Here is a 60,948-nt window from a genome sequence, read left to right on the forward strand (position 1 = left end):
CCCGGATCAGACGTGCGGGGTGAGGGGCAGGATGGCCAGCCTCAACCACGTTCTGATCCGGGATGCCATTGCCTGGGTGGAGGAGCGTGGCTTGCCCTTGGCATTGCTAGGGGTAGATCAGGAGAAGGCATTTGATAGGGTGAGCCACGCCTTCCTGTTCTCAGTGTTGGGGAGGATGGGGTTCGGGGAGAATTTTCAGGGACTGATTAGGCTCCTTTATACGGGGGCGGTCAGCAGGGTGTCCGTCAATGGACACCTGTCGGCGCCTGTGCGGCAGGTAGGGGGGGGGTGCGGCAGGGTTGCCCGCTGTCGCCACTCCTCTATGTTCTGGGGTTTGAGGCGTTGGCTGCTCGCCTGAGGCGGGAGCCACGGCTCAGGGGGTTGCACCTGCCGGGAGGAGGGGGAGAGCGCGTTAAGGTGTCCCTGTATGCGGACGACCTGACCGTGCTGTTGACTGATGACTGCGAAGGGGGGGTGGTGAGTGGGATATTCAGTCGGTACGGGGAGCTTTCCGGGGCAAGGGTGAACCACGGGAAGTCCTCGGTGTTTTATTGTGGGGCATGGGGGGAAAGGAGGGCCCCTTTGGGGGGGTTCGGTGTCTGCACGGGGGGGATGAAGATCCTGGGGGTCCGGTTTTACCGGACGGGCAGTGCGGCGCTGAACTGGCAGGAGAAACTGCGAGACTTGGTGACCAGGTGCCTGGTCATAAAGGCGGACGTTATGCCCGCTCTCAACTACCTCGGGTATGTCTTTCAGAGGGCGCGCATGATAGAGCCAGAGGGTAGGGGTGGACGGGGTCTCCCGAGTGCCCCCCTGAAGCTCCAGGCCCTGTCATTAGCTCTGCACGCGAAGCTGGTGCTGGGACTCTTTGAGCACCCGGCTGCGTGCTTCGTGCGATTCTGGTTGGGGCTGGAGTTTAGGGCGCTTTTGGCTCTCTCATCCAGGACCCCGTGGGCATGGGAGAAGCCGCCACACTACCACCGGGTGGTGGGCCTCCTCAGGAGGGAGCCCTGGTTGTTGGATGCGGAGGTGGTGGTGGACCACCGGCGGGTCTATAGGGGGCTGGTGGAGAGGAGGGTGCCGCCTCCCGCCCTGGGGCCGTATGCGCTGGGGCAGGTGAGGTGGGACATCATCCACGCCAAGTACGTGGATGGGCAGGAGAGGGACATTGGGTGGTTGGGGGCTCTGGGGCGCCTGCCGGTGCGCAAGCGTATGTACCGGTTTGGTGTGGCCCGTACACCTCTGTGCCCCATGGGTTGTGGGGAAGAGGAGACGGGGAGGCGTGCCCTGAGGCTCAGAGGGTGTGGGGCTTTGTGGGGTCGCGCCTGCAGCACTGCCTCCAGGTGCGACTGACGGAGGGCGCGGTGATGCGGGGAATGGGGGTGTGTAGGCGTGACGGTGACCAACGGAGGGTGTTTTGGATGGTGGTGGCGGAGGCGAAGAAGGCCCTGTGGCAGAGGAGGGCGGGGTGTGTACGGGGTAGGGACCCGGGGAGGGAGGTCGAGAGTAGTCGCCACAGGTTGATGGGGAGGTTTAGGTGGGTGGCCAGGCAGGAGGTGGCTATTTTGGGGAGTGAGGTGGTGAGAGGGCTATGGTCTTCTTTCTTGGGGGAGAGGGTGGGGATGGGGTGAGGGGTTTGGGGGGGGTTTCCTTTTTCCTTTTTTTGACTTTTCTTTTTATGCTTTCATGACATGGAGCATGGTATGTTTGGGAGGCCTGGGACGGGTTTGGATTGGGGAGATGGGGATGTTGTATGTTTTTGGGTTTGGAAAAGGGGGGAAGGTCTGATTGGGGGGGTGGGGGGCGGGGTTTATGTGTGTGTGGGAGCCCGAGGGGCCTTTTTATTTGACTGTTTATGCGTTTTGGTTGCCGTTTTTGGTGGTGGGTTTGTACTGTATTGTCACCTGTAATGTCTTGTTTTGGGTGTAATAAAAAGTAAAAAAAAGGGGCTTGCTCCGTCCGCTCCACGCATCGACCCGGTATTGCATCGACTCTGGGAACGGTGCACATCCCTTTGACTGTGTAAGAAAAGAACCAACCCAGTGGAACTGACTGACTGACTGACTGAGATGAAATCCTCCTTAGCAGAGCAGACACAGCAGCAGGAGTCCTTGCCAGGTGTTTTGGCCAACCGCGCCACCTCCCTTTTCGGCCCCTTTTGGGTTTTCCCGCCCTTTTACTCTTTTTTATTTTTTTTATTTTCAAATTTAAAGGGGATGTTGATACTGCCGTCTTGTTGCCACTGGGCAACGCCTTGGAGTCACCCTCATGTCCACGACCGGCGCCGTTCATGCTCTCCGTCCGGCGTGCCCTGTGGCAGCCATCGCTCGGGTTTCTCTTCATCTCGTACAAATCTTTCGCCTTTTACTAAAGATTTCCGTGGAGGGGAACTGCCCCGAGTTTACGGTATTTTTGGAAGCTCTGCTTCGGCGGAGCTGCACCTGCCTGTCCAAAGTCAAGCATCGTGGTGTTTTGTTTTGCGCCGGCGGCGGCAGTGGTCCGCTTTTGCTGGCCCTGCCTCCCCCCGTAACCATGTGAGCGCGGGGGGCGTCGCTAGAGGGGCCGCCGGACCCCATGCAGTTGTGGGGTATCACTTCTCGGCCTTTTGGCTAAGATCACGTGATAGTAATCGAGTCATGGCGACTAGTAGTGCTTCTCGGTCGGCCCCCCAGGTGCGACTTCGAAATACCGTGAGGATTGTCGTGGAAGATGGTGTGGATATACGGAGGAAGGTGACGGAGGATTTCATAATGGATGTTCTTTTGGATAAGGGTTTTTCGTTTCCTTGATCGAGGTTGTTATGTGTTCAGGACTTCTCTTCAGTTGGATTTTACGATGTGAGTTTTTTGGAGCACAAGGACTGCTTGGCCTTTTTTGCGGATTTTAACCAGCGAAAGGATGACGAGTTGGTGAGCGGACTTTCTTTGGTTCCTTTGTTTGGCCATGCTAGCATTTTGCTGCATGTTCATTTGTATAACCCGTGGGTTGAGTTAAAGGATATTTTTGCTTTTTTGAATTTGTATTGTGTTGAGGTTCGTGGGGGGAGATAAGTGCCTGAACAAGTTTGGGGTTTGGAATGGCCGGCGGCAATTTTTGGTTAAATTTAAGGACGATCCTGTTAACCCAGGACTTACTGTTCACCCTCCGGGGAATTTTTCGTTGGGGCCGAACAGAGGCTTTTTGTCTTATCAAGGGCAGCCTCTTTACTGCAGGAGATGTGGGCAGCGGGGACATATGAGGGCGGAATGTACGGGAATTGTTTGCCAGAGGTGCGGGGTGGCAGGGCACATGGCGAGGGAGTGCACTGCCCCGCTAAAGTGTAACTTCTGCAGTAGCCCTGACCACCTCTACAGAGCCTGCCCTGAGCGGCAGAAAACTTTTGCGGATGTGGTGAGGGGGGAGGACAGCCTGGGTGCTGGGGAAGCTGGAGCGCCTCCGCATGTGGCAGTGGCGGCGTCAGCGGAAACGGCGGCGGAGGCAGTGGTGGAAGTGCTGGAGGCTGGAGTGGTGGCGGAAGACGTTTTGTCGACAGGCCTGGCTGAGGCGGCTCTTCTGACGACACAGGACCTGGAGACTCTCAAGAGTGCTCTTGGTCTCCTGGGTGGCCTGGAGGTCCAGGTAACCGACGGAGTGGAGGCTAATGCTAGCCTTAGCGCTGGAGAACAAAGAGGGCAGCCGCATGGTCGTGAGGGGGCCCCGGGGCGCCCTCTGCTGGGCGCTGAGCCTCTCAGCCCTCTTCAGGTGTCTGTACCGGATTTTGACGACATGCAGCTGAGCCCTGCTGAGTGGGGCGCGGAGACGGAGGTGCGGGACGAGGCGATGGATGAGGCACGGGTGCCCAAGCGGCAGTCGTCGGCGGTCGAGGACGAGGAGGCCGGGTGTTCGAAAAAGGTGGTGGTCGTCGGCGGGGCTGAGTGGAAAGAGGGGAGCTGTGTTTGCTTACCTGGGGACTTTGAACTGTGATGTGGTTTTCCTGCAGGAATGCCATTTACGGGATGGTGGGGACATTGGGGTTTTCCAGAAGGGGTGGGGGAAGGGGCCTTCGGGGTGGGGGGTGGGGGGATGTGCATTCTGATGGTGTGGGGATTTTGTTGGGATCTTATGATTTTGTGGTGGAGGTGGAGGTGAGTGTGGAACCAGGGAGGGTTTTTTATATGGATTGTAAGTATAGAGGGGTGGATTTTCGTTTTATTTGTGTTTACGCGCCAAGTGTGCGGGGGGACAGGGTGGGTTTTTTTGCAGGGTTGGCGCCTTTGTTGATGGTGAATAGGGTGGTGGTGGTGGGGGGGGGTTTTAATGTGCAGTTGGACACCAATTCATGGGAGGGGAGGGAGTTGCGGGATTTGTGTGCTGATTTTGGGCTGCGGGATTCTTTTAGGGTGGCAGGGGATGGTGGGCGTGGGGATACATGGGGAAACTCGAGGGGGGTGAGGTCAAGGATTGACTATTTGTTTTTTCGGCGGGGAGTGCCTCTTAGGGTCTTCCGGGTGTGGCCGGTCTGGTTCTCCGACCACTGTGCCATAGGGGTGGAGGCGGAGGTGGGCTTGGTGGAGAGGGGGCGGCCGAGATGGCGGTTCCCCAACCATTTGTTGGGGGACGAGCAGTTTCGGCGGGAGTGCGGGGAGTTGCTGCGTGGGTGGAGGCGGAGTCGGCCGGGTTTCTCTTCAGCGGCCGGGTGGTGGGAGGCCATGAAGGGGCAGGTGGCTTGTTTTTGTAAGGGGTGGGTGGCGGCTGAAAATCTTCGGCGGAGGGAAAGGATTAGGGGCCTGTCGTGGGAGCTGGAGTTCCTGTGGGGGCTGCAGGCACAGGGGCGGGGGTCCTTCAGGGTCAGGATCAATGCCCTGAAGGCCGAGATGAAGGTGTTTTTTGAGGGTAGGGCGAAGCGGCTGGGTCTCCAGGCCAGAGTGGCGGCCAGGGAGGACGAGCGGCCGTCCAAATTCTTTTTTCAATCGGCACGGGCTAGGCAGGGGAGGGTATGGATGAGGGGGCTTGAGGGAGGGCAGGGGTTGGTCACTGACCCTCGGGGGATGGCGGAGGTGGCGGCGGGGGTTTTATGAATCTTTGTTTTTGGAGCGCATTGGGGATGGGGAGCGGGTGAGGGGTTTGGTGTCACGGGTGAGGGGTGTTTTGGGGGAGGAGGAGAGGGGTTTCATGGATGGGGACTTCACATTGTGGGAACTTACGGAGGCCGTGAGGTCTATGAAGGGTGGTAAGTCACCGGGGATGGACGGCCTAACGGCTGACTTTTATCAGGCGTTTTGGGATGTACTTGGGGAGGGGTTGTTGGCTGTGGTGGGGGAGTGTCTGGGGGCGGGCCGGTTGACAGCCTCTATGAGGTCTGGCCTGGTCACCCTCCTCTTTAAAAAGGGGGAGGAGACCGGGCTGGAGAACTGGCGGCCCATCACCCTCCTCTCTCTTGTTGTACGAGCAGGCCTCAGGGGCGAAGGTCAATATGGCCAAGTCGGCAGTGGCTTTTTTGGGGGCATGGGAGGGTAGGTGGTTGGCGCCAGGGGGTTTTACGGTGGCAGCGGATGGCCTGAGGGTGCTGGGGTTGTGATTTGGGAGGGGGGATAGGGCGGGGAGGAACTGGGAGGGGATGTATGGGAAGGTCAAACAGCGGTTGGGGAGGTGGAGGGCGCGGCACCTCTCGTTGACAGGGAGGGTGGTCGCGGTGCAAGTGGACATCTTGCCACTTTTTAACCACCTGGCTGTGGTCTTCCCGATGCCATTTCTTTGGGGGAGGAGGTTGGAGAGGGAAGTGTTTGCTTTTGTGTGGGGTGGGAGGACTGAGCTGGTGGCGAGGGAGGTAATGTACAGGAAGGTGGCGGAGGGGGGCAGGGCAGTACCTTGCTTGCCAGCGAGGGCAACGGCTCTGCTCGTGGCCTTTCAGTGTGGGGTGGCAGGGGGAGAGGGGGTTCACAAGGCTGAGTTCTGGGGGAGGTTCTGGCTGGGGTTCCTTTTGAGGAGCCTGAAGCCTTTGAGCTCCTCAGCCCCGTGGTCCACGGACCGGCCTGACCACTTTGAGAGGGTGGCAAGGTTTTTAAGGGGGAACAGCTGGGCGCTGGAGGGGGACACGGTGGTAGACCATAGGGCCCTGTACAGGGGCATCATGGAGAGGAGGTGGCAGGACCATGGGGATAGAGCAGCCGTGAGGGGTGGAGTGGAGTGGGCTCTTTTGCAGCCCAAGGTGTTGTGTGGGGCTGGGAGGGATCTCCATTGGCTTGGGGCGGCTGACCGGTTGCCGGTGAGGGAGCGGTTGCACCGGCATGGGGTCAGTCGCTCTCCGCTGTGTCCAGTGGGTTGCGGGCGGGAGGAGAGGGTGGAGCACGCATTTTGGTCCTGTCCTGGGGCACAGGGAACTTGGGGGTTGGTGGGGCAATGGTGGGGAGGCTGGGGAGGACCTGACTTGTCCTCGGACATGGTGCTGTGGGGGAGGGGCCTGGATGCCGTGGGGGTGGGGAAAAGGGTGGCTGTGTGGCTTCTCAGTTTTTTTGATGTGACCTTTTTTTCGGCGGCTAGTTGCCATAAGTTTTTCACTGATTTTTTGAAGGCTAAAGACAATCCTGCTTTGGCTGGCCTCACAGCGGTGCCTTTGTTTGACAATGACAATGTTTTAGTTACTGTACACATGTATAACCCTTGGGTGGACACGGAGGAGATATCACTTTTTTTGGGCCGTTTTTGCTCGTCTGTTCGTGGGGGTACCAAGGTGCTTAACCCCTGGGGGGTGTGGAACGGGAAGCGCCGTTTTTTTGTTCGATTTAAGAGGGATACGGGGGGGAAGCCTGTTTTTCCACCTGGAAGCTTCCAGATCGGGCCTAACCGGGGCTTTTTGTTTTTCAACGACATGCCGCAGCAGTGCCATAGGTGTGGGGGCCTGGGGCACACAAAGGCTGACTGTCTGGGGCTGGTGTGCCGTGCCTGCGGCGGTATCGGCCATGGACCGGCTGAATGCAGGGTGCCGAAGACGTGTAGCCTGTGTGGGGCCGGTGACCACCTTTACCGGGATTGCTCAGGGCTAGCTCCTGGGCCGCATGGCCTGGGGCATTCGTCACAGCACCGTCCGGTGGTCGGAGGGGGTACTGTGGCTGTGGAGGAGGACCTGCTCTCTCCGCCTGGCTTGTCGTCCCCTGAGTCGGGGGATGACGGCCCCGAGGGTGTGGAGGGGATGGAGGAGGACCGAGGTAGTGCCAAGCGGGTGGCTTCTGAGGAGGAGTGGAGCGTCCAGCCGAAGCGGTCAAGGAGCAAGAAGAGCCGGGCGTCTCGTCCTCCCCCGGTGGAGGTGCTCGACACGTCCGACGAGCAGGAGGAGCAGGCCATGAGGTCGGTGGAGGGAGTTTTGGGCCAGGACGTGGCTCAGAGCATTGTGGAGTCGGTGGACGCGGTGGCCGTGGACAGAACTCTCGCGTGGTCGCACTCGGCTGTCGAGGACGATGGTGGTGGGGTGAGTGGTGCGGCGACAGCTGTCGTGGGCACTGGGACTGAGGGTGTGGGAGGGGGGGGGGGGGCGGTTGCCAACATCGAGGAGTGGGAGTTGGGTGCCGAGGGACTGGACGGGGGGTGGTGAGGGATGAGTTTAGGTTTTATTTTTTATTGTTTATTATGTCTGTGGGGTTTAAGTTTTGCTCATTGAATGTACGGGGGATGAGGGATGGGGGGGAAGAGGGGTTTTGGGTTTGCCTTTTTGGGGACTTTGGGGTTCGATGTTTGGTTTCTTCAGGAATGTCACTTAAGGGATGTGCGGGTTTTTCAGGGGGGGTGGAGGTGGAGGCCATCTGTGTGGGGGGTGGGGGGGGGGGGCTCACGCAGATGGGGTGGGGATTCTTTTTGGTTCTGGGGATTTTGAGTTGGAATCAGTGGTGGGGGTGGTTCCAGGTAGGGTGTTATGTGTTGATGTTAGGGTGAGGGGCTTAGACTTGCACTTAATATGTGTATATGCTCCAAGTGTGAGGGGGTAGAGGGTGGGTTTTTTTGAGGGTTTGGTTCCTTTATTTTTATGTAACCGGGTGGTGGTGGCGGGTGGGGATTTTAATGTTTGTTTGGAGAAGAGGTCGGGGGGGAGTTTGGAGTTGGGACGGGTGTGTGGGGATCTGGGGCTGCAGGATGCCTTTAAGGCGGCCGGGGTGGGTGGGGGCGGGGGAACGTGGAGGAATGCGCAGGGGGCGGAGTCGCGCCTGGACTACCTCTTCTTCCCGCGTGGGGTGGCCCTGGCAGACTTTCGGGTCACGCCGACATGGTGTTCAGACCACTGTGTGGTTTCGGCGAGGGTTGACTTGGGGGGGGCTGGCCCGGGTTCGGCCTCGGTGGAGGTTTCCCAACGGGTTGCTGAAGGAGGAGGGGTTTAAGACTGGGTGTGGGGAGTTATTGGTGACACTGAGGGCGGGCAGGGCTGGGTTCCCATCGTGGGCTGTCTGGTGGGAGGCTTTGAAGGTGGAGGTGGCAGCTTTTTGTCAGTCCTGGGTGGCTATGGGCAACAGGGACCGGAAGCGCCGCATGGGGGAGGTTTCAAGGGAACTGGAGGCTTTGTGGCCTAGGTTGCAGGGGGGCAGCTTGGTGGTAGTAGAGAGGGTGGAGGAGCTCAAGCGGGAGATGGGGTCCTTCTTTGAGGCCCAGGCTAGGCGGCTGGAACTGGAGGCCAGGGTGGCTGCCTGGGATGACGAGAAGCCCTCTCGTTATTTCTTGCAGTCGGCCCGGGCTCGACAGAAGAGGGTGGCTATGCTGGGCTTGGAGGGTAGGAGGGGTTAGTGACGGCCGCCTCTGATATGGCTGAGGTGGCGGCCGATTTCTATGAGGAGCTCTTCTCTGAGAGGCCAGGGTCGGAGGTTTTGGCGGGAGAGTTTCTGGGTAGCCTCGAGGGGAGGATGGGGGACGCTGAACGGGCAGGCTTGGAGGGGCCCCTCTCATTGGGGGAACTGACGGCGGCCTTTAAAAGCATGGCTGCTGATAAGTCCCCTGGGTTGGATGGGCTGACCTTAGAATTTTATCGGGCGTTCTGGGGAATTTTAGGTCCTGGGTTGGAGAGGGTGTTGGGGGAGAGTGAGCGGAGGGGCTCTCTGCCCTTTTCGATGAGGTCTGGGCTAGTAACCCTACTGTTCAAGAAGGGAGAGGCGACGAGGCTGGCCAACTGGAGGCCAATCACTCTCCTGGCCGTAGATTACAAGATTGCCGCGAAGGCCTTGGCCTTGAGGCTGAGGAGAGTGATGGCCTCTGTAATTGGTGAGGACCAGACCTGTGGAGTGGGGGGGCGGTGTTGTGCTCTGAACCTCTCTCTGCTCCGGGATGTGATTGCCTGGTCAGAGCAGAGGGCTTTGCCGTTGGCCTTGCTGAGTGTGGACCAGGAGAAGGCGTTCGATCGGGTTAGTCACCGATTCCTTCTCCTGGTCCTGGAACGCATGAGCATTGGTCCTGGGTTTTTGCAGTGGCTCCGGCTGCTCTATAGGGGGGCTGGGAGCAGGGTAGCTGTTAACGGCGTTATGTCTCGCCTGTTTCCTCAGGCCGGGGGGGTGCGGCAGCGGTGTCCCCTTTCGCCGTTGTTGTACGTGATGTACCTAGAACCGCTGGCGGCCTTTTTACGTAGGGATCCGAGAGTGAGGGGGGTCCACATGCCTGGTGGGGGGGGGAGAGGAGGTTAAGGTGGCCCTTTATGCGGACGACACCACCCTTCTTCTGACCTCTGAGAGTGGGTTGCGCAGGGCGGGGGAGGTCTTAGATCTCTTCTGCAGGGCGACTGGGGCACGGGTGAATAGGGACAAGTCTGGGGTTATGTTTTTTGGGAGTTGGGCGGGTAGGACGGATGTCCCGGGGGGGTTTTCAGTGTCTCAAGAGGGGTTGAAGGTCTTGGGGGTTTGGTTTGGGAGGGGGGACAATGCGGCCAGGAATTGGGTGCTTGTTTTCCAGAAGGTGAGGGAGCGGCTGGCCAGGTGGAAATCCAGGTATTTGTCTCTGTCGGGGAGGGTGGCTGCGGTTCAGGCAGACGTCCTGCCGCTGATTAATCATTTGGCGCTGGTTTACCCTTTGCCTTTTCTTTGGGGGCGCAGGTTGGAGAGGGAGGTTTTTTCCTTTGTTTGGAGGGGGAAGGCCGAGTGGGTGGCGCGGGAGTTGATGTACAGGGAGGTGGGGAGGGGCGGTCGGGGTGTTGCGTGTGTCCCTGTGAAGACCCTGTCTATGTACACTGCTTTTCAGTGTCGCTTGGCTGTGGGGGACTTTCAGCACAAGGCAGTGCGGTGGGCGAGGTTTTGGTTGGGCTTCTCTGTAAGGCACCTCAGGCCCATGACCTCGGCTGAGCCCTGGTCATGGGAGGGGCCTGACCACTACCTCAAGGTGGCTGAGTTGCTGAAGGGGAATGAGTGGGCGTTGGAGGGTAGGAGGGTATTGGAGCACCGGACACTTTACAGGGGATTGATGGAGAGACGGTGGAGTGAGGCTGCCGAGCGGGAGGTGGTGCAGAGGAGGGTGGACTGGCAGGCTATTCAGCCTCCTGTTCTCAGGGGTGAAGGGAGGGACATCAACTGGTTGGCTGCTCTGGATCGGTTGCCGGTGAGGGAGCGCCTTCACCGGCATGGAATTAGCCGTACATCTTTGTGTGCTGTGGGGTGTGGGAGGGAGGAGACTGTTGATCATGTGTTTTGGTCCTGTCCAGGTGCCAGGGGGACTTGGAGTTTGGTGGAACAGTGGTGGTGTGGGTGGGCGGGGCTTTCACTTACAGCAGATCTGGTTTTGAAGGGGCGGGGTTTGGGGGGATTGAGGGGGGGTAAGAGGGTTGCTTAGTGGGTTTTGATTTCATTTGTTAAGTTGGCTTTGTGGGAATGGCGGGGAAGGTGCATCAAGAAGAAGCTGCCCGCTTTTGCCTCTAATGTTATTTTTTCTTGGTTTTTGGGTAAAGTGAGGAGGCATGTGCAGGAGTTTTTGACTGTGTATGGGGCTGATGAGACAAGGGGGGTTTGGGGTGGGTTGCCGAGGGTGGGGGTGGGTTAACAGGGGCATGATGGAAGTCGGGCGACGAGGACTCGGAGGCGGGGTTGGTGACCGTGTCCAGCGATAGCGGCCCGTCAGCGCTGGAAAGTCCGAGTCCGGATGTGGTGCGGCAGACTGCTGGGGCGGTTCGTACCATGTCCCGCCCGCCGGAGGCAGCTGCCGCAGGGACTACTGTTGGACGGGACAGAGGTCGGCCAGGTGATGGACGGGACGGCGAGTCGTGAGTTTTTGTTGATATGAACTTTTATGTACTAGATTGGACTTTGGCTGTGGGGTGTGGGGTTAGTTATTGTTATCTGCTGTGTGTTTGGGGAGGGGGTTTGCTTTCTTTTTTCTGGGTTTTGTTATGGGGGGGTTGACAGTGACAACTATGAATGTGCGGGGTTTGGGGGATGGCTTGAAGAGGAGGGCTGTGTTTTCCTTTTTTAAGTCTATTCCTGCTGATGTTTTCTTTTTGCAGGAATGCCATTTGAGGGATGGGGGGCATATTTCCAGGTTTGCTGGTGATTGGAGGGAGGGGGATTCTGCATGGGGAGTGGGGTCTGTGAGGGAGGATGGGGTGGGAATTTTGTTCAGGCACTCCGTGACTGTGGAGTCCAGTGTGTGTGTAGTGCCGGGGAGGGTATTGTCTGTTGATGGGTTGTGGAGGGGAGTGCGGGTGAGGTGGGTGAATGTGTATGCACCTAGTGTCCGGGGTAGGAGGTTGGGGTTTTTTGAGGAATTAGCTCCTTTCTTGATGACCACTAGGGTAGTCATTTTTGGGGGGGATTTGAACGTGTCTGTGGATGCGAGGGGTGCGGGGTCGGGTGAGCTGGGGAAGCTCTGTGCGGATTTTGGGTTGAGGGATGCTTTTGTTCAGGTGGGGGGGGGGGGTGGTCCGGGGTATACCTGGGCAAACTCCAGAGGGGCCCGGTCTCGTATTGACTATCTTTTTATTTCGCGGGGGGTGTCATTGTCGGGGTGGTTTTCGGATCCTATGTGGGGCTCTGACCATTGTATGGTGAGGGTCCAGGTGGAGTTGGGAGGTGTGGGAAGGGGGAGGCCCAGATGGCGGCTCCAGAACTCCCTTCTGGAGGATTTGGAGTTTTGTGACCGCTTTAGGTGGTTCTATAGTGGGTGGAGGCTCTTGCGGCCTTTGTATCCTGACTGGGGCAGTTGGTGGGAGAGTGTGAAGGTGAGGACTGGGAAATTTTGCAGAGAGTGGGTGAAGGAGCTGAATGGGAGTCGGAGGGCGGAGGTGGCTGGGATGGCGGGTGAGCTGCAGGATTTGTGGGGGCAGGTCATGAGGGGGGAGGTGGCCCCTGCGCAAGCGCATGGTCGGTTAGAGGTGTTGAAGGCGGGGCTTAAGGCCTATTATGTGGCCCAGGCCATGGGCCTGCAGAGGCAGGCGGGTCTGGAGGCCCGGGAGGGCGGTGAGAAGCCGTCGAGGTATTTTTTTCAGCGGTTGAAGTCGAGGCAGAGGAGGGTGGACATGGTGGGGCTCCAAGGTGCGGAGGGGTTGCAGGAGTCCACGGAGGCCATGTTGGGGATTGCGGCATCATGGTATGATGAGCTGTTTGGGGAAAGGGTGGGGGATCAGGGTTTGATAGATTTTTTTCTTAGGGGACTGGGGGAGCGTCTGGCTCCGGAGTTGCGGGAGCCTTTGGAGGCCCCTCTGGCCCTTGAGTTGAGGGCTACTTTGGGGTCCATGAAAAAGGAGAGGTCACCAGGGCTAGATGGGCTCACGGCAGAATTTTATGTTAAATTTTGGCCTGAGGTGGGGGAAGATTTGAGGGAAGTATTGTTGGAGAGTTTAGCTAGGGGAGCCTGCCGTTGTGCTTGAGAACTGGCTTGATCTCCCTCCTCTATAAGGGGGGTGAAGGGACCTGCATGGGAAATTGGAGGCCCATCACTCTCTTGGCGGTGGAGTACAAGATGATGGCAAAGGCGCTGGCTATCCGGTTGAGGGGTGTGATGGGGGCGGTAGTTCACGAGGACCAGACTTGTGGCGTGAGGGTGCGGTCGGGGGCCTTGACCCTGGCCTTGGTGAGGGACGTGCTCAGCTGGGCGGAGCAGAGGGGGTGCCCGCTGGCGGTCCTGAACCTTGACCAGGAGAAGGCCTTCGATCGGGTCAGCCATGCGTTCCTATTCCAGGTTTTAGAGAGGATGGGGTTCGGTCCGGGTTTTCGGGCCTGGATTGGCTTGGCGTACAGAAACGTGATGAGCCATGTGGTGATAAGGGGGCTACAGTCGAGGGCGGTGGTACAGAGGGGGGGAGTACGGCAAGGTTGCCCTCTTTCCCCCCTGCTGTACGTGATGGTGCTGGAGCCATTGTTGGCAGTGATTAGGGCGGAGGGTAGTGTAGGGGGGGGTTCATCTCCCAGGCGGGGGGGGGAGGTTTTAAAGGTGTCCGCCTATGCGGACGATATGACCCTCTTTCTGCCGTCCGAACGTAGCTTTAGGGCGGTGGAGGGGGTCTTGGATAATTTTGGATAAGCTTCGGGCTCCAGGGTTAATCGGGCTAAGTCCTCAGTATTATTCATTGGGAGGTGGGTGGACAAGGCACGGGTGGCGGGGGACTATAGGGTGGCGGAAGATGGAGTAAAGATTTTGGGGGTGTGGTTTGGTAAGGAAGACTATGTGAGTTGGAACTGGGAGAGGAAGTTAGATAAGGTTGTGGGGAAGATGGTGGGGTGGGGGTCAAGGGGGCTCTCCTTGTCGGGGAGGGTCTTGGCGGTCAAGACTGATGTGCTGCCAACCCTGAACAATAGTGTACGTGGTTCCGCTGCCGTTTTATACGGGGCGGAGATTGGAGAGGGCGGTATTTAGGTTTGTGTGGGCGGGTCGGAGGGAGCTGGTGGCGAGGAGGGACATGTTCAAGAGGGTGGATTTGGGAGGCAGGGGGGTGCTGTGTGTCCCTCAGCGGGTCATGTCATTCTTCATGGCCTTCCAGTGCTCTTTGGCGTTAGGGTCGGTGAGCCACAAGGCAGTGGTGTTAGCGAAATTTTGGTTCCGTTTTCCTTTGCGTAGCCTTGTGCCGATGGAGAGGGGCGTGCCGACTTTGTGAGGGATAACCGGTGGTGTTTGGAGGACGAAGTGGTTCTCAAGCACAGAGAGTTGTACAGTGGAGTCATGGCTAGGATGTACGGTACAGAGGAGAGGCAGGCGGGGATGGTCCATGTTGTGGACTGGGGCCTCTGAGTTGACGGGGAGGGGGCGGGATTTGAATTGGCTGGGGGCTATGGGGCGCCTTCCTGTGAGGGAAAGGTTGCATCGGTTGGGAGCAGGGGGGACCCCTTGGTGCCCATTGGGGTGCGGCGAGGAGGAGACGGGGCCGCACGCCTTCTGGCATTGCCGAGGGGCGGCAGGGGTGTGGGAGAGGGTGGAGGGGTGGTGGTGGGGTTCTTGGGCTGGGGTGGTTTTGACGCGGGATTTAGTTATGTTGGGTGTGGGTTTGGGTGGTTTGGGGAGGGCAAAAAGGTTGGCTGTCTGGACTTACAGTGGTAAAATTGGCAATTTGGGAGTGGAGGGAGGCTAGTCTGCGAAAGCAGCTGCCTAGGGTGGATCCTGAGAGGGTTTTTTGTATGGCGTTGGTGGGCATTTGGCGGGAGGTGAGGTGGTGGTTCAGAAGGGTGGGGGAGGAGGAGGCAGCAAGGGTTTGGGGGGGCTTGACAAGGGTGGGAGTTGGATGAGGGTGGTCGGGAGGCGGGGCTTCATGCTCTCCATCCAGCGTGCCCTGTGGCAGCCATCGCTCGGGTTTCTCTTCATCTCGTACAAATCTTTCGAGTATGGAAAAGGAGAGAGCGACTGTGTCGGCCTTTAAGGTGCGACTTAAGAATACCGTGAGGATCGAGCTCAGAAAGGATGCAACGACGGTAGTTAGGGACAGGTTTCGCCAGTTCTTAATCACCTTGGTGATCCTTCGTGAGACGTTTGGCCTGAGTCCTGAGGTGGTTTTCTGCGTACAGCCGGTGGTGAGCCAAGGTTTTTTTTTTATCCTTTTTTGACCTGCGGAAGTGCCTGAGTTTTCAGGAGGAGTGGAGGGGGTTACAGTGCTGGGAGGGGTTGGAGGAGCACCGTCCTGTTGCTACAGGATTGCTACTTAAGCGGGGAAGGGGCCGTGGAGGTCTCGGTAAGGGGATGGAAGGGCGGTCCTTCTTGGTGGAGTTTTGTATGTGGGGTGGGGCTTCCTTTTCATGGTGGTTATGATGGACTGTAAGCTTGCCACTGTCAATGCACGGGGTTTAAAATGTGGGGTGAAGAGAAGGACTTTTTTTTCTACATTGGTGGGGATGGGGGTGGATGTGGTGTTCCTCCAGGAATGCCATGTGAAGGATGTTGAGGATGGGCTTTTGTTTTCTACGGATTGGGGGGGCGGGCCATCCTTCTGGGGAGCGGGGAACGTCCATGCAGATGGGGTGGGGATCGTATTTGGATCACGGGAGGTGGAGGTGGAGACTGCGGTGTGTGTGGTGCCGGGGAGGGTGCTATGCATCGACTGCCAGTGGAGGGGGGGCGAAATTGAGGTTGATTAATGTGTATGCACCTAGTGTTAGGGGGGAGAGGGGTTTTTTTTTTTTTTTTCGCTGGTCTGGCCCCGTTGCTGACCAGCAATAGGACTGTGGTGGTGGGGGGGGGATTTTAATGTTGATGTGGACGAGCGGGCATGGGAGGGGGAAGAGTTAAGGCAGCTCTGCCGGGATTTCAAGTTGCGGGATGCGTACAGGGTGGCTGGGGGGGAACTTGGAGTAATTCGAGGGGGGTGTGGAGGAGGTTAGATTATGCGTTTTGTTCTGAGGGAGTGGGGATTGGGGGTGTGCTGTGCGGCCGACATGGGGCATGGATCATTGTGTGGTGGAGGTGGGTTTAAGTTTGGGGATGGGGGGTCAGGCAGGTGCCGCGGTGGCGGTTCAGGGGGGATCTGCTGGGGGATGGGGATTTTTGCGTGGGTTTCCGCAGGGAATATGGGAGATGGCGGACTGTGAAGGCCTTATTTCCTTCCCTCACGGCCTGGTGGGAGGAGGTGAAGGGGAGGGTGGAGGGGTTTTGTAAGGGCTGGGTTGGAAGGCGGAACAGGGAGGCTCGGGAGGGGGTACAGGCTGCGTCGAGGGAGCTGCAGTGCCTGTGGGGTAGGGTAGTGGGGGGCAGGGAGGTGGACAAGGGATGGGTGAGGGAGCTGGAGGGGCTCATCAAGGACTTTTATCTCCAGCAGATAAGGCGGCTGGAGGTGCAGGCCGAGGTGGAGGAGCAGGGGGAGCGTCCATCCGGGTATTTCTTTAGATCAGTGAGGAGGAGGCAGGAGAGGGTCCGGATGGATGGTTTGGTGGGGGAGGGGGTGTGGAGACCACGCTGGAGGGAATGAAGGGGGTGGTGGAGAGTTTTTATGGGGTTTTGTTTGACGAGTGGTTGGGAGATGGGGGGGGAGGTTGGGGAGTTCTTGGGGGGGGATAGGGCAGACTTTGCCAGAGGAGGAGAGGGACAGGCTGGAGCAGCCGGTGAGGCCCGAGGAGGTGTGGGAGGCACTAGCCTCTATGAAAGCGGGTTAGGCTCCAGGGAGTGATGGACTCACAGCGTTTTATAGGGGGTTCTGGGATGTGGTGGGGGAGGATTTGGTGGAGCTGGTGTCCCTGCTTTGGGAGCAGGAGAGCTTGTCTTCCTCCATGAGGGTGGGGCTGGTCACCCTGCTATTTAAGAAGGGGGATAGGAGGGAGGTGGGGAACTGGAGGCCCATCACCCTGTTGAACATCAACTACAAGCTGATGGCGAAGGTCCTGGCCAGGCGCCTCACGACGGTCTTGCAGTGGGTGGTGGAGGAGGACCAGACGTGTGGGGTGCCTGGCAGGTCCTGTAGTCTGAACCTGGTCTTGACTCGGGATGTGGTGGAGTGGGTGGAGGAGCAGCGTCTTCCCCTGGCCTTGCTAAGCCTAGACCAGGAGAAGGCGTTCGACAGAGTAAGCCATGGATTTTTGTTTAAGGTCATGCGTCGCATGGGGTTTGGGCCGGGGTTTATCGGGAGGGTGAGGGCGTTATACGAGGGAGCGGGGAGTCGGTTCTCTGTCAATGGCTCTTTTACTGAGCTGGTGGCGCAGAGGGGGGGCGTGAGGCAGGGGTGTTCCCTCTCCCCTTTGCTTTACGTCCTCTATATCGAGCCTCTGGTAGCCAGACTTAGGAGCGATGAGGGGGTGAGGGGGGTGCATTTGCCGGGGGCAGCGGGCAGATGTGTGAAGGTGGCAGCTTATGCCGATGATGTGTCGCTTTTTTTAACATCGGAGGATAGTTTTAGGCGGGTAAAAGATATTTTGGGTTGTTTTGAGAGGGCTACAGGGGCGAGGATTAATAGGGGGAAGTCCAGTGTGAGTTTTTTTGGGTCATGGGCGGGCAGGACGGATGGGATGGGGGGTTTTGGGGTGAGCGAGGGTAGGGTGAAGGTATTAGGGGTATTTTTTGGAAGGGAGGGGAATGCAAAGTTTAATTGGGAAGGTGGCGGCGGTGAAGGCGAGGTTGGGCATGTGGAGGGAGAGGGGGTTGTCGCTGTCAGGCAGGGTGATGGCCCTTAAGGCAGACATCCTGCCAATGCTCAATCACCTGGCCTATGTATACCCGTTGCCGCCAGCGTGCGCTCGGGCGCTGGAGAGGGAGGCATTTGCCTTCGTGTGGGGTGGGAAGGTAGAGTTGGTGAGCAGGGCTGACATAAGACGGGAGGTGGGGGAGGGGGGTCGTGGGGTACCCTGGTTCACACTCAAGCTAGCGGCATTGTTTGTGGCTTTTCAGGCACGGGTGGTTATGGGGGAGTTCAGCCACATGGCTGTGTTTTTGGCCCGGTTCTGGTTGGGCTTCGCTCTACGGCGGCTCCGATAGCCGGTCACAGGTCTACCATGCGGAGGGGGTGACTACTTACAACCGCTTCGAGGCCCTGCGGGACGTTTCCGGTGGGCCGGGTGGTGCAGGTCAGTCTGATGAGTCTTGACTGTGTTTATGCTTGGGTGGACTTTTGGGTGTGTGGGTGGCTTGGAAGTGTTGGGTGGGGGTGGGCATGTGGGGTTTGGGTGCTTGTGTGTGTGGGTGACTGTGTATATTTCTTAGTGGGTGGGATGAGTGGGTTGCGGGTTCAGGGTTGAGGGGCCTGCGGATGCCTGTCCGGCGCAGGGCTTTTTTTATGTCTGTGCGGGTTTGGGATTTTGATGTTTTGTTTTTACAAGAGGTGCATGTGGGTCGTGGGGTGGATGACTTGCTCTGTGTGGGGGGGAGGGCATGTCTTTGCCGATGGCGTGGCCATTCTTTTTAGGGGGTGGGCTTTTGTTTTAGGGGCTGTGTGAGTGGTGGTGCCGGGCAGAGTTTTGTGTGTGGATGTTTGCTGGAGGGGGATCGATTTGCGCTTGATTAATGTGTATGCTCCGAGTGTCCGGGGTGAGAGGCGGGATTTTCTGGAGCCTCTGGAGCCCCTGATGTTTACGAACCGGGTGGTCATTCTGGGGGGGGGGATTTCAACATTGACTTGGGGAAGTCTCCCAACTGCGATCTGGGGCGGTTGGTTGCTGGGCTGGCTTTGAGGGATGTGCTGGGGCCGGCGGCTGGTGGGCCCCCGGTGGCGACCTGGTCCAACTCCAGGGGTGTGTCTTCGCGCCTTGACTACCTGTTCCTGCCAGCGACGGTAGTGGTTGAGTCGGTGGTGGTCCAGCCCGTTTGGCTGTCGGACCACTGCCTTATAGGGGCACGGGTGGTGTTGGGGGAGGGCAGGAGGGAGCCGGGGCAGTGGCGGCTGAACGTCTCCCTTCTGGAGGACCCCGACTTCTGTGAGGCGGTTCGCAGCTTGTACCCTGGGTGGAGGAGTCTGCGGCCTCTCTTTGGTTCTTGGGGTGAGTGGTGGGAAGGGGTTAAGGTCCGTCTCGCCACCTTTTGTAAGTGGTGGGGAAGGGATCGGGCGGGCCGCAGACGGGAGGCCGTGGCCTCATGGTCTGCTGAGTTCCGGCACTTGTGGTGGAGTGGGGCAGGTCGGTCGGGGCAGGGGGTGGAGCGGCCGGTAGTATTGCAGGGCCTCCTTAGGGAGCATTATCTCGGCGAGGCGTGGGCTTTCCTCGTGTCGGCCGGGATTCGGGCTGGTCGGGCCGATGAGTCGGCATCTAAGGCTTTTTTTGCGGCGGCTCGTCATCGGCAGCAGTAGAGTAGCCTAGATGAGTTACGGGGGCCGGCTGGGCCGGTGACGGACCCGGTGGAGGTGCTGGATGGGGCAAGGGCCTTCTATGACGGGCTGTTCCGGGGCCAGGTATCAGATGAGGGGGAGGCGGGAGGTTTCCTCGCCTCCCTCTCGGCGCGTTTGTCGGGGGAGGAGCGTGGCCGGTTGGAGGGCCGCTTGTCGTTGGAGGAGACCAGGGTAGCTATGGCTTCTCTTAAGGGTGGGAGTGCACCTGGTTGTGATTGGCTGCCAGTGGAAGTGTATAAGACCTTTTGGCCCCTGGTGGGCATGGACCTCTTGGAGGTGTTTGAGGAGGGGTTGGCCACTGGATGTCTCCCTGAGTCCTTGCGGACTGGGTGGGTGTCCCTCCTGTATAAGAAGGGGCCCCGAGATGACTTGGCGAATTGGCGGCCTATCACCCTCCTGACGGCCGACTATAAGGTCCTGGCCAAGGTCCTGACGCGCCGACTGGGTGGGGTGTTGGGCACCGTGGTCCATCCGGACCAGGTGTGTGGGGTCCCGGGTAGGTCCGCTGGACTGAACTTGGTCCTGGTTAGGGACGTCATCAACTGGGCTGAGCAGCGTGGCCTTCCTTTGGCGCTGCTCAGCCTCAACCAAGAGAAGGCCTTCGACCGTGTTGCTCATGGGTTCATGTTTTGGGCCCTTGAGCACATGGGCTTTGGCCCAGTTTTCTTGGCCTGGGTGCGGCTGTTGTACGCGGGGGCCCAGAGTGGGGTCCGCATTAAGGGGCGCCTGTCGGGGCCGGTGGCGCAGGATGGGGGTTGAGGCGGCGGATAGAGTGGAGAGGGACCATGACGATGGGCTGATGGTGGATATTGCTGGGCAGCTGGACCGGGGGCCAGGCGCAGAGCAAACAAATGGAGCACATGGTGAGCGTGCTAGTAGCGCTAGCATGCTCCTGGTGGCTGGCAGTAGCAACCGTCTTGGCGTGCTGCCTGAGCCGGAGCAAACAATTGGAGCACATGGGGAGAATGCTAGTAGCGCTAGCATGCCCCCGGTGGCAGACAGTGGCAATAGTCTTGGCGCGCTGTTTGGGCAGGTGCAGACAACTGGAGCTCTTCGCAGAGTGGCCTCGCTGCGGGGGTCCGGCGCGCCGCCTGTCCGCTCCGACGGGTCGGAGGCTTCAGCGGAGGGAGCTTATGACCCGCTGGACACGGATCCGGGAAAGATATACGGCCTGCTGGGGCTGGCGAAGCCGGCTCTGGTGGGGGCAGCGGTGGAGCCGGTCTTGGTGTTTGCCGGAGGTCAGCGACTGGGTCGCGGCGTTCGATGCCATCAACAATAGGGTCGAGGATGCCGTGTGGGTCTGCCTCGGGGGAGGACATGGAGGTAGTCCAGACGGGGTCCAGTAAGCGGAAATTCCCCGCTGACCATGCGGCACGGTCTGGCTCGGCGGTAAAGGTGCTCATGCTGGACCAGTCTTCGCTCCCGGCGACCAAGATGGAGGGAGAAGAGGATGGGCCCTGGACAGAGGTCGAGGGTGGTTGTGTGCCCATGAAGGCTGAACTGGGGGAGGTCGTCCCCACGTACAACCGTTTCCAGCCTTTGGCGGCCGTGGATGGGGGGGGAACGGGGGAGTCGTGTTCTGGCTCCCCCGTCGGCCCTGGCCCGGGGTCAGGGGATGGAGGTGCTCAGGAGCCTGGTGAGGGACTGGACTCATCTCAGACTTTCTGATGTCGTGGGGTGATTGGACTGGACTGGACCTGGGATCTGTGGTGGGTGGATTGTGGGGAGTTTGGGCATTGGGTGTGTTTTATGTTGCTTTATGCCTGTGTTTCATGTGATGACTTTGAATGTCCGGGGTATGGTGGATGGGCAGAAGAGGGCAGCAGTGTTGCAACATTTTCGGACTGTACACTTTGATGCCATGTTTATGCAGGAATGTCATTTGAGGGGGGATGCTGATGGGTCACGGGTTACTAGGGAATGGGATGTGGGGATGTCTGTGTGGAGCGTGGGGAATCCCAGGGCTGATTGGGTGGGGATACTTTTTAAGGGGGGTGATTTTGTTTTGGAGGGGCAGGGGGTTTTGGTTCCGGGAAGGGTGATGTGGGTGGATGGGGTGTGGAGGGGGGCTAGACTGCGGCTCGTATGCGTGTACGGGCCGTGTGAGAAAACGGGGAAGGGGAATTTCTTCAGGGCGTTGGAGCCTTTGTTCCACACCAATAGGGTGCTGGTGGTTGGGGGGGATTTTAATGAGGATCTGAGTGGGGCGGGGTTCCGGGTGTGGGGGGACCTGTGCGCCGCCTACGGTTTGGTGGATGCATTTCGGGTGGCGGGGGCTGGGGCACCGGGCTTCACCTGGTCCAATCCATGCGGCATTTGTTCCTCGGAGGTGTGGGGTGCAGGCTTACTCATGTTCGCCGACGTGGGCCTCGGACCACTGTGTGGTTGGGGCTCAGGTGGCGGTTGGGGGTGGTTAGAGAGGCCCTGGATCCTGGCGGTTCCCAAATGGGCTCCTGGCCGACCGGCAGCTTTCCGCCGTGCATATTGGGGGTGGCAGGGCCTGAGGGGTTTTTTTGATGGGTAGGGGCAGTGGTGGGAGGAGGTGAAATGCCGGACTGCGGCCTTTACTAAAGGGTGGGCCAGGCGGAGGGCGAGGGAGAGGGGGGAGGCCGTGGGGAGGTTAATGGGGGAATTACAGGCCCTGTGGGGGGCTTTTTGCAGGTGGAGCATGGCCGTGGTGGGGAGGTTGGAGGAGGTTAAGGGGCTTTTAAGGGCCCTCTTGGAGATGCGGGCGGCTCTCTTTGGCCTCCACGCGGGGGCACGAGCGGCGGCCGAGGATGAGAAACTGTCCGTTTTCTTCTTCCAGTCGGTCAGGCACAGGCAGGCGAGGGTCCGTGTCGACCGCCTGAAGTCTGAGGCAGGTAAGGTGACGGGGAGGGAGGAGATGCTGGAAGCGACCGCTCGCTTTTATGAGGGCTTGTTTGCCGCCAGGGATCAGGTTGGCCCGGAGACGGTTGACTTTTTAGGTGCGACAAGTGGGGAGGACATGGCCGAGGTAGCAGCTCGGTATTATGAGGGCCTCTTTACTGAGAGGTGCGGGGAGGAGGGTAGTGGAGGGGTTTTTGGGTAAGCTGGAGGGGAGGTTGAGTGAGGAGCAGAGGGCAGAGTTGGATCGACCTCTGGAGCTTGGGGAGCTGGGGAGGGCCCTCCAGTCCATGAGTGGGGGTAGTCCCCCGGGCAGGACAGGTTGACTTGAGTTCTTTAGGGAATTTTGGGATGTGTTGGGGGGGGGGGGGGGGGTGAGCAAGGTGGGGGTTAATGGGATTTTTTCCAGGGCTGTCCCACAGGTAGGGGGTGTGAGGCAGGGTTGCCCTCTGTCTCCTCTGCTTTATGTCATGGTCCTGGAGCCGTTGCTGGCTGCCTTGAGGCAGGACTCGCGAGTGGCAGGGGTACATCTACCGGGGGGTGGGGGGGGGCGGAGGCTAAGGTCTCCGCCTACACGGATGACGTGTCGCTCTTCCTGACCACGGAGCAGAGCTTTGACAGGGTGAACGTTCTCCTGGAGGAGTTCGGCAGAGCCTCGGGGGCTAAGGTGAATAGGGGGGGAAGTCGGTCATGTTCTTTGGGAAATGGGCAAGGAGGGTGGATTCATTGGGTGGGTTTGAGGTTACTCCGGATGGTCTGAAGATTCTGGGGCTGCATTTTCAGCGGGGTGATTGTGCGGTTTTTAACTGGGATGACCGGAGAGGGCGGGTAGGGAGACGCTTGGGCCTGTGGAGGTCAAGGTACCTCTCCTTGTCAGGGAGGGTTATGGCTGGCAAGGCAGACCTGTTGCCACAGCTAAACTATCCGGCCTATGTTTTTCCCATGCCGTTTTTGTGTGGTAGGAGGCTGGAACGGGATGTTTTTTCTTTCATTTGGGGTGGTGGGATGGAGAGGGTGGCGAGGGAGCAAATGTTTCGGGGGGGGGGGGGGGGGGTCTCTGAGGGGGGGGGGGGGTCCCGTGTGTTGCTGTTCGAGTGATGGCGATGCACGTGGCGTTCCTCGCCAGGTTGGTGATGGGGGTTTTTGCCCACAAGGCGGTATTTTTTGCGAGGTTGTGGCTGGGGTTTGAAATGAGGCGGTTGAGACCTTTGTCTAGTACGTCTCCCTGGTCCCTGGTCAGACCTGGGCATTACGACAGGGTGGCGGATTTTTTAAGGGGGAATGGTTGGTGTTGGGAGGGGGAAGCTGTGCTGGACCACCGGCGTTTGTACACGGCAGTAATGGACAGGAGGTGGGAGGAGGGTGGGACTGGGGCTTCTCTGGTCAGGGGGATTGATTGGGTGGGTATCCAGCCTAATGTTTTGTGTGGAATGGGTAGGGACCTGAATTGGCAGGCGGCTCTTAACCGCCTGCCGGTGAGGGAGCGGCTGCACAGACAAGGTATTAGTCGTACTCCCCTGTGCCCTGTGGGGTGTGGGGAGGAAGAGACTCTGGACCACGCTTTGTGGTCGTGCCGGGGCGCGAGGGACACCTGGAGCATGGTACAGAACTGGTGGGGTGGATGGGCGGGATTAACACTTTCAGCAGATTTGGTGTTGCGGGGGCGGGGCTTGGGGGGTTTGCGGGTGGGGAGGAGGGTGGCCTTCTGGGTTTTGGTTTCCTTTGTGAAATTGGCTCTGTGGGACTGGAGGCAGGGGTGTGTGAGGAAGAGGACCCCGGCGCTGGCTCCACGGGTAGTTTTTGTTTGGTTTTTGGGGAGGGTGAGGAGGTGTATTGAGGAGTATGGGGTGATTCATGGGACGGACAAGGCAAGGGAAATGTGGGGGGGACTGCCGAGGGTGGGAGTGGGTTAATGTTGGGAGGGATGTGATGGGTTTGGTTTGAATAAAGGGTGGTGAATGCAGATATATTTCTGCTGCAAGAGTGCTCCTTGCCTTTTTTAAAAAACTACAGCAAGTGGGAACAGATGTGGACCCCGGGACCCTCCATATGGAGCGGGTCCAATTTTAACAAGGCCGATGGGGGTCGCCATTTTAATAAAAAACCCACACGTTCTGGTGAAGGGCAGCACGGTGGTGAGACCCGGGCGGGCCCTTTTAACCCACTTGACCGTTTTAGACAGGGATTTTAATGTTCTAAATGTTTATGGTTTTAATGACAAACATGACAGACACGACCTTTTAATAGAACTGCAGCCCCACATGCTAGGGAGGGCTCCCCTAGTGGTCGGAGGGGATTTTAACTGTGTTTTAAATAGAAAAAACACAGAAAGAAGGTAGGGGAGGATTTCAAATTGGACAAAACATCCGTGGTTTTAAACAATATAATTAAAGATTTTATTGTAGTCGACTGTTACAGAAAAGTGCATCCATGGGAGGAGGGATTCACCTGGCACAGTGGTGATGGCGCCCGAGCCTCCCGTATCGACTATGTTTTAACAAGAGATTGCCCGCCCACGGATGCTACATTGACCCCTATGTTCTTTTCCGATCACTGCATGCTATCCTGCACCCTTTCACTCCCCACAGGTGTGACGGTAGGTGGAGGGCTGTGGAGGTTGAACTGCTCCCTGTTACAAGATGAGGAGATAGCTAGAGTATACAGGGAGCAGTTCAGCCTCTGGCAGACCCTCCAGGACTTATACGACTCACGAGCACACTGGTGGGAAATGGTGAAGGCTATAGAAGGTGGGATAATGAAATTTAAAAGGAGGGAGGGAAGAAACCTGCATAGAGGGAATTTAAAAAAAAAGATAAAATTGTTCTATGGGGACCGCTATGCAGAAGAAAAAAAAAAAAAAAAAGTACATTTAGAAACAATGGAAGAGGTTTTAGAGTTCTTAAGTTCAACAGTTTTAAATCAGAAGTTTTTAACGGAAGATTTTACATTGGTTGAAATTTTAAAATGTCTTAAAGGTTTTAAAACAGGAAAGTGCCCGGGAGAGGACGGACTCCCCGTGGAATTTTATGTTACCTTTTATGACATTTTAGCCAATGACATGTTGACTGTTTTTAAAGAATTTGACGAACTCGACCGACTTCCAGACAGCTTTAGGATAGGGATAGTTTCACTACTTTACAAAAAAGGTGACAGGACTGACATGAGAAACTGGAGACCAATTACCCTTTTAAATCTTGATTGTAAACTTTTTAGCAGACTTTTAGCATTACGCATGTCGCATGTTTTAGAGGACGTGATCCACCCGGATCAAGTCTGTGCCGTCCCTGGAAGGAGGATCACGGACAGCCTAGTGCTGGTCCGAGACGCCATCTGTTTTGCGAGAGACAGAAATATTAGGCTTTTAGTACTAAATTTTAGACTTTGAGAAAGCTTTTGGTCGGGTCTCGCACCAGTACCTTTTAAAAGGTACTGAAAAAAATGGGGTTTCCAGGGAGGTTTTTAAAGTGGGTGGGTTTGCTGTATACGGAAATATACAGCAGAATTAATGTAAATGGGCACCTGACATATGCGCTTAGTGTGCGCTCTGGCGTCCGCCAGGGGTGTCCGTTATCCCCACTCCTGTTCGTTGCGTGCATCGAGCCGCTGGCACAGATCTTGAGAAGGGACAAATGGATCAAAGGACTTGACTTGCCAGGTGGACTGACCGCTACATGTGCTCTTTACATGGACGACGTGACCCTTTTATTAAATGACGTTTTAACGGCCCAAAGAGCACTCGACTTGACTGACTGGTACGGAAGGGCCTCGGGCGCCAAGCTCAACAGGAGCAAGTTCAAGGCCCAGCTCTTTGGGCCGTGGGGTGACGTAAGACCAGATCTGGCAGTAGATTTTAAACAGACGGACATGAAAATTGTAGGTATTAAATTTGACAACGAGGGTGGTGGACGGGTGAGGGGAAATGGATCTTTTGGGGGGCAAGGTCGCCTAGAGTGCACAGGCCAATTGGGTTGGAGCAGACTGGTGCTGGGTGTGAGGGAAAACCTGTCTTGTGCTAGAGGGTAATTGTGTTATATGGGGGAGAAGAAAGAAAAGATACAAAATAAAATGTTTAACTGGTGTAAGAAAACTAAGGTGATACCATGTGATAATGTGTAATGCCTGTGTAATAGATGTGTAATAACTGTAATAAGTGTGAAATAAAATATGTAATAAATGTGTAAATGTGTGACTGTGGGATTGGGGCTGCGAGGAATTTAGGGTTTTGGAATGGGGACTGGGGAAGGGGTTAGGGTTAGGACTTGGGAATGAGGAAGGTTAGGGTTAGGAATTGGGACTGAGTTAAGGTTAGGAGTTGGGACAGGGGGAGGGGTTAGGGAAGGACTGGGGAATGAGGGAGGTTAGGGTTAGAAAATGGGACTGGGTTAAGGTTAGGAATAGGGAATGGGGAGAGATTAGGGTTAGGAATTGGGACTGGGTTAAGGTTAGGAGGTGGGGCAGGGGTTGGGATAAGTACTGGGGAAGGGTTGGAGTTAGAGAATGGGGCTGGGGGAGGGGGTTGGGGTTAGGGATTGGGACCGAGTTAGGGTCAGGAGTTGGGACTGGGGGAGAGGGATAGTTAGGAAAAAGGGGCTAGGTCCAGATAAGTGCTAGAAATGCTGTTTTAAAGTGCTTTTGAAAAGTAAGTGCTCTACAAAAAAAGTGTGGGGAAACCAAAAACTTGCAAATAACAATGTGAAAAGCCAGTGTTGAAGTCAAAAATTCAGTGTAAAATAGAAACAAACACAAACATAAATAAAAGTCCAGACCTAGTACAGTGGGGTGGGGTGGGGGGGGGGGGAAGAAAGGTTAGACGGGGGCGGTTGGCGGTAGTAGATGGACTGGCGGGAGAATCTACAATGGGGGGGTGGGGGAGTTCATATATAAGAAATAAAAAAATAACTAAAAACTAACCCAAAGGAACCTAGAATGAAGACAGGAAGAAAGTATCTTTATTAATGGAGGGACAAGACAGAAAGGCCAAAGAAATTAACTTTCATTTAAGCCAAACGGAAAAAATGTTTTGAGTTTACAAATCCAGAGGCGTTCTGCTCTCCTTCTTTGTGCGGTGCTCCAGCCAGGGTTGCTCTCAAGGCCACAAATGCCAAGGTCAGTGGTGTTATGAACCTGAAAATGACCAACTAAAAGGGTTGTACGTGTGTTCCGGTAAATACTGTAGAGATGTTGTTTGAGTCTGGTGCAGATCGTGTTACCCGTTTCCCCAATATACAGTAGGTGGCATTTGTGACATGTAATGATGTAAACTGCATTAGTGGTGTCCAGTGTAAGGGGTGTGTTTGGGGCTGTGCAATGGGAATGGAAGTTGGTAATAAACCAAGTAAATGGGGTGGGGTCGTGGTCTGAATTTGAGTCCTTGAAGTGATCTATTAGTTTGAGTCGCCTGTGATGGTAGTGGACGTCCCTCCGAAGTTCCTCCCGGTTTACCGTGGTGGGTGTGGGGATGAAGAGACCTTTTTCTAAGAGTGAACGTTGAGCTAATGTGAGAGTGAAAGATTTAGAAAGTTTAAGGACCAAAGTATCAGTATGCAGTGGATCAGTGAGGGTAGAAGTGTGTGGGGGGGGTGGTGTCCTGGCTTAGGGTCTGGGGGGGCCTAAATTTAGCTGTTGGCACCAAAACTGCAGTATTGTTGTGCCTATGTGGGGGGGCCAGTGTAAGTTGTCTGAAACCTACAGACAACCTACACTGGTCTGCGGGGAGGGGCTGAAGGTGGGGGAGGTGTTTTGAAATATACTGATTGATTTCAGTTAGGTTCTGAATGTAATCAGGGTGAAGGGAGTGAGAAATTTAGAAGGGGTACGTAGATATTGGCGTTGGGGAAGATTTTGGTGGCTAACTTAAACATTGTGTTTAACGGTTTGTTGGTGGTGGCCTTGGCATTGTGCCTCATGTTGTTGGTGCCCACCGACAGGACAGCCAGTTCAACAGTCACCTGTGGGGGGGGGGGGGGAGGGGTCTTTTCCAATAGGCGGGTCATATGATTGACAGTAGCCCCAGGATAACTGTCAATTTGGATGTTTGGGTAGGAGTGAGGGGGGATGCGTGCTAGATTGGAATCCCCTATCAAAAGTACAGGTTTGGTGGCATGAATATGCCATTCCTGGATTCTGTTGTGCTCCCAACTGTAATACGTTCAGTGTGAGGTACAGATCCTGGACAGTCCAACCCAATGGGGGTAGTGATGAGCAAAGGAAAAAAGAAAGCTAATCAGCTTACAATTCCAGCTTCTGAGCCCTCTTTCTCAGCGGGACAGACATCGTCCAGGATCATCGGCCCCTCCCACAACCCACCACCATCACACACACACACACAACGCAGTTTTTTCAACGCAGCAACACCAAACACCGTCCATCACAACCTCAACCACCTAGACACCCTCCCCTTCTCCCACGGCCCCCCCTCCCCCTCTACCACCCCGGATGCAGGTCTAGTTGGTGTGAGTGTAGGGGATAAGGAAGGGGGGCCATGTGTAGTATGGTGTGTATTTGTAGTGGTAGTGTTAATAGTGGGTGGTGGGGTGGTAGATAAGGGGTCTGTGGTAGTGGGTAGAGTGGTGTGTGTAGGAGCTACAGTGGGCAGTGCTTCGACTTGGCCAGCTTCACTCGCGGTCCGCACGTGGGATCACGCGGTATCACGCGACTTTAATTTGTATTTTTCCAGTGAGACGCTGCAACAACCGGTAGATGGCTCAAGTGAGCAGGGTGTCTCGTAAAAAGAAATGGAGCCTGGAAAACCCTACACAGACCTCACTACAGACTTTAGCAGACTGGTTTAGAAATAATGTAATAGCCAGAAATATGCCTGCCCTAATAAAGAAATATTTGGTTAACTGCGAGTGAATCCCGTTTGCAGCCGTAGAGACGCAGGACAAATTAAACATTCTGGTTTTCTCCGAGTGCAACGATGATAGACAGAAATCATTTGGACAAAATATTTGTATTAACCTCCGTTGCTCAGCCAAATGCCTTCCTGTTACGTCCTGTTATCACGGAGTTACAGGCGATAAACGATTTTTGATGGTCACAAATTTACTTCATTAGGGACTGTTCGTTATTTATTTAAGGGGCTACCGGAGGAGTTTTGGGAGCATTAGTCCAAAAAGACGTGACCCTCCCTCGCCAGCAATACATTTTTCTATGACCCTCCAAAGTGATTATGAAAAAATCACTGTCAACATTTTTCCGGGTTTATCGCCTACTGTATTTTAACGTTTTCACATATTTAGCCTATGATAAACGGCTTATGGCCATCACGAAACCAAACTACAAAGGCGAACACTTTAACAGGGGGAATTAATTGGGCATGAATCATGCTGAACGCTATTTCGCTACCTTAGAATAATAAGGTTCTATCTGCGTTTTGAGTAGGTACAACCGGGACAATTGAAACGGGGACGAATGAAACATTCCGGTTTTCTCCGAGTGCAACGATGATAGACAGTTTGGACAAAACATGGAGCATATTAACCTCCGTTGCTCAGCCAAATGCCTTCCTGTTACGTCCTGGTATCACAGAGTTACAAGCGATAAACGATTTTTGATGGTCACAAGTTTACTTCATTAGCGGTTTATTTTTTGGCATTATTAAAGAGTGTTTTTCATTTAAAGGTTTGACTTTGTGCTTATTCAGTAGAGCATTTAGTGCTCTCCCCAATCCCAGACGTTCACATTGCATGTTTGTTTGTAATGGATGCAACCGCGAGACAGGCTATGCGTTTGACAATAAGTTGTTAACAGAACCAAGACATATAGCCCAGCAGCAATCTAGGGACTGGTCGTTATTTATTGAAGGGGCCACCGGAGGAATTTTGAGTGCTTCAGTTGGAAGTTGCATGACCCTCTCGTCTGCTAGAAATTGTTCAATGACCCTCCGACAGAATTGTTAAAAAAGACATGACCCTCCCCTGCCAATTGTCTTCCACCCGCGCCACAGCCACACACTTTGTGATAACGTTCTTAAATCAATCTTTCCCGTGAGCTTGCATGCTACCAGTCCTTCCTTTTCAAATGTGTTGCGCCTGTTTGCACAATTTCACAAATAATCATATGTGATTAATAGTATGACAAAAAAATCCCTGTGCACGGGGACCGAAACAATGCATGCCAACTTTTTCCGTGTTTATCACGTATTTTAACTTTCCCCGCTGTCTTGCCGTTTTAATGTTTTCCCATAGAATATCCCATATTTTAATACTCTCATAACAGCCCTGCCATCGGGCCTGTCTCTGTGTTGCCCTGTTGCTACCCCTTGCCCTTCCAACGAAACAGATGTCTTCAAATAATCGTTTTCCTTGCTTGAAGGCGAACTCAGAGTGATGTTAACCTATTTAAGTTTAACGGCGCGATTGTCGTGAGAGCACGATTCATTGGCGCTTGCATGTTCGGCCTTATGTCTACGTGCGCACCTGAGGCTACTCAGCTGCAAGATAAATAATTTCCCCTGTTTGTATGTTCACTGCAAGTTGGCCTACCATAACTTACCAACTCTGCACTGTAGACTGGCTATTTATATTTTTCTGTGAAATAAGCAAATGTATTTGTTCAACTTTATGAAGCAGAATTACGCATAGGGTACTTGGAACATGATACATTTGACAAAGGACAGATGAATGTTGCTAGTGACAAAATATTAACTTTCAGTGTTTTACGATGTCTTTGTCATGGGGAAGTGTTTTTCCCCATGCATTTATTCTAGGTTACTGTCAGTGACTGCCGTGAGAGAAGCGGGTTCTGTGTTTCGTTCATGTCAGTGACTGACGCGAGAGAAGCGGGGTCTGTGTTGTGTTGCGTTAATTTATTTTCATTGGGCATACCGTGCCGTCCACAGCTCTTCAGTTCTGACAAAGCCAAAATTACTCCTTTTGAAACAATGAGTGCAGGAAGCGCGTTTGTATGGTTATATTGCTTGACGGGGGGGGGGGGGGGTCCCCAAGCAGCTTTCAGCCATAAGGCTACTTTGAGAACATTTCAATTCACCCGACACTAATATTCAAAATGTTAAACTATTTCGGCATAGCTTATAAAGCAGTTTAATTAAATGGAATGCTAGTTGTAAACAAACGAGCTACTTGGTGAGGCTTGGCCTCACAGATGCGCTCGTGCCTTAGATGGCAGGAAAAATCTTCACGATAGGCCTATTAACTAACCACCCGATTCACGTTGGCTGGGGGGAAGGGGGGCCATCAGACAATTGTGCCCAGTTAATCCGGCCCTTCCCCCCAAAAAAAAAAAAAAAAAAAAAATCACACCTTCCCACCTCTGACAGCTTAAAAGAAGTCAAGAGGACTCACAGACCTATTCACAAACCTGCGGTTTTGAAATCCTATGCAGCTACAGGAGCTTCCAATCGCGAGGAAGCAATTTTGCATTGTAGGCATAACTAACATGCAATAACGCCGCCAACAACAACCAAAACTAGGCTAATCATTGTCAACATGTAAATTAAATGTAACATTATTGTGAATCAAATTAAAATGTTGTCTATTGCAAACGTAGGCATAGTAACAGAAAAATTTAATAATGTTACAAAGATACTACATCAATCCGTATGTTTCATTGGGCTACTAGGCTATTTGTTTTGCCTTGATTCATTTAGGCTAGGCCTTTTTATTCAGGGGCCGTATTCACAAAGAATTTTAAGGCTAAAAGTAGCTCCTAACTGGCGAATTTAGGAGCAACTCCTAAGAATAATGGGCGTGTCACTCCTAACTTTAGGACTCCTAATTTTTTCACAAAAAGCAATTCACGAAGCATTTTAGACCTAAATGTAGCACCTAAGTCTGGGACAGCTTAAGTCGAGAGGACTCCTAACTCACTAAGACCTATTCATAAACAGCTTTTTTGTGGCATTTTACGTTGCGATGTTTTGAAATAGCCTATGCGCAACAGGAGCTTCCAATCGCAAGGGAACAATTTTGCATTCATAAAAGGGATGCAATAACGCCACCAACAACAACCAAAACTACTCATTGTTAACATGTAAATGAAATGTAACGTTTCATTGTGAATCAAATTAAAATGTACTCCTCTTTGCAAACGTAGCCTAGGGATATGGTGACAGATTAATTTAATAATGTTGCAAAGGTAGGCTACTGCATCAATCCATAGGCCTATGTTTCATTAGGCTACTAAGCTATTTGTTTTGCCTTACTCTTTATTCATTTAGGCTAGGCCTTTTTATTCAGTTATTAATCATCTTCCGTCCTTCGCACTACTTGTGTAGCGCACGCATTCTCCGACCTGTCACCTGTCAGTCATCATCGGAAGAGAGGTGTTTGGAATTCCCGCGTTACAATCGTCAGCCAATCAAGGTGGTCACTTCAGTCAAGCTCGTGCATGAGTAATGACGTCATCCATAGCCACGAAGAGTCACTCCTAGTTTAGGAGTTGTCTGAAAGGCTTTGTGAATAACTTTTAAGAGAAAACTCCAATCTAAAATCTTTAAGTGCGATTTAGGAGTAGCCTAATCCTAGTAGTAAGATAAAAGCCTTTGTGAATAGCCTACGGCCCCAGTTATTCATCATCTTCCGTCCTTGTGTAGCGCACGCATTCTGAGACCTGTCACTCATCATCGTAAGGGAGGTGTTTGGAATCATGCCCGCGTTACAATCAGCCAATCAAGGTGGTCACGCTTGCCCATTTACCCAAATTAATGGTCGAATATTACTGATGATCATTGTTATTTAAGAACATGCAGTGTGCATAGGGTACCAAAACATCTTGCTCGTAAAAAAGCATCATAACGCACATTCTGGCGGGTCTGTTATTTACTGTACGCTGCGCAAACCACATGCCTTTATTTTGGGCAAGCCTGCATTCATTCATTCATCCTTTATTTATTCTCGGAGGGTCATTGAGGGAAGCCCTCATTTTCAATGAAGCCGAAATTACAGAAGCGAAGCAAAGCGCTCCACAAACAAGACAACATTCGAGGCCTTCTGTTGAAGAATTTTATATAAAGCCTGCGCTGACAGTAATCCTCCTGCCCCTGATAGGCCTACCACAGCTGTGGATAGTGTGGAATGTTCAAGTAATAACACAATCCAATGTGTGTCTCAATTGTCCCCCGATGACCACCTCGCACATTTCTCTAGATTTTGCAACGAACTTACATGACACAATGCCATAAAATATGCCAGTTTTAGGACACAGAATAATGTTTGTAATGATACCAGGTAGGCCAGGTATTGTCGAAGGTGCATGGTGAAGTGAAATTCTTACTTTGGAAAACAAACATTTGCCGATATCATCGCCGATCATCAGAATATTGCAACAGATTCTGTGTTCTGGACTGTAGGTAACTTGTTAAGCCAGTGGTTCTCAAACTTTTATTTCATTCCCCACTTTGATCAAGGGGCATGACTGATGATAGTGGAGATAACGTGTTATCCCGAGGCTTTTGCAAGTCAGCATCTTCGACGGTAGTCTATTAAAAATATAAGTTTTCGATGTCCCAAACGGAGAGCCATAATTTATTGTTTTTAACGATCTCTATGCTACTCACAAAAATGTAGGCATGGGGACATGATGAAGTAGGTTATCCAACTGTCGTGTGTTAAATTATTGTGATTACGAGCCAGTGGTTTTCAAACATTATGCGTGACTCGGACATCTAACTAAATGCAACAGGCTCATATCTTCCTCGCATTCGCAAAATGAGGACCAGTGTTTTGTCAAATTGCAAATAGCTATTCGTTTGAACTATTTTTTTACAAAAAGCACTTCATACTATCTTAATCTTGGAATATGGGGAGGGAAGTGGCGCGTCTGCTGTCAGCCAAATATGAATGTAATTCTGCGGCATAAAGCAGATGTAATTGTTTATTGTACAGAAAAATAAAAATGACATGTCAAGCAGTCAATTGACTACATTGCAGTCAAGAAGTAGGGCAAATTAATTTACGAAACCAAAACGTGGGTCATAGTTGTCTAAGCCTCTATTGCGTAGCCTGTTAAAAACGTCGCCAGATAGTATTAAATCGGCAACAACATTGTTTTCTGCAGAAGCCTACCCAAGGCTACAGATTAATTCTGAACAGTTATTTCTCTACTGGCTCAATTATCACACCACTGTTTTGATTTGCGTAGTTGCGTTAACCCCAACACTGACAATAATGTAGACAGCAAATTTCGATTTCGATTTTCGTGTAGTCAAGCCTTAAGCCATACCCAAGTAGCCTAAATCGAGGTAATGTTTAATTATGCATGATTTATTTTGTTATTGAATTCGTAGGCTGGGATTACTCTCGGCAACAATTATGTAAGGGACGGCAGGCAGAGCGATGTACAGTGGCAGAGCGACGCACAGTGGCTGAAAGTGGTACTAAAGCTTTACACAGCTTCACGCCGCGTAGGTTGGTGGTGACTAAAGTAGTGGGAGAAGTGTTGATGTTTGTAGTATTCTGTGTAGTGTTTTGTGTAGTATTATGGGGGGGTATCAGTAGATGTTTGGCGAGGTGGGTTATCCCAAGGGGGAGTGTCAGGTGTAGGATCATCAGAACTTAGGTCTGATGTTGTAAGTGTAAAAGTCAGTTTTTGTAGATCAATGTATGTAGAGGATTGAGGGATAGATGGTGAGAGTTGTGGTTCTGTTACTAGTGTAGTGGGATCTCCCAAGTCCTGGTTAGGAGGGGGAGAGTGGTTAGTGTTGGATCGGGGAAGGGAGGGGACTTCAGTGAGGTAATTTGGATCTAAAGGGTGGGTGCCTATAGGGGGGTCCCCTGTGGTTGAATTGGAGCTATGTGGGGCTGGGGGGCCTGGGAGTGGGGGGCTTCGTGTTCAGATAGGGTGGGCTTGCGGATTCAGGAGCTGTTGAACTGACTGTAAAGTGGCGGGGGCGAGTCTGGAGTGGTACCGCTTTCTAGCCCAGCCGCTAGCTATCTGAAGTGCTAGGGGGTTAAATGTGGGGTCAGGATGGGTTAAACCTGTGAGTTGTGTTGTGTAATGTTATTACGCATCCAATCAGTTGTGTTCTTATGAATGTGTGAGCGTGTTTCTGGGGTAGGCAGGGCTGGTTTGATGAATTGGGTTAACGTCAAGACCTGCCGTGTCATACCGGGTGGGTAAATGCCTGTATGGAGTGATTGCGATATAATGGTTTTGTGGTGAATGACTTGGATAAGTCTGAAATAATGTTTAGCTTGTTGTCTGGTGGTTGTGTGAGGGGTTGTGGTCTGTAGCGGGGGGGGGGGGGGGGGACATGTGTATGTGTTGGGGGGGGGGGGGGGGGATATAATAAAACAAGAAAGAAAAAAAGAGGACTTGAAAAGAAAAAAGAAAACTAAATCAAGGAGGGTGGGGTGGGGGTTCTGGGCTGGGTGGGGTGGGGGTTCTGGGCTGGGTAGGGTAGGGGGCAGCTGGCTACAAAGAAGCAATACGGCAGTTGCTAAACAGCATTTTAACCAAACACAAACAAATGAGCAGAAAAGCCTTACCTTACATGCTTGTGGGGATGTTAGACTTCTGACGGGGTTATACAGGTTTGTACAGGGGATGTTTGTCCAGGGAGATGTTGGTCCAGGAGAGTAAATCCAAATGGAAAAAGTCCATAAAAGTACAATCCCTATTCGGTGCTTGAGAGGACATAGAGCCTTGGCACAGAGTTAGTTTTGCTGGCAAGAGTTCTTTTTTTCTCAGTCAATGTTTCCCAGGTAGTTTTAGCATGTGTTTGTTCAGGAAAGGCCACATCAGTTTGTTTGTGAAATTTTAAAAGCCAAATTTTATTTAGAAATGCTTTTAAAACCAAAGTTAAAGAGAATTTAGTGTCCAATAAAGTTGTTAAAAGTAATTACCGTATTGCTTCTTAGTTGTGTACTCCTGACGTTTCGGAAGTGTATTCCTGCTTCAGAGGAGATACGCCATGTTGCTGGTGAGTAGGGTTTTTCAGTTAGAAAACCAGGGGTAGGAGACAGGAAGGGGTAGGGGTTGGAGCGTAAGAAGTGTATGTGATTGGGTCTGCAGTGTATCAGTCTTAATTAGTGACTATGATTGGAGAGTTTGAAAAATGCCAGGGGAAGTGTTTGTCTTGCAATGTATGTAGGGAAGTGTAGTCCTAGTAGGAATTGTGTGATTCTAAGGAACTAAAGTAGCTCATGGAAAGAGGTCCTATGTGGAGTAGAGGTTAAGAGGTCGGACTCCCAGATGGGAGGTTGGCGGTTCAAGACCTAGCCGACCAGTAGTGAAAAAGTTATAAAATGTTTTAAAATAAATAAATAAACAAACAAACAAATAAGATAAAAGTAAGAGGACCTAAGTGTAAAACACAGAAAGGGGATCGTTATGTGTATAGTAGGAAGGTGGGAAGGTTAGATAAAGGGAATACAATAAACTGGTTTTGAAAGTGCTCAGTGGTCTAGGGGTACAGCACTCGCCTTTGGATCCGAGGATCCTGGTTCGAGACCAGAGAGCACTACACCAAGGGCAACAAGGCTTTTTTTCTCCCTGGAACGAGGGTGGTGGACGGGGCAACTGGACTGACGCGTTAGGGAAAGTGAGGCAACGACTGGGGTTCTGGGGACTAAGACATCTGACTTTTGAAGGCAAAGTTTTCATTTTTAAAGCTGTGATTTTACCCTTGCTTTTATTGTTGTGTTCTGTTTTTAGTCCCCCAAGACACTTTCTTTTAGGTGTGGAGAGAGCGGTATTTTACTTCATGTGGGGGTCCAAGTGGGAGAGACTCAAGAGGGAGACGATGAAAAAAAGACATGAAAACGGAGGAAAGGGCCTCCCAGACCCCCACCTGTTTTTAGGAGCCCATTTTGCCGCCCTCCACATCAGATACGCGACGGCCCCATCCGGAGACAGCAAGACAGCGGCCCTAGCCCGGTTCTGGATGGGGTCGTACCTGAGAAAGTTGAAAATTTTAAAGACAGATCTTAAACATCCAGTTGCTTTTAACCTGCCCCCACTGTGAAAAGCGAAGGTCTCGCTTTCACGGGTCTCACCGTTAGTGAGCCTTAATTCCCTACACGCAGCTCCCACATAGCATATACACTGATAAACGCATACAGTTCCCGACGTGCATCACATACACCGACCCGCGGCGTTTCAAAGCCTACCGTGCTAGCGACCGCTACAAACATTACATTTAAAACAACCACAATGCATGTCAGTTCAGTCTACTACATTTATTTATCAACATACATAGCGAACAGTGAGGTACCCACTGATTCAGCTCCATTGTTCATTCCGTAGTAGCAATAAACTCACTTTTGAAACATACACAACACTCACGCATCTTGTTTGCCAACGTTCTGCTGGGTACGTCCGAATACTGGTCCCCTGGGGAAACACGAACCGCATTGGAGCCAGTTCCTTATTCACTGTCCCGGGACAGTGGAAAGTGGGTTGTTTGGCGCGGGGGTGGTGAGTTGGCGTGTGTTTAATTAGTTTATTATTTGTTCTGATTGTTGCATGTAAAGTCCCTGTCTGTATGTAAAGTATAGGTGTGGCCAGTTATGTACTTTGTATGGTAAAATTATGTGTTGTGTCATATGTTATGTATGTGTATGGAAAACGTCTATAGTTATTCCTTATGTATTACACCCTGTTGGACAGTGAGCTCTACCAATTCACTTTTGATTGGTAGGCCTATTTAAGGGAGAAAGAGAGTGGAATGGAGGAGAGGTAGTTTGGAATGGCAGAGTACTGCGTCAGCTTGCTGCGAGGCTGAATGTGTGAGTTTGTAATGCCTATGATGGCCAGTTTTCTTTTCTTTTCCAAAGTATTTTTGTTTGTTTGTTATTTCATATATTGCACCTGCGCACTGTAAATAAACCTGCACCTTTATCACTTAAAACTCGAGAGCTATTTGTTGTCTGCCAACCCTTCAACCACTGGAGTTTTCTGGACACGCCCATCCCTTAAATGTGAGTTGGGGGTTGCAAAGCGGCTCTCTCACAACCCCACAATATGTTTTTATCAAACAAGGGGCAGGATGTCACCATTTTAACAAATGCCAAAAATCTTGTCTCCCTTGTGCAGGACCGGGAAACAGTGAGCCCCGTACCCGGCCTCACACTCAGTGAGGCCAAGCAGGCTTGGAGGAACGCTGCCCACCCCGCCCTCCAGAACAAGCTGAAGGATCTGGCGTGGATGGCGCTCCATGAGGTCCTCCCGGTCAGAGCCGTGATGCACTCCCAGGGCATGGGGAGAATCAACACCTGCCCACGTCCAGGATGTGGCCAACCTGAGACCGTGCGGCACCTGCTCTGGGAGTGCGGCGTGGCGAGGGACCTGTGGGCCGATACCGGCCCCCTGCAATGCCCGAGCCTGCCAGCAGGGGAGGTCCCCCCAAGCTACCATCTAGTGGTCAGCGGGGTGGGCCAGGGCGCCACCACCATCCCAGCCGCCGACTTCGCCGCGCTCTGGCTCACCCTAAACTGCATAAAAGCCGCACTGTGGACCTCCCGCAACCTGCTGGTGGGGAAGCGCGTGACGGTGCCCCTGCTAGCGTTACGGCGGCTGGTGACATCTACGCGGCAGGAGGCGCCGCACGTCGCCATTCGGAGGAGGGGGCCGGGGTCACTAACAGAAGGTTCCCGCCCCCCACGGCTGCTGACTCCCGCCGAAGCACCCCCACCACTACCATCACGGGACGGAGCAGCGGGCGGAGGGGAGGACCTCCACTGGGCGCATCCGCGCTTGCCTCGCTCTTCTGGGGAGCGGGGTGGAGCCTCTTGTTAGTGGCTCACCCCGGTCTGGCACAACAGAGACTTTTTAATTGACTTTTTCTGCATTTTATCACATTTGGAACTCTTTTAAAAGCGTGGACTTTTAACATCCTTTTACATAAACATGGACTTTTAAACACACACATGGACTTTGCACACACAGACACAGTTTTAAAACAAAAATGGCTTTTATAGACACATGATTTTATTTGTATAAAAATGTGCTGTGGAAAAAATTAAAATGTGAATGTGTGAAACCTACTGAAAGTGTGAAATGTGAAGGCAATGGAAGCCATGTGATGAAAATATGTAAGAAATGATGTAACTGTGACGGAAAGTCAAAAATGCACTAAGAGTCCTTGATATGTGAAAATCAAACTAAACACAAATGTAATGTAAAAATAATATGTTTTGGTGACAATAAAAGTTTTCCAAAGGAAATTTGTTCTTATCAGTTTAATATCTGATACGTCCTCTACCCGAGGACCATATATTAATCTGATTTTTGGAACAGGGAGACGGAAGAGGGGCTTGCTCCGTCCGCTCCACGCATCGACCCGGTATTGCAGTGACTCCGGGAACGGTGCACATTCCTTTGACTGTGGAAGAAAAGAACCAACCCAGTGGAACTGACTGACTGACTGACTGATGAAATCCTCCTTGACAGAGCAGACACAGCAGGAGTCCTTGCCAGGTCTTTTGGCCAACCGCGCCACCTCCCTTTTCGGCACCTTTTGGGTTTTCTCGCCCTTTTTTACTCTTTTTTTTTTTTTAATTTAAAGGGGATGTTGATACTGCTATCTTGTTGCGACTGGGCAACGCCTTGGAGTCACCCTCATGTCCACGACCGGCGCCGTTCATGCACTCCGTCCAGTTTGCCCTGTGGCAGCCATCGCTCGGGTTTCTCTTCATCTCGTACAAATCTTTCGCCTTTTACTAAAGATTTCCGTGGAGGGGAACTGCCCCGAGTTTACGGTATTTTTGGAAGCTCTGCTTTGGTGGAGCTGCACCTGCCTGTCCAAAGTCAAGCGTTGTGGTGTTTTGTTTTGCGCCGGCCGGCCGGCCGCGGCGGCGGTCCGCTTTTGCTGGCCCCGCCTCCCCCCGTAACCATGTGAGCGCGGGGGGCGTCGCTAGATGGGCCGCCGGACCCTGTGCAGTTGTGGGGTATCGCTTCTTTGGCCTTTTGGCTAAGATCAAATGTAGCATCTCGCCCACGCGATTCGGAAAGGCGATGACATCAATGGACGACTCTGTGCCGGCCAGTGGGGTGCGGCTGCGATATTCTGTCAGGATTGTGCTGGGTTCCAGAGCGGAGGTTCGGGAGAGAGTTCACTTGGGATTTCTAATGGACAACATTTTGGAGAAGGTTTTTGGTTTTGGTGAGTCAACGTTATTTTGTGTCCAGGATTTTGCACGGGCGGGCTTTTTTGATGTGACTTTTTTTTTCGGCGGCTAGTTGCCACAAGTTTTTCACAGATTTTTTGAATGCTAAGGACAATCCTGCTTTGGCTGGCCTTATGGCGGTCCCTTTGTTTGATAATGACAATGTTTTAGTTACTGTTCATATGTACAACCCTTGGGTGGAGATTGCACTTTTTTGGGGGCGGTTTTGCTCTTCTGTCCGCGGGGGGACCAAGGTGCTTAACCCCTGGGGAGTGTGGCATGGGAAGCGCCGGTTTTTTGTTCGTTTTAAGAGGGATTTGGGGGGGAAGCCGGTTTATCCGCCGGGGAGTTTCCAAATTGGGCCCAACCGGGGCTTTTTGTTTTTTACGGACATGCCGCAGCAGTGCCATAGGTGTGGGGGCCTGGGGCACACTAAGGCTGATTGTCTGGGGCTGGTGTGCCGCGCATGCGGCGGTATCAGCCATGGACCGGCAGAATGTAGGGTGCCGAAGACTTGCAGCCTCTGCGGGGCCGGCGATCATCTGTATCGAGATTGTCCAGGGCGGAAGAGGTCGTTTGCCGAGGTGGCGAGAGCTGGCGCTGGCTCCGGGCTAGCTCCCGGGCCGCATGGCTTGGGGGCTAGCGCTAGCTCCCGGGCCGCATGGCCTGGGGCATTCGTCGGAGCACCATCCGGTGGTCGGAGGGGGTACTGCGGCTGTGGAGGAACTTCCGGATCGAGGGTCGGCGCGTGGTCTCCCCCTGGTGGTGTCGGAGGCCGGGGTTCCGGCTGACTCGGGAGATCCGGGTGTTCCAGGCGCCTACGTGCTGTGTCACCTGGAGGAGTCGGCGATGCTGTTGTCGACGCAGGACCTGCTCTCTCTGCCTGACTTGTCGTCCCCTGAGTCGGGGGATGACGGTCCCGAGGGTGCGGAGGGGATGGAGGAGGACAGAGGTGGTGCCAAGCGTGTGGCTTCCGAGGAGGAGTGGAGCGTTCAGCCGAAGCGGTCGAGGGGTAAGAAGAGCCGGGCGTCTCGTCCTCCCCCGGTGGAGGTGCTGGACACATCCGACGAGCAGGAGGAGCAGGCGATGCGGTCGGTGGAGGGAGTGTTGGGCCAGGACGTGGCTCAGAGTGTGGTGGAGTCGGTGGACGCTGTGGTCGTGGACAAGGCCCTCGTGTGGTCCCATTCGGATGTCGAGGACAATGGTGTGGGGGTGAGTGGTGCGGCGACAGCTGCCTTCGGCACTGGGACTGAGGGTGTGGGTGGGGGGAGGGTTGGGAAGGGGGGGGGGGGGGGAGTTGCCAGCTTCAAAGAGTGGGAATTGGGTGCCAAGGGACAGAACGGGTGGTGGTGAGGGATGAGTTTGGGTTTCACTTTTATTGTTTATTATGTCTGTGGGGTTTAAGTTTTGTTCTTTGAATGTACGGGGGATGATGGATGGTGGGAAGAGGGGGGTCAGTGTTTGCTTTTTTGGGGACTTTGGGGTTTCTTCAGGAATGTCACTTGAGGGATGAGGGGGATGTGCGGATTTTTCAGGGGGGGTGGAGGAGGGGGCCATCTGTGTGGGGGGTGGGGGGGGGGGGCTCAGGCAGATGGGGTGGGTTAGGGGAACATGATATTTGGTGGAGTGGGTGACTGTGAGTGCACTGGCCGATTGGATCCAACCACACCAACAAGGAGGGGAATAGGGTATGAAAAGGTCAACTGTCTATAAATAAAATAATATGAATATGAAAAATATTTAATTAAGAAATAGGTAAATTAGAAAAGGGAAAGAAAGAAGAAAAATAAATAAACAACTCATGAAGGGTTAGGATAAGGGGCTGGCTAGGGAGGGATAGGGGTTAGGTTAAGGGGTGGGGGTTGGAGGTTTAGGGATGGGGGTTAGGTTTAGGAATGGGGGTGGGGGTTGGGTTTAGGGATAGGGGATGGGGTTGGCCTAAGGGTTGGGGTTAGGTTAAGGGGCTGGGGTTGGAATGTAGCCAAGTGGCTGGGGGTTAGGTTAAGGGGTGGGGGTTGGAGGTTAGGTTTAGGGATGAGGGTTAGGTTTGGGATGAGGGTTAGGTTTAGGAATGGGGGTTAGGTTAAGGGGTGGGGGTTGGGCTAAGGGGTGGGGGTTGGGTTTAGGGATAGGGGTTGGGGTTTGGGCCAAGCAGCTGGGCGGGGTTAAAACTAGGGAATGGGGCTAAAAGAAAAAGAAAAAAGTAAGTGCAAGAATTGGGGCTGGGAGTAAGGGATAGACTAAAACCAGGAAAAGTGCTATAAGTGCTAGAAATCAAAAAGTGCTATAAGTGCTAAAAATCAAAAGTGTAAAATTCATGATAAACAACCTTTGAAAATAAACACGACACTGCAGAAATAAAAAGTAAAGACATCTAAATTGTGTAAGGTGAAAATGAATAATAAAAAGTAAAAGTCCTGGGTTAGTCTAGGGGAAATGGAAAAATGGGGTGAACTGGGGTGGAGAACTTAATAGACTAAAAAGAGGGGGGGGGGAAGTAATAACAAAGTAATAAGGGATTAATAACATTGTAATAAGAGTTTTTTTTATATATAAATAAATAAGACAGGACCTGGGAGAAAAGGGGAAGGAAAGATGCAGCTTTATTGAGAAACAGAAGGAAACAGAGGAGTGGATTAATTGAGACCAAGGGGGAAGAAAGTGTGAAGTTTATTTATCCAGCTCCGTTCTGCTCGTTGCCTCTGTGCTCGGGTCCAGCCGGGGTTGCTCTCGAGACCACAAATGCCAAGGTGTGCAGTGCTGTGTTGCTGGAAATGTGTAACTATATGGGTGGTGCGCGAGTTCCTAGAAATGGTGTATAGATGCTGTTTGAGTCTGGTTTTGATTGAGTGACCTGTTTCTCCTATATACTGTAAGTGACATTTATTGCATGTGATGATGTAGACAGCATTTGTGGTGTCTAGTGAGAGGGGTGTGTTAGGGGCAGAAAGGTGTGAGTGAAGGTTAGTGATGAAGTGTTGTGGTTTGAAGAAGGAGTCCTGTGGTGATGGCTTGAGTGGGGGCTTCCTAGAGAAACGTGATCTAATGAGGAGGTCTTGAAGGTTTTTGTTTTTACGGAAGGCTGAGATGAGTCTGTGATGTTGGAAGTGAGTGTGGGAGGACTGAAAGTGGGTGAAGTGTTGTTTGAGAGTGTGGTGCAAATGTGTGGTGGGTTGTGTAAAGGTAGTGACTAGTGGAATGAAAGGTGTGGCAGTGGGGTTGGGGTCAGGAGTGGGGTTGGGGGGGGCCATTATGGTGGGAGGAGAATTAGTGTCAGAGCGAGTGGGAGCAAGAAGGGTCAGGGTGTCTGTTTTAATTTTCCTTAGAAATCTTTTTGAGTATCCACGGGGGCGGAGGGCTCTAAAGAGAATTTCTATCGCTTCCTGGAGGTCTGTGGGAAAAGTGCAGATACGGTGGAAACGAATGATTTGTGATTTAATGATGCCTCGGAAAGTGTGTTTGGGGTGGTAACTGGATTTATGCAAAAGTGCGTGCGTATCAGTGGGTTTGAAGAAAATTTTAGTACTGAGGGAACTATGTGTTGGAGTGGATGGTGTAAGAAAAAGTGTGGTGTCCAGGAAGTTGACTGAGTGAGGGTCAATTGTGGATTTCAGTTTAATTGTAGTGTGGTGTGTGTTGAGTATGTTCATAAAGTCAGTGAATTGGTCTAGTGTGTGAGTCCAGGCGCCGATGATATCATCCAGGAAGCGATAGAAAAAAAGGGGTTTCAGGGGACATTTGGCTAAGGCTTCCTGCTCCCACTCGCTCATAAAGATGTTGGCATATGCGGGGGCGAATCTCTGGCCCATGGCAGTTCCATGGATTTGTAAAAACAGTTTGTCGTCGAATTCAAAGTCGTTATGGGTTAAGCAGATTTCTAAAAGTTGAAGTAAAGTTTTGTCTGGGCGTGTGGGATCTGGAAATTGAGTAAACTTGTGCTGTACTGCTTGAAGGCCTGAGATGGTGTCTATGTTTGTATAGAGACTGTCAACATCGATGGTGAACAGGTAAGTATGGTTGGGAACTGCCATGGGCCGGATTTTATGTATGAAATCATATGTGTCTTGTATGTATGTGGGGTGTTTAGTGGAGAGGGGATTAAGAAAATGATCTATGAAAAAAGAAATTTTATAAGTGGTGGAACTACAATCTGAAACTATGGGTCTACCAGGAGGGACTGCGAAGGGAATTGTCCATGAGTCAGGTGGCTTGTGGATTTTGGGGAGAAGATAAAAGGCGCGAGGTCTGGGTTGATCTGGTCCGATCAGGAAATCAAATTGTTTTTTGGTTATGGAATGATTGGTATATAGTGAGAGGACCAGATTGCGAACTTTTTCTTGTGCTTTGGGTTGAAGGGATTGAGTGATGGGTTTGTAATGGAGTGGGTTGGAAAGTTGCCTGTTGGCTTCTAGGAGGTATTGGTGAGTGTCTAGAATAACTATTTTGGAACCCTTGTCGGCTGGTTTAATGATGATGTTTGGGTTGTGGCAAAGTTGGAAAATTGCTCTTTTTTCTGCTGGGAGATGTTGGGGTGGCTGGAGTCAAAAGGGCGGGAGAGATAGGTGGACAGGGAATGGAGATCTTGCCTAATAAGGGTACGTAGTCTCCCATCCACCTGGGAAGAGTCAGGTTCCCAGGTGGAGGGGAGAGTGAAGGGGACGGGCTCACGGTGGGGTTTGTGTTTGAAATGATCATGTAATTTCAAGCGTCTATGATAACCATGGATGTCCCTTCGCAGTCCCTCCCGGTCCTGGCTGGTAGGTGTGGGAATAAAAGAAAGACCTTTTTCTAGAAGTGCAGTTTGTACAGGGGAGAGAATAAGGGACTTGGACAAGTTGAGGATGAGGGAGTCAGTGTGAGGTGAAGTGTGATTCAGGGTGTGTGAGGGTGTGTCCTGATTTAGGGTCTGTGAAACGTTAAATTTAGTTGTGAGCACCAGAAGTGGAGGATTTTGGAAGCTACTTCTGGGGTCCAGTGGATGTGATCAAGTGTGGTGGAAAATTGATCTGCTGGAAGTGGTTGGAGGTGGGGGAGGTGGGTGGTGATGTAGCGGTTAATCTCGGTGAGATTGTACTTGTAGTGTGGGTGAATAGAGGGGGAAAAGTTGATGACCGGGACATAAATGTTGGCGTTGGGGAAAACTTTGGTGGCCAACTTAAACATTTTGTGAAGTTGTTTGTTGGTGGTGGCCTTAGCATTGTGCTCTCTGTTGTTGGTACCCACCGACAGGACTAACAGCTCAACGGCTTCTTGTGGGGAAGTTTTCTCAAGTAAACGGTTCATGTGGTTGGCTGTGGCACCTGGGTAGCTGTCTATCTGTATGTTAGGATATGGATGAGGGGGAATATGGGCCAGATTGGAATCGCCTATGAATAATATGGGTTTGTTAGGTCTGATGTGCCACTCCTGAAGTCTATTGTTGGACCATTTGTGATAGGTAGGAGAGAAGAGGGGGGGAGAGAGAGAAGTGGGACTGTAGGAGTCCGAAGAAGAGGAGGGGGCCTAGGGGACAGGGGTTGTGTAGAGTGTGGTGTAGGTGAGGGTTTGTGTAGAGGTAGGGGGGAGGGAGTAGGAGCCCCAGACAGTTCTACACCAGGGGCTCAGGCAGATGGGGTGGGGATTCTTTTTGGTTCTGGGGATTTTGAGGTGGAATCAGTGGTGGGGTTGGTTCCAGGTAGGGTATTATGTGTTGATGTCAGGGTGAGGGGCTTGGACTTGCGTTTGATATGTGTGTATGCTCCAAGTGTGAGGGGGGAGAGGGTGGGTTTTTTTGATGGTTTGGTTCCTTTGTTTTTATGTAACCGGGTGGTGGTGGTGGGTGGGGATTTTAATGTTTGTTTGGAGAGGAGGTCGTGGGGGAGTGTGGAGTTGGGACGGGTGTGTGGGGATCTGGGGCTGCAGGACGCTTTCAAGGCGGCCGGGGTGGGTGGGGGCGGGGGGACGTGGAGGAATGCTCAGGGGGCGGAGTCGCGCCTGGACTACCTCCTCTTCCCGTGTGGGGTGGCCCTGGTGGACTTTCGGGTCACGCCAACGTGGTGTTCGGACCACTGTGTGGTTTCGGTGAGGGCTAACTTGGGGGGGCTGGCCCGGGTTCGGCCTCGGTGGAGGTTTCCCAACGGGTTGCTGACGGAGGAGGGGTTTAAGGTTGGATGTGGGGAGTTGTTGGTGACACTGAGGGCGGGTAGGGCTGGGTTTCCATCGTGGGCTGTCTGGTGGGAGGCATTGAAAGTGGAGGTGGCGGCTTTTTGTCAGTCCTGAGTGGCTATGGGCAACAGGGACAGTATGCGCACCTTGCCACCTCCTACTACTCTACCCAAGTAAGTGACTGTTGCTTTGCCAACTTCGCATTTGGCCAAGTTGATGGTCAAATTGGCTGCAGACAGTCGACAAAATAGATCTCGGATCTGCTGAACATGTTCTTGCCATGACGCACTATAAAGGACCACATCGTCCAAATAGGCCTCACAGCCAGACATACCAGACAACACTGTATTGATTAACCGCTGGAACGTTGCGGGAGCGTTACACATTCCAAAGGCCATAACGCGGTAATTCAGAAAGTCATCTGGGTTAACAAAGGCAGATATTTCTCTTGCACGACTGGTGAGGGGAATCTGCCAATAGCCTTTCAGCAAGTCAAACTTACTAACAAAGACTGCAGATCCCACCTGGTCAATACAATTATCCAACCTGGGCAACGGGTAGCAGTCAGGTCTGGTAACTGCGTTAACCCTCTAGGCGCCACGGTCGACTTTAGTCGACAAGATGCGGCACTGAATAAAACGGCTGATTTTGTCAAATAGGGTGTCATAATTCGTTCAAACTCCACTCCACTAGATGGCAGACATGTCATACGTCATCACCGAGTCGAAAAAACGTCATGCTTCTATACAAAATCTTCCCGCTAGAGCGCATTGAATCAGTGCGAGAAATACCGGAGCTAGTGTGCGTGTGTGCCATTTTTATCAGAGCGGTTTTGTCAACGTCAGAGAGTATTTGCATTACATTATCGTGTAATGGCATCAGAAAAGTTTACCCGCAATGAAGTGTTGGGTTTTCTATTCGCTGACCCTGATTCTGAAGGAATCAGATGCGTCCCTGCCTTGCAATGGTGCAGCTGGACAAAGTTTAGACCTACACCAAGCACAAATTAATCCTTTGCCCAATGTAGATGGTCCTTTCCCCAATGTCAGTGCTGGGAACAATGTTTCACGGGGTCGTAGTGTTCATCGGGAAGTTAGCAGGCGTGTTAGTGATGTGGGAAACGAGGCTGGAAGTTATGTGGGGGTCCAGTCTTTTTACAGCGCTAGCCAGCTAGCTTCTTTGTCTTCGGACCGTGTGCCTCTCCGCAATCACGGCGACAGTAACATGTTGTTGGAGCATTTGTCTAATGCCACTGGGGATGTTAGACGAGGTCGAAGTGTTCATAGGACAGTTAGGGGGCAACGTGGAGGCAGGGGGAGTCGCAATGAGAATGACAGTAGGCCTAGTTCGAGCTGTGCAACTTCTCTCCACTCGGCGCGTGCGAGGCAGATCAGGCCGTGCTGGTCGCAGCAGGAGCAGAGGCGGTGTGACACGGGGCAGAGGAGCCATACATAGTTTAGTGCAAGATGATGGCTTTGAGTACTTGGCCAATGAGGAGCAGTACCAAAGTTGGATCACGCCCTTTGATCAGCCAATTGGTTATCTGGGGGAAAGAGAACTCTCCAATGCCAATTCGCCCCTAGATTTTCTATCACTCTTTCTCTCTGATGAGTTCTGGAATTTACTTGTTATTGAGACAAATTGCTATGCCCATCAGTTTTTAGCCTCCCATCAACTCCAGCCACACTCCAGATTTCATCAATGGTCTGATGTAACTGTCAGTGAAATGAAAGCCTTCTTTTCTCTGCATTTGAGTATGGGTCTGGTAGAGAAGTCAGAGTTGGAGGATTATTGGGCCGAATATTGGCCAACAGCAACACCTGCATTTGGGAAGGTGATGTCCAGGAATAGATTTGAGATGATTTTGTCTTTCCTTCATTTCACCAATAATGAGGAGTATGTTGACAGGGGTCAGCCATGCCATGACAGGCTATTCAAAATCCGCCCAATAATTAATTTGGTCATCCCCTGGTTTTCAGCAGTGTATGGCCCATCTAAGCAGCTGTCACTGGATGAAATGACCATTGCATTCAAAGGGAAATCCACACTCAAAATGTATAACCCAAACAAACCAGACAAATATGGTTACAAAGTATTTGTTCCGAGTGAAGCAAAATCAGGCTATGTGCTACAGTGGTCCATGTACACTGGACAAAATAGGCTTAATGCTGATTTCGGTGCCACACACCTTGTTGTCTGTGAGCTGATGGCCCTGTACACAGGGAAAGGGCATGAGGTGTACAGTGGGCATCGCTTTCAAATGACCACTTCATTCGCGCATTACGCGGCGTGAAGCTGCGTGAAGCTTTAGTACCACTTTCAGCCACTGTGCGTCGCTCTACCACTGTACATCGCTCTACCTGCGGTCCCTTCTGAAAAAGCAGGACCTACCATTAAACATAACTGTTGCCGAGAGTAATCCCAGCCTACAAATTCAATAACAAAATAAATCATGCATAATTAAACATTACCCTGATTTAGGCTACTTGGGTATGGCTTAAGGCTTGACTACACGGTGGTAACGAAAATCAAAATCGAAATTTGCTGTCTACATTATTGTCAGTGTTGGAGTTAACGCAACTACGCAAATCAAAACAGTGGTGTGATAATGGAGCCAGTAGAGAAATAACTGTTTAGAATTAATCTGTAGCCTTGGGTAGGCTTCTGCAGAAAACAATGTTGTTGCCGATTTAATACTATCTGGCGACGTTTTTAACAGGCTACGCAATAGAGGCTTAGACAACTATGACCCACGTTTTGGTTTCGTAAATTAATTTGCCCTACTTCTTCACTGCAATGTAGTCAATTGACTGCTTGACATGTCATTTTTATTTTTCTGTACAATAAACAAATACATCTGCTTTATGCCGCAGAATTACATTCATATTTGGAACTTACATAGTCCAATGCATCGTTCCACTACGTTAGTGTTTCCCAAAACCATAGTAGCAACGAACGTTCGCAACCACTATCGTAAAGTTGTGTAGTTACAACTACACCTCTCGACCTGTGGTAGAATGCTAGAAGCATAGTTCCAGGGATCTTCATGTCAAAGACGTCACTGACGCCAGTTATTCGTTTGTAAATTAATAATTATAAATATATTTAGGTTTCTAATTGATATTTACACTTCTAACCACCATACATCCATATTTTAAAATGCCCAAGGCAGAAAATACATAAATTAAAAGTCAATTTGCAGCCATGTGCACGTAAGTAAAAGTCACACACTTGCAGATAATAATAAGGTGGTGCGCACTTTTTGACGAGTCAGCTGAGAATATGTAGCCTTTGATTTTCATGGGGGGGGGGGGTCCTTGTTAGTTTACGCAAACCAAGCCAAGAAGGCTGATTCTGATTTTGATAATATGATCTGCACAAAAGATAAACTTAGGTACACAACGATGTCAATATTGTTGTCAACGTCTTAACCCAGATTCAAACTCTTGGACAGGGGACTGGTAACTGCTGTGCAACGGCGGCTGTCATCTGCCGGCCTTAACGCAATGCGCCACAGAAGTATGTGCAGGTGCCCGTTCACGTGCTACTAAACGTCATTAACCACCTTAGTCCAGACTACAGAAGTTTGGAAACTATCATGGTCCAAACTTACAGTACTATGTAAGTACGACAGTTTTGGGAAACAGTCGTAACTTACATGTTGGTTAGTTGAAAGATGGATCCTGTTAGTGAAAAGCTAACCTCCGTAGTTGTACGGGAAACGCCCCCCAGATCAGCTTGTAGGCCATTAGCAATCTGTTTATTTTATTTTATGAAGGTTACCAGCGATACAACATTGCTATTATTCTAGAAAACATATTTAAAAGCTAATATTATGTTATGTTTCTAATCTGTTAGGTTTGAGACACAGTCCACACATGATGAGGAAAAGTATATTGTTTTTGAAAGCTGCCTCAAACAGCTGTTTGAAAACTGTCCAGTGTGTAAGAAGGGCTGTAATCTCCAACGACGAAGGATGGGAACCTATGTGGCTTTCACTCAGCGATGTCCACACCGCAGTTACTTCAGAGAGTGGGAGAGTCAGCCCATGGTTGGAAGTACCCCTGTCGGCAACCTACAACTTTCTGCGGCTACCTACTTTACAGGGACCTCCTTCATCCAACTGGAAAAGGTAAGCATTTTACCATTTCAAACATGTGAATCTTTCTAGTGATGAACTAAACTGGTCTAAAACGCCTCTTATTTGTCTTTTCTTTAAAGCTGTGCAAGGCCATGCAACTCCAGATATTTCAGTATGACACCTTCAGAAGGCATGCAAGGAATTACATGGAACCGGCTATTGTTCATAAGTGGAAGATGGATCAGCAGAGTCATTTCCAGCATCAATTGCACCTTGGTGGGGTGGTTGCAGTAGGAGGAGACATGAGGGCTGATTCTCCAGGTTTGTAGAAATTTGAAATAGTCTGGCAACTAAATTATTAGTTTGCATTCTGAATCATATGACATCCCTTGATGGTGTGCTGAAAAGCTTTACACACTCTGTAATACATTTTTTTAGGGCACTCCGCAAAGTTTGGCAGCTACACTCTAATGAATCTGGAGAGCAACACCATTATGGACATCCAACTTGTTCAGGTATGTTTCTCTCTTTGGATTTGTTTGAATTTGAATCTTAAAAGTGTGTGATTTTGTCTAATGTTTTTTGTTTGTAATGACCATTCACTACCAGAGCAATGAAGTAGGTGGCAGCTATCATATGGAGAAGGAAGGACTGAAAAGATGCCTAGATCATCTGGAGTCGAATGGATTGAAGGTGGATTACATTGTGACAGACAGTCATCCACAGATCCAGAAATTTCTGAGGGAACGCAGCGTAACTCAGTTCTATGACGTTTGGCACTTTGAGAAAGGTAAAGTGTTTTCCTAATTCATATCCTAAACGTTGAAGTTAGCAATTAACAGATTGTATAATCAGTGTGTGTGGTAAACAGGTTTGTCCAAGAAACTTGAGAAAGCTTCGCACAATGAAGACTGATGTTCTGAAGAAGTGGCTACAGAGCATCAAAAACCATGTCTACTGGTGTGCCACGTCATCAAGCACTGGACCAGAAAAGGTGGCAAAATGGACATCACTGCTAAACCACCTACAAAATGTTCATGTTCATGAAGACCCCCTTTTCCCCAAATGTCTGCATCCCGACCACGTCTCAAGGGACCCTAGCAAATGGTTACAACCTGGTATATGCCAAATTATCTTTACTCAGAAAATCAAGTATTACATTTTTCCAGTCTTTTGTTGTGATGCAGGGGGGTTGATATTTCACCACGTGTTCTTATTTTACTGAAGGATCAGTTGCACTTCACAAAGCTGAGAAAATACTGCTCAACAAGAGAGTCCTGAAGGATGTAGAGAAACTCAGCCACCATCACCAGACCTCATCACTAGAGTCCTTCCACAGCCTGATACTACGTTTTGCACCAAAGAATGTAGTTTTCCCCTTCATGGGAATGTTGTGCAGGTAATACACAATGTCATTATTTTAAAAGTGACTGATTGAGATGACCGTCAGTCATTCTATGTATTTAATCATTTTGCTGTGTTGTTACCATAGGTTGTATCTAGCAGCAATGCACCACAATGAAAATGCTATGCGGGAGCAAGCCACAACATCTACAGGACAGGCCGTTTTCAAGGTTGTTTTTCCAAAGGCGAAGAGGGGGAAGGCATTGTGAAGCCCGTGAAAACAAATCCAACCTTCAGTAAGTTTGTTAAAGAGTTTCTTTAAATACAGCCACAACAGTTTACAGATTGTTATGGATACATTTATTGGATTTGAATGCTATATCTTCCAGACTATGTACGTGAACTCATGAGGCTGCTCATGCAGGAAGTTTTTGAGGACCCTACATCTTTTGCAGAGGAATTGAAGACCATCCCCATCCCTCCAGACCTCTCAGCAGAATTCCCGAAAACTCCAAAGGCTGAGCTGGTTGCCCGTCACGTCTCCCGCTTCAATCAATAGGTGGTCTGAAGCCTATGTAATCACCAGACGGGAACTGCTGCCGTATCCGCTGCACCACACATGACGGGATGATGACCCGACGACTAGGTCCTAAGTAGCCCCAGCACCAGCTTACAAAGCTGCGATAGGCAAGATGCCTCAAACGCCAAGGCACAGTTCTCTGTTCAACTGTTTTCAAATGAAGAGTTTGGTTCCAAAACGCTACATCGACCATTTTAAAGAACTTTGATAAATAATAATTATTTTTTTACAATTTGTTTTGCAAGTAATTTCAGTAGAACTGTAATTGGGCATTAATTGATTTACCTTTACTCAATCAAAACAACAAAACAGCAAGTTGATTGATATTATCTGAAATACACAATTGAATAACATGACTTTTTAATGTTTTTAAAAATGGAGATATAGCGTTTTGAAACCAAACTCTTAAAATATTACCTCAAAGGTTCATACTCTATGGAAGAAGCTATGCACTATTGTCATCAATGTTTACATGCATACAAATTACATAAGAATAATGCTTTTGTTTTGTTTAGTAAGAGCTTATTACAGCCAAAGTAACTTACTCTTCTTCTGTTCTGTGCCTAACAGGTCCGTAATCATATTTGTAAATGTTGTAGATATTTTGCAGACTGTATGGGTTTAGACACACAGGTTCTAGGCCTGGATGTTCTGTCATGCACATTATGGGTATTGGGACTTGGCTCATTCGTCTTACTACCTAATAAAGAAAATAAGACAAGAATACTACTGTGTAACAAGTGACCTTGGCATCATCATTGTTCAGAGTGCTACATGACTGCATGGACAATATTGATTCAGGAAGCAACATGTTTTCTTGTCAGACTTTTATTTACAAAAAAAAGTTATCACTGATTTAGTTTTTTTATTACATAACAATGATTTATTATACAGTATGCAGCTGGCTGAGACTACAGTGAACTGGTGAGATTACTCGTTTACCATTACATATTAATTATAAAAATGTATCATTGATTAGTTTTTTTACATAACAATGATTATAATACAGTATGCACCTGGCTGAGACTACAATGAACTGGTGAGATCACTCGTTTACCATTACAAGTGTAATGCTGATGCTTTATGCTAGAGATGTCATAAACATGCGTAGCCTAGTTCACTAGTAGGCCTAAGCTACTCATCTAAAGGGGATGTTATGCTAGGACATTAGGTCAGTCCATAGAAATAAACACCAAACCATGTAGTAGCCTAGCATAAAGTTACAGTTATCAGTTTTACCTTTGTGATTTCTCTGCAGCAGACGTTCTCCACTTCACTAGGCATAGTGGCACAATTCCCACAAGTGCACCTAAGTAACAAAGATGTTATAAGTTATAGAACTAACTATTTTTGGCAGACAAAAGCAGTTCACTTATATTCCATGTCAGGCAGGCAAATAAAGCTTGTTAGTACGAGTAGCCTACTAGCCTCGGGCTAAATTAGACGCTAGGCTATAGAGATACATTTCGTAAATAAGGTGTGGATAATAGAATAAACAAAAACTTACCACAGTGAAACGTCTTGGTCCAATCTACGACTAACATCGCGCTCATCATTGGCTCCATCAGCTCCATTATCGCTTTCGGGGTCGGATTCTGGTTCAAATTGGTAAGGCAGCACTGACGCCATAATCGCCTAACTTACAAATGTCTGACGAGACGTTTCTGTCAGCGCCAAGATTCTAACTCCCTCAAAATTCTCAGCAACCGGGCGTTTCACATAGGGGTTGTAATACTGATAGACGTATGATGAAAAATAATATGGCCGACGACACTTCAACGTTGTAAATCGATTCTATTAGACCCAACAAATTAAATAATAAACAGTAAATAATACCATAATAGGGCCCCTTTAAGATAGTACCCTATACAAAAAGTACTTCATACTATCATAAAAATTCGTTAAAACGAATAGCATTTTGCAACTTGACAAAACACTGGATTAAATATCGTAGGCACAGGAGAAAACTTGTACATCCATTGGCCCGTGGGGAGATCACATGCCAGTTGCCTCTCCCTTCAGTATGACTTGTTCGACTGTGAGCTTGTTTCGCCAAAAAAAAAAAAATATTGCAGATATCAATGCGTCTTTGTTCATGGGTTTGGCCTCACAGCAGAGGCTTAGACAACTATGACCCACGTTTTGGTTTCATAATTTGCACTACTTATTGACTGCAATGTAGACAATTGACTGCTTGACAGGTTATTTTTATTTTTCTGTACAATACACAAATACATCTGCTTTATGCCGCAGAATTATGCACTTGGATAGCCTATAGAACGGGCACATTTTGGAGAGAACGCACGCAAGAATCTGTAGGCTACATGTATTTGTGGCTGGTTACCAGCAAACAATGTTTAATGCATTAACTCAAGACGTCAAACATTTTCTAAACAATACAAACAGAAAGGATGCAGCAGGCAGCAAATGTAGAAGAGTCATTTCCAGTGGAAGAACAAAATGCTGAATGAAGCCCAAATTTATGAAGGCATATCTGGCAAGTTGTTATTTTTTGAAGACGTAAATAGTTGGGCTATAGGCCTAGTTTGCAAGAAGGAGACATAAAGTGTGAGCATGCCACACTATCCACAGCTGTGGTAGCGGGGGTAGGAGGATTACTGTTAGCGCAGGATTTATATAAAATTCTTCAACAGAAGGCCTGCCTCGAATGCAGGCTTGTGGTTTGCGCAGCCTACAGTAAGTAGGTCTAGTGAGTTAGCAGTCCTCTAGACTTCTTTTCAGCTATCTCAGAGGTGGAAAGTTGCATTCGTTGGGGGCAGGGCCGGGTTAACAATTCATAGACCCTTGGGAACAAATGTCTGATGCCCCCCCCCCAGCCAACGTGAATCGGGCAGTCAGTTAATAGGCCTATCGTGAAGATTTGTATTGCCATTTAAGGCACGAGCGCATCTGTGAGGCCAAGCCTCACCAAGTAGCCCATTTGTTTACAACTAACATTACATTTAATTAAACTGCTTATAGGCTATGCCGAAATAGTTTGTCAGTGTCAGGTGAATTAGGAAATGTGTTATGGCTGAAAGCTGCTTGGGATCCCCCCTGTCAAGCAATAACCATACAAAAAGTTGACAACAGATGACATGATGCGCATCACTGACACAATGCGCAAATAATATAGCCTAGATATTCCAATATATTCGAATACATGTGTTTATTTTAGAGGGGATATTCGAACGTCATTTTTGAGCAATTTTGACAGCCCTAGTCCACTGTAGGCTACGCCAATCGTCTATTAACACCTTCCACTAACCCCGGTGAGTGGGGGTCGCTATAATGCGTGTGAAATAGCACCATTGTAGCCGAAATAGCACCATTGTAGCCTATGCGAAATAGCCTTAGCGTTCCGGTGTTGTGTGCCTTCTGGTTTCTCCACCTACTGGTTTCCTTGCGCGTGCATGCGCTGCAGCAGTTGTCAGACATTCACAAACAAGTTGTTTTAGGCGGTTTGAAGACGCTTTTCATACGCCATGAGCGCTCGGCTACATTACAAAAATATATGTTTTGAAAACTAGCATTAAACTGGATTCGATCCCGCAAAAGCAACACACGCGTGACTCTCTCCATCCTGATTCCCTACTCTTTGAGCCAACTAATATGTTACGCGAATCAATTAACTATTGTAGGCTACCATTAATTAATAATGTAGGCAACACCCAGGTAACATGTTGTCCAGGCTATCTGAAACAAGGGGTTGCCTCTCATCTACAACAACTGGTTACGTTGGGCTGCTACAGTCGTCAGTGCACTGTGCACAGTAGGCCTATGCTACTCTTTGTGGTTGATCAACTAAAAATAAAAGATGTATTTGGTGATGACGTTATTGTAGGCCTAGTAGACCTAAATTCTGAGAAATTAAATGGTACGAGAAACGATCTACATAGCGCACCAGACCGCGATGTCTTCAAGGGTTGAATGAAGGGAGTTTGCAAAAATTTGTGTATTTTTCAAGTCAATAAACATTCTTAATTTTCGAATGTCTTTGTCAGGGAACATCTGACTTTTAAAAACCATAGGCCTGGTAGTCGCTCAGACAAGGAGTTATAAGATAAAGGCAATACCATTTGTGTCACCTAATGCAGTTCAGTGAATTAGCAAGATACCATCAGAAGGCAACAATCATAAAGCACAGTGTGCGCGCGCGCGCTCTCTCCACTGCGCATAAAGCTGTCTGCGTGTTGTAGAGATTTGCGTGAGTTCTTTCTATCTGCTTACTTTTGTGAGTTGCGACCACCTAGGCTATGTTATAGACGTTCTATGAGGTACCAGTGTTTAGCTGTGTCACAAAACAATAAGCTTTGTCAGACTACTTTTAAAATGATATTCAGGGCTATATACATTTTAAACATTCGGGGCTGAAGACCCGACAAAGCCTTGCATTAATTCTTCAGGTGGGAAGTGTCAGGAATTTTCATACGAGAGACGCTCTCATTGGTGGTTAGTATATGAAGTAGGGAATTGACAGCAACATATCCAATCACATTATGAGAGAGGCTGAATTTAACATAAACTGCGATGTTTGATTTTAAATGAATGTAAATTTAGCCTTCACACGTGGGTGCTCGATGTTTTCAGTGGGTGCCCGAGAGACGGAGCATCCACGGTATCGGCGCCTATCATCGGAGAAAACCAGAATGTTTAATTTGTCCTGCGTTTCTTCTACGGCTGCAAACGGGATTCACTCGCAGTTAACCAAATATTTCTTTATTAGGGCAGGGCAGGCATATTTCTGGCTATTAAATTATTTCTAAACCAGTCTGCTAAAGTTTGTAGTGAAGTCTGTGTAGGGTTTTCCAGGCTCCATTTCTTTTTACGAGACACCCTGCTCACTTGAGCCATCTACCGGTTGTTTGGGTTGTTGCAGCGTCACACTGGGAAAATACAAATTAAAGTCGCCTGATACCATGTGATCCCACGCACGGACCGCGAGTGACGCTGGCCAAGTCGAAGCACTGCCCACTGTATATGCACAGCTATTACACCTCGCCAGCCATAGCAGATGAGCTGGCAAGCAATGATTCGGGTTTGTGTGGGACTGTCAGCAGTAACAGGAAGGAGATGCCAAAGGGCCTCACCCGTGAACAGCTGCCATTGAGCAAGGGAGATGACCCAGTCTTCATGAGGAAGGGGAAAATGCTAGCTTGTGCGTGGCATGATACAAAGCGCCTCACAATGCTCTCTACACTGCATTCCAACACGTGTCAGAAAGCGCATCAGGACCAAACACACCGATAGTGGCTATAGGGAGATAAATAGGCCTGTTTGTGTTGATGACTACAATTCGTTCATGGGGGGTGTCGACACAGCAGACCAGAGAATGAAGACCTACCTCTTTCCCCATAGATCAAGGAAATGGTACAATAGGATTTTCAATGCCATTCTCAGTGTAAGCATGGTGAATGCCCACATCATTTACTGCCGCTGCACTGCTGCACCTCACAAGCCCCTGAAAGTCTTCGTGCAGGATGTCATCACTGCTTTACTGGAAGGCTTCTCCAGGAAAGAAAGCAACAAAGGCCGAAAGTCATCCTCACTGGGAGACATGCCACAGAGACTCACTGAACGCCACTTTATCTGCCAGGCTGATGGTAAGCCAGATTGTGTCGTTTGTTCTGATCGGACCCGCCCTAAAGGCTGCCGTCAGACAAAATACATGTGTAGGCAGTGTGGGGTGGGTCTTTGTGTTGTGCCTTGCAATGAGAGGTACCACACCCTGAAACACTACAAGAAATGTCACCTGGATGGATAGGGAGTCATTATCTCTACAGCAAAAGGCCTGCTACATAAATTCTTTTTTTTGTCTGCCATTTATTAGTAATGATTTAGACTGTTGATTTACTATCTATTTCCCTGACCATTTAGTAGTGTACACTATGTGTTCTTTTTTGTGAGTTCATGTCCTTGTGATGTATGTGTCTTTGTCAGCTAAAAAAAACAACCAAAAAAACCTCAACAAAAACAACAAAAAAAAAAAAAAAAATACTAACATTGTCTCTCGTCTTGTCTCGTCATCTCACTCCTGATCTGTGCCTTGCCGTGGCGAGTGAGCTTTTGAACTAAACAGGTCTTGTCTACTTGTGTTTGTGTGTCATATGAATAATATATATGTGCCCCATACATGGCTTCAGAGTGCCTACTGTATGTAGTAAATGGAAAATCTCTACAGCAAAAGACCAACCTACCGCTACATTCATTCGGTTTGTTACTGCCATTTATTAGTAATGATTTACACAGTTTGATAACTACAATATAGCACACAGAAGGTGAGGGACATTTTGGGGGGAAAGAAGTGCTGAATTTTATCATTCAAACATGTGATTTTTTCATGAAAATTCTATAATCCAAGATGGCCGCCACGTCATATGACGTCATAATATGCAAATTAGATGGGGAAATTTAATCCCTACATAAACTTTGGGTCATCCTTAACAACGTCCAAAATGTCAGCCTTCTCGGAGTCTGTGAGATGTGGGAGGTGATCAGCCAAAACTGAGAGCATTTCAGTGTTGTTAAGACGTCCCTCAATTAAAGCACGAGATGGGTTATTTTCAGTCTCATCACTCTCTTCCACCACAACAGACAACAGCACCGATTTGTCACTTGTCGATCTCGACGAATCAGACTCCAGCACAGCTGGAGATGAACCTAGGCAAGCAGAAGCACGCTCAAAATAAGGCTTCTGCTGCCGTCGGTCTGGAGTAGCGATTACATAATCGCGGTCAGAAACTTTAACTTTATGTACTACCACATATGGACCACTAAAACGGGCCTGTAGAGCAGATCCAGGGATGGGAAATAACATACGTACTTTATTGCCCACTTTAAAGTGTCGATCTGTGGTCTTCCGGTCATACCAGTGTTTCATCTTGCCTTGCGCTCTCTCAAGATTCTCACGGGCTAACTCACGGGCTCTGTGTAAACGAGAACGAAAGTGTGACACATAGCTCAAGATGTCTTTTGCAGGAAGTTCACTTAAAAACTGATCTTTCAATACGGCCAACGGACCTCGTGGAGTGTGTGCAAAAACAAGATCAGCAGGACTAAAACCAAGTGATTCCTGTCTCACCTCTCTACAGGCAAACAGCAGCCAGGGAACTGCATCTGCCCAATCCTTACCAGACTCCAAGCAATATGCACGCAACATGCTCTTCAGCGTTTGGTGATAGCGTTCCAGTGCCCCCTGGCTTTCAGGATGATAGGCACTGGAAACATTATGTTGAATGCTAAGCTGTTTCAAAACACGGGTGAACACACGAGACATGAAATTCGACCCACGATCAGTCTGGATGAATTTTGGCAGACCAAACATAGAACAAAAATTTGAGCAGCTCCTTTAAACACCACTTTGGCAGAAATGTTTCGCAGAGGGATAGCCTCCGGAAAACGAGTAGCTGCACACATCATTGTTAAAAGATATTGATATCCACTCGTGGAGCGCACAAGTGGACCAACAATATCAACAATGACATGATCGAATGGCGGGGCCACCGCGGGGATGGGATACAGAGGAGCAGGAGGGATTTTCTGGTTGGGTTTGCCAACCAGCTGACAGACCTTACAGGTTTTACAGAAACGAACTACATCCCGCTTCAACCCTGGCCAGTAAGTGTTGACTAACACGGTTTAGTGTTTTGGCGACCCCCATATGACCAGCTACACAGTCATGAGCTACACTCAAAATGTTATCTCTGTATTCAATTGGCATCACAATCTGATGGACAGAGTCTGGAACATTGTAAGGCCTCCATTTCCTCATTAAGACACCGTCTTGAAAGTAGAAACATTGTGGTTCTTTATCAATGTCAACATCAGATGAGGCAGAGCGGAATAGAGAGACTAGTGACACTTCTGCTTTTTGAGCAGCAATCAGTTCTGTGCGTGACAAGCATGCAGGTTCCATCACAATTTTATTCATTTTCTTATCAGGCCCAGATAGATGAACTACAGCTGATGCCCCTGGAGACTTCTCAGACTCAAGATTCACAAAGAAAGAATCAGAAAGATCAAATTCAACAGGAGAAGAGGAGCGTTCTTCTTTCCTTGACATAGTGCGAGTAATCGCGCAGGCAGGAAATACATCGGGACTTTTTTCCACACACTCATGGACGGCTGGCTTGCCAGGCACAGCAACGACTTGAGGGAGAACTTCCGAACCCACTCGGTTCCACACATTACCACCTGCTAAATCATTGCCCAAAATAAAGGACACGCCAGGAATAGGTAGTGATTCACAAACACCAACCGCAACGCAGCCGCTGACTACGCTAGACTTTAAAATGATTTGGTGAAGTGGAACAACAGTAAAACCCATCTCAAAGCCATGGACTAATACACTGGTGCCATCTTTCGTTGTTGCAGAAAAAGGCAAAACTCCTTTCAAAATGAATGATTGTGCAGCACCAGTGTCACGCAAGATGTGTACGGGAGTGAGATTTTTATCACCTGTCAACGTCAAAAAACCATCGCTAAAGAAAGGTTCATAGCCTGTCGCTACGTCGTTTGAAAATTCCAGACAGCGCGACGCAGAATGTGGAGACGCTTTAATCAACCCAAAGCCTTTAGCAGCCTGTTTTTTTCTCAGCACTGGACAGTCTGCCACCAAGTGCCCAGGCTTCTTACAATAAAAACAGGCCTGCTCTGGACTACTGGAAGAATGGACCGCAGCATAACTGGACTTTGGAGATGAACCTACAGGCTT

The 60,948-nt window shown here is 50.7% G+C and overlaps 1 protein-coding gene, 2 non-coding genes and 1 pseudogene across 3 annotated transcripts; all 4 read left to right on the forward strand.

Moving 5' to 3' along the window:
* Positions 1-2,323: 2,323 nt before the first annotated feature.
* LOC121681794 lies at positions 2,324-2,437 on the forward strand. The gene has a single exon (XR_006022290.1). It is a non-coding gene; the product is annotated as a U5 spliceosomal RNA (small nuclear RNA).
* Positions 2,438-39,126: 36,689 nt separating this feature from the next.
* LOC121684003 lies at positions 39,127-39,297 on the forward strand (annotated as a pseudogene).
* A 298-nt stretch (positions 39,298-39,595) lies between these two features.
* On the forward strand, positions 39,596-39,709 carry LOC121681807. Its single transcript, XR_006022300.1, has one exon. It is a non-coding gene; the product is annotated as a U5 spliceosomal RNA (small nuclear RNA).
* Positions 39,710-50,061: 10,352 nt separating this feature from the next.
* LOC121707877 lies at positions 50,062-51,226 on the forward strand. Its single transcript, XM_042090847.1, has 5 exons — positions 50,062-50,362; positions 50,452-50,632; positions 50,750-50,826; positions 50,921-51,101; positions 51,183-51,226. Exons 1-5 carry the CDS (start codon positions 50,207-50,209, stop codon positions 51,224-51,226), a joined length of 639 nt encoding a protein of 212 aa, XP_041946781.1. The 5' UTR covers positions 50,062-50,206.
* Positions 51,227-60,948: the final 9,722 nt, after the last annotated feature.

This window comes from Alosa sapidissima, chromosome 1 (genome assembly GCF_018492685.1).
Source record: "Alosa sapidissima isolate fAloSap1 chromosome 1, fAloSap1.pri, whole genome shotgun sequence".
In the NCBI taxonomy this organism is placed as follows: Eukaryota; Metazoa; Chordata; class Actinopteri; order Clupeiformes; family Clupeidae; genus Alosa; species Alosa sapidissima.

Coding starts and splice junctions, on each gene's coding strand:
- LOC121707877 (XM_042090847.1), top strand. CDS start 50,207: ATGGGAACCTATGTGGCTTTCACTCAGCGATGTCCACACCGCAGTTAC. Junction 50,827..50,920: donor TGGACATCCAACTTGTTCAG/GTATGTTTCTCT, acceptor ATTCACTACCAG/AGCAATGAAGTAGGTGGCAG. Junction 51,102..51,182: donor CGTTTGGCACTTTGAGAAAG/GTAAAGTGTTTT, acceptor TGTGGTAAACAG/GTTTGTCCAAGAAACTTGAG.